The following is a 72,089-nucleotide window of genomic DNA, read 5'->3' as shown; positions in this document are numbered from 1 at the left end:
GTCCATTAATTATAATCCACATAGTAATTCACACTTCCTGTTGCTGCAGGGTTATTTTTCACCAGTGAGAAACTGGTCAAATTAAGATCCTATACCTGGGTAGGTGTCTCGGACAACATCTCCATTAATATTAGCCGAACGTTCCAGTAATGTTTTCTCAGAGCCAATTTAATTGAATCCAGACATAATTGCTGAAGAATGTTTAGGGAACGTTATTGGAACAATCATGTCATAACGTCACACTATAACTTTGTGAGAGCATTGTGGGAATTATCCCTGCTTGTTGTTATGGGTGTTTTTAATTACATCTACATCACCATTCGCAGAATGTTCCTGTAATGTTTTCTCAGAACCATTTCTATTGCTCTTACATTTTGTTGTGGCAGTATGTTTTAAAAACATTACTGGTACATTGTGTTATTACATTACCTGGAAATCTAATGAGAACATTTGGGGAATGTTCTGTGGTGGTTGTTACAGATGTTGTACACCACGTTCCAAGGATATATAATTTAAAACATTTTCTGGAGAAAGAAATCATTCTTTGAATGTTTTGGGGATGTTATCATCCTAATAGGTAGAACTTAATGGGAATCTTAGATAATGTTCTGGGAATATTTCCAATTTGCTGCGTACTTTCCTCCATTTGAATCAACAACTTGAAGTAGCCTAATCTGAAATGGTTTAAGACTGATCAGAAAGTGCCTTTGAAGCAGAATTCCACTACCTTCAGATGTTAGAAACATGTGATGTAACTCTATATGAAAGGTTGACTTCAAAATGACGGAAAATACCTTTGCTCTACCTACAGCACTGTACCTAACTTGTTCTGTCTGCAATTCAACACTATCTACTAATTACAGCTCTGTGGCATATGCATGTGCTCACTGGCCAACAAGGAAGTCCCATGAGTAAAAAAAAAGTGAGTCCACTCTTACATATTGATGAATTCTGAAAAGGTTTTATAGCCTTTTGAGGGTGATGGTTTTATCCTTCCCCCACCTGCCAGTATGACTGTTTGTGTCCAGTTAGTCATTGTCAACCATATTGTTTGTGTCCCGAATGGAACCTTTTCCCTATAGTGTACTACTTTTGAGCAGGGACCATAGGGCTCTGGTCAAATGATTTAGTGCACTAGGCCTATATAGGGAATATGGTGCCATTTGGGACCCAAACATTGTTTGGTAACATCTATTTACAGCTCTGACTTACAACATGCTCTGACGTCTTGCGTCATTCAGTCGGTTGAGTGACATTTATTTCACTGGATTCTCTGTTGTCTTTCTGCTGCTCCAGGGCCAAAGGTAGACTATTAATCATCAATGTAGTCAATGTTGCAACATACAGCCATTGATTAGCCTCCCTTATAATCAGACTACACTTTTCTCATTGATGTCTAAGACTGTGTCCTTAAATTAATTTCTCCATGGAGACAACTCAAGTGTCAAATATGTCTTCTGTTCAGGATTAGATTGATGAAATTCGAAGTGGCTCCTTTTTTTTTGCCTTGTTTGAGCATGAATAGTGCAGGATTAGTGGTTTGTTTTACGCACCATTTATTCAAGGTGTGATCAAATACTGCAAATCTCACCCCGCCTACAAGACTCACACTTCCAGTGTGCAGGACTCCACCAGGATGTGGCCTATGGCTCTGGGTCTGACATAGAGTTGGGTGGCAATAGAGAGTTTATTGGCTCTTGACCATTAGATACAGGAGGGATAGCAACTGATTATAATAGAGAAAAGTATTATCATTCAGCTCACAGTGCACACTATTTCATTCACTGCTTCCTCTGTCCTGTTTTTGCCCTTTTTCCCCACGAATAGTGAACCCATTTACATTTACATTTAAGTCATTTAGCAGACGCTCTTATCCAGAGCGACTTACAAATTGGTGCATTCACCTTATAATATCCAGTGGAACAACCACTTTACAATAGTGCATCTAAATCTTTTAAGGGGGGGTTAGAAGGATTACTTTATCCTATCCCAGGTATTCCTTAAAGAGGTGGGGTTTCAGGTGTCTCCGGAAGGTGGTGATTGACTCCAACCCTTTACCTCATTTGTAATGCACTTTGTTATGACACCTCTCGTGATGTCAAAAACTGACACATCTGATCCGTCTTACCCATCATCACTAGGGAGCTGGGAACGGCAAGTGCTTTGACATTCTACACGGTCCAGGGTTGCCTCCCACGATGTCTGGCTGCCACATGGCAGGTTATTTATAATTTGATGACGCAGGTGTCTCACATCACCACCTGTTGGACCCTTTGCTGGAGCTGCCTCTGCACAGCTGCCAAACGACTGAGGATGTTGTTGCCATGGAAACTGGATTATGTTGACATCAAGGCCTTTGAAATTGTTGTCCATGGAGACAAACTTCATGGTCCCTCAACATGCAGGATGTGGTTATCAGCCTTCCATAGCTTCTATGAGTCACTACACAGCAGCCAGCCCAGGTGAGGGCCATTTTGTAGCTGGAAAAAAGTCTAGCCGCCTGTCATGTGTGTCATCACCACACATGAACGAGCACACACAAACACACACACACACAAGCACAAGCACATATGAGCCCACATAGTTATTCTAAGGGGAAATTAAGTGTGTGTGTTTCTTCAATGCATGACTTAACGAACACATGACAATAAACAAATCTCAATCAGCAAACAAACTTTACAATGTCATTAAAATTGCTCAGATGCTATAATTACCATTAAACCTGGCAGAGTCGAAGGAGATTGGGTGTGGGTATGTGGCTTGTGTAAAACTACTGTCTGAGAACACGAGAGACATAATCGGTTTTACCATTGGGTAAGAGACCATGCTCTTATGTTATTCATTTGTCATCAGCACAAGACATTGCAAATAGTCAGCTGCATTGCAAAAAGTTATGTGCATTAACCAAACATGAGTTTCAGTAGAGACTCATGTTTGACTCTGTTTCATATGTAGTATATTGCCGTGTAAGGCATAATATGAGGAAAATTACAGTCTAATTCAGTTATGAGTTCATGATTCACTACCACACTCCATTCTAAAACCGAAACGTAATACAGACAGTACATACAGTATGTGAAAACATCAAAGACACACAAAGTCTACACAGCATTTATACTGAGTGTACAAAACATTAGGAACATCTGATCTTTCTATGACATAGACTGACCAGGTGAATGCTAGGATCCCTTATTGATAATCCACTTCAATCACTGTAAAGGAAGGGAAGGAGACAGGTTAAATAAGGATTTTTAAGCTTTGAGACAATTGACAGATGGATTGTGTATGTGTGCCACTCAGAGCGTGAATGGGAAAGACAAAATATCTATGTGCCTTTGAACAGGGTATGGTAGTAGGTGCCAGGTGCACCGGTTTGAATATGTCAAGTACTGTAACGCTGTTGGGTTTTTCACGCTCAACAGTTTCCCGTGAGTATCTAGAATAGTCCACCACCCAAAGGACATCCAGCCAACTTGACACAATTGTGGGAAGCATCAGAGTCAACATGGGTCATTATCCTTGTAGAGTCCATGCCCCAACGAATTGAGGCTGTTCTGAGGACAAAAGGGGGTGCAACTAAATATTAGGAAGGTGTTCCTAATGTTTTGTACACTCAATGTATATTCAAGATACTGCCGTCATTTTTTTCTCACATTTTGAAATACAGATGTGCCTATACATAACATATTGAGATGAGTTTTCAACAGCATTATTCCTGCCAGAAACCCTTTGTTTTGCATAATGTGACATAATTTCTGGTTTTGTCTGCAAGATTTGCATGCTATTTTAAACCTGAAGAGTCTACTGACACACCCGTGCGTCAATCTAAGTAACATAATAAAAATATCCCTATCAAAATCCATCAGTTTAAGGTAGAGATATCATGGGCTGCGTCTCAATTCACCGCATCCACCTATGTCAGCCTTCCACATCTACGGTGGAAGGTGGTGTCATGACGTGGCCCTTTTTGGGTATAGATAGTGGCTTCTCCCTCTCTCTCCGACACCTAGGTTCTGTTATCTCAGGTCATAAATTCCTTGATGAGACACTCTCCCCCTGTCCATGCAGAAAGAGACACATAGAGAGAACAAAGGATTTCACATGGCGAACTCCTAAATCCCCAAAATGAGGATTTGATACAAAATGTCCACTTGTGAGAAGGTGGGAATGGTCCGTGGACACTTAAGGGACGGGTATGACGAGTGTGTTTCATTTGGTGACCTCAGAGAGGACAGAAAGCACACATACCTATATCTCTGAATATGTACATTTCTCAATTATGGGGTTTGTATCTAATTGTTGTATAAAATGAATGAGCAAAGATGAAACTATTTGTGAAATGATGTAAGGTGATGTTAAACCTTTAACCTCTATGGGCTAGGTGGGACGCGTCCCACCTACTCAACAGCCAGTGTAATCCCGTAGCGCGATATTCAAATACCTCAAAAATGCAAAAACTTCAATTTTTCAAACATATGACTATTTTACACCATTTTAAAGACAAGACTCTCGTTAATCTAACCACACTGTCTGATTTCAAAAAGGCTTTACAACGAAAGCAAAACATTAGATTATGTCAGGAGAGTACCCAGCCAGAAATAATCAGACACCCATTTTTCAAGCTAGCATATAATGTCACATAAACCCAAACCACAGCTAAATGCAGCACTAACCTTTGATGATCTTCATCAGATGACAACCCTAGGACATTATGTTATACAATACATGCATGTTTTGTTCAATCAAGTTCATATTTATATCAAAAACCAGCTTTTTACATTAGCATGTGACTAGCATGTGACTAGCATTCCGACCGAACACTGCCGGTGAATTTACTAAATTACTCACGATAAACGTTCACAAAAAACATAACAATTATTTTAAGAATTATAGATACAGAACTCCTCTATGCACTCGATATGTCCGATTTTAAAATAGCTTTTCAGTGAAAGCACATTTTGCAATATTCTAAGTAGATAGCCCGGCATCACAGGGCTAGCTATTTAGACACCCAGCAAGTTTAGCACTCACCAAAGTCAGATTTACTATAAGAAAAATGTTATTACCTTTGCTGTTCTTCGTCAGAATGCACTCCCAGGACTTCTACTTCAATAACAAATGTTGGTTTGGTCCCAAATAATCCATTGTTATATCCAAATAGCGGCATTTTGTTCGTGCGTTCAAGACACTATCCGAAAGGGTAAATAAGGGTGACGAGCATGGCGCATTTCGTGACAAAAAAATTCTAAATATTCCATTACCGTACTTCGAAGCATGTCAACCGCTGTTTAAAATCAATTTTTATGCAATTTTTCTCGTAAAAAAGCGATAATATTCCGACCGGGAAATCGTTTTTTATTACAAAGAGAGTGAAAGTAAAAGCATGCTATCCCCTCATGCACGAGCCTCAGTCTAATGGCCCTCTGATAGAGCACTTGCCAAACGCGCTAATGTGTTTCAGCCTGGGGATGGAATTACATCGTTCAGCTTTTTCACGCCTTCTGAGAGCCCATGGGAGCCGTAGGAAGTGTCACGTCATGCCAGAGATCCCCTGAATTTGTTAGAGATGATCAAGGAGGGCAAGAAATTGTCAGACAGGCCACTTCCTGTAAGGAATCTTCTCAGGTTTTGGCCTGCCAAATGAGTTCTGTTATACTCACAGACACCATTCAAACAGTTTTAGAAACTTTAGGGTGTTTTCTATCCAAAGCCAATAATTATATGCATATTCTAGTTACTGGACAGGAGTAGTAACCAGATTAAATCGGGTACCTTTTTTATCCGGCCGTGCAAATACTGCCCCCTAGCCCCAACAGGTTAATGAAAGACAATTGTATTCCCTTTCAAGTTTAACTAAGTCATTGGCCCGTCCCCGTGAGCACAGACATGATCTGGCGTCATGGAACAGCCCTTTTCTACTGTTACGAATAAAAACCCCTCCTGAGGAAATCTTCTTCAGACCATGTGTACCTCGGTCAGCTGAGTGGGCAAAGGTTTGAGTAGAGACCACAAAAACCTCAGTGTCCGCTAAGGTTGCAATGGTTGTTGAATTCCTAACCATACCACGTGGAGCATTGGCTACACGGGTGGAAATGGTTAAACTCTAAGACTATCGATCCCGACAGAATAAGGAGCAAATCTTAGATACTAATTACTCGTCTGCAGCTAGAAATTATGTCCACCTGGGATGCGAAGCCCGACAACTGCCGAAACATCTATTCTATGAGAATATTTCTGAATGGTACTCTGAAGTATCCATTCTAACCACAAAAGACTGATCTTCAGGGAAGCAGAGAGAGAGACGATGATGAACAGACTCTCCAACAGAAGGACTGACGAATCCAAAAGAGATCACAACGACACACTGGGCGTAAATATATATTGATTGAAATTATTCCCGAATGAGTGAGCGTTGATGTGCAAAGGATAAGCATTTCAATTTATATAATTATCAACTGTATAGTGACTCCTTTTGTTCTTTCCCGCCTTTTCAGTCCACACCCACTTCCCTTTGTCCACCAAGCCGTCATATCAGCTTAGCCCACTAGGGAACCTCCCCCTATCATTTCCTTGTAACCATATCTACTGTGTTGTTTGTTTATGCATTTCTGTGATTATTTAGTTAGTTAGTAAATAAATGATTAAGACAATTGATGTATGGCTGATTCATAGTAAATGCTGGGTTCGTGTGGATAACCAACAATTTACAACGTTTGGAATGAGACTAACGTGAGGTAAAGAATAATTCATTATTTAGAAGACTAAGTGATCAAATATTAAACTATCTGATTAATTAGAAGACTAATTAATCAGATATTTAAAGAGTAATACTGAAGATTTTCCTTGGTGCCCCGACTTCCTAGTTAATTACATTTACATGATTAGTTTAATCATGTAATAATAATTACAGAGAATTTATTTGATAAAATAACTGTCTTCACTTTAATGATGCCAAAGACATGACAGTGGCCAAGCTAAAGCTGTGTTCCTCAGACCACGAAAACGTCTGTAGCGTCCGAACGGTTTGGCCTACATACTATGATGGTGTTCTCCGTTTTGCTCGACGACCCCCACAAGTGTCATGGAACTCGTCAGCAGCCTGTAACGCTGACACTTTGTAGCTTCCGAACTGTTTCAGCTACAAACTGTTGTTCTCTATTTTGCTCTACGACCCCCACAAGTGTCATGGGACTCGTCTGAAGGTAACCCATACAAATGAATGGAAGTATATGGAGGTAGTTTTGTGCCAACAAAAATAAGGGGTTAAATATGTGTAAAAACAAATTAAAAACACTTCAAAACCTTATTCCTTATGATTTTTTATGCAGTCTTTTTTTGCCATTCATGATTGTGTTATTGAATGCATTTCTATGGGCTATAGCAGTAAAGAATACCTGGGATAGGGGATAGGATACCTGGGATAGGATAAGGTAATCCTTCTAACCCCCCCTTAAAAGATTTAGATGCACTATTGTAAAGTGGTTGTTCCACTGGATATTATAGGTGAATGCACCAATTTGTAAGTCGCTCTGGATAAGAGCGTCTGCTAAATGACTAAAATGTAAATGTAAATGTAAGGCCATATTCAATATTTTATTCAATAATCTTTTAATATTCGTTTTTGTTATACTTAACCTGTTAGGGCTAGGGGGCAGAATTTACACCGCCGGATAAAAAACGTACCCGATTTAATCTGGTTACCACTCCTACCCAGTAACTAGAATATGCATATACTTATTACATATGGATAGAAAACACCCTAAAGTTTCTAAAACTGTTTGAATGGTGTCTGTGAGTATAACAGAACTCATTTGGCAGGCAAAAAACTGAGAAGGTTTCATGCAGGAAGAGGACTGTCTGACAAGGTGTCGTTCTTCTTGTCTCTGTTTATTGAAGAGTGAGGATCTTAGCTGTCCCGTGACACTTCCTACGGCTGCCATAGGGTCTCAGAAGGCGCTAAAAAGCTGAATCGTGGCTTTGCAGGCTCTGGCTGAAAAAAAGTAGCGCGTTTGGGTAGTGGCTGGTTACAGTACTGTGAGACTCAGGCTCGTGCCCGCGTCGACCGAAAGCTTTGTTTACTTTCCTCTGTTTAGCTAAATGGACATTCCCGGTCGGAATATTATCGCTTTTTTTACGAGAAAAATGGCATAAAAATGGATTTTAAACAGCGGTTGACATGCTTCGAAGTACGGTAATGGAATATTTAGATTTTTTTTGTCACGAATTGCGCCATGCGCGCGACCCTGATTTACCATTTCAGATAGTGTCTGGGACGCACGAACAAAAGGCCGCTATTCGGATATAACGATGGATTATTTTGGACCAAACCAACATTTGTTATTGAAGTAGCAGTCCTGGGAGTGCATTCTGACGAAGACAACAAAAGGTAATCAAACTTTTATAATAGTAAACCTGATATTGGTGAGTGCTAAACTTGCCGGGTGTTTAAATAGCTAGCCCGTGATGCCTGGGCTATGTACTTAGAATATTGCAAAATGTGCTTTCACCAAAAAGCTATTTTAAAATCGGACATATTGAGTGCATAGAGGAGTTCTGTATCTATAATTCTTAAAATAATTGTTATGCTTTTTGTGAACGTTTATCGTGAGTAATTTAAAATTGTTAGTGAATTCGCCGGAAGTTTGCGGGGGTATGCTAGTTCTGAACGTCACATGCTAATGTAAAAAGCTGTTTTTTGATATAAATATGAACTTGATTGAACAAAACATGCATGTATTGTATAACATAATGTCCTAGGGTTGTCATCTGATGAAGATCATCAAAGGTTAGTGCTGCATTTAGCTGTCTTCTGGGTTTTTGTGACATTATATGCTAGCTTGAAAAATGGGTGTCTGATTATTTCTGGCTTGGTACTCTGCTGACATAATCTAATGTTTTGCTTTCGTTGTAAAGCCTTTTTGAAATCGGACAGTGTGGTTAGATTAACGAGAGTCTTGTCTTTAAATAGCTGTAAAATAGTCATATGTTTGAGAAATTGAAGTAATAGCATTTCAAAGGTTTTGAAAATCGCGCCACAGGATTCAACTGGCTGTTACGTAGGTGGGACGAATTCGTCCCGCCTAGCCCAGAGAGGATAAAGGGGTCCCCCCGTCCCCTGGCTTTGACTTTTAGAGGATTAATGACATTCCAAAGGATAAAAGTATACTTTGTATTCTATGTTATATTACGAATTAAGGGAACAACATGTGCTTTAGATGAGGAAGGAGAGTGGAAACAGGTGGTGATACTGTATCAGAAAGGATATGGAAAAGTGCAGCAGAAAGCTGTATGTGAATGATGGCTTTCCACATAATGGTTATCATTGACTTCCAACATTAATGAAATCAAAACACGACTATACAAAACACACTCACAAGTGCCACGTACAGCAAATAAACGTCTTCTGATACGCTTGTGGATATTTTCCATTAGTTGACTCAGACAACAGCAAAATGATTACATTTCTCCCCATATCACATAATGTCACTCATTATTGATAATGGAAACTTGAAAGCTGTGTGCGCTTGGAAAACAGAACATTTGTTTCATATTCAACAGTTTCCTATTATGTATTGTTTATGTAGTTTAAGCATCAGTAGGCTTAGCCCATGCTTTTTGCTTTGCAAGTCTTAGCCATTGCACCTCAAGGTAAACAACATAAACAAAAGGCAATACATTCTCATAAAATGTTGCACAGTAACTATATGCTTGTGATATTATTGTTATGGTATGCTTTGACAAATAGTCAACATTCGGCTAGTTTAGAGATTATGTGAACGTAAAGGAGGATGAAAAATATTGTGAGTAGGCCTACAGTGCATTCAGAAAGTATTCAAACCCCTTGACTTTTCCCACATTGTGTTACATTACAGCCTTATTCTCAAATTGATTAAATACTGGTTTTTCCTCACAATACCCAATAATTTATTTTGCAAAAAAAATATATATATACAGTACCAGTAAACAGTTTGGACACACCTACTCATTCCAGGGTTTTTCTTTGTTTGTACTATTTTCTAAATTGTAGAATAATAGTGAAGACATCACAACTATGAAAAAACACATATGGAATCATGTAGTAACCAAAAAAGTGTTAGAAAAATCTAAAATATATGTTGATTCATTTAAGTAGCCACCCTTTGCCTTGATGACAGCTTTTCACCTTCTTGGCATTCTCTCAACCAGCTTCACCTAGAATGCTTTTCCAACAGTCTTGAATGAGTTCCCACATATGCTGAGCACTTGTTGGCTGCTTTTCCTTCACTCTGCAGTCCAACTCATCCCAAACCATCTCAATTAGTGGGACTACTTTTGACTGGTGCTGTATCTATAAGGTCCCAGAGTTGACAATGCATGTCAGAGCAAAAACCAAGCCATGAGGTCGAAGGAATCGTTTGTAGAACTCCGAGACAGGATTGTGTTGAGGCACAGACCTGGGGAAGAGTACCAAAACATTTCTGCACCATTGAAGGTCCCCAAGAACACAGTTCTTGGGGACCTTCATTATTCTTAAATGGAAGAAGTTTAGAAACCACCGGAGCAAAGTACAGAGAAAAGGTTCACCTTCCAACAGGACAACGACCTTAAGCACACAGCCAAGACAACACAGGAGTGGCTTTGGGACAAGTTTTTGAATGTCCTTGAGTGGCCCAGCCAGAGCCTGGACTTGAACCCGATCGAACATCTCTGGAGAGACCTGAAAATAGCAGTGCAGCGACGCTCCCCATCCAACCTGACAGAGCTTAAGAGGATCTGCAGAGAATAATGGGAGAAACTCCCAAATACAGGTGTGCCAAGCTTGTAGCATGATGCCTTTTAGAAGACTCGAGGCTGTAATCACTGCCAAAGGTGCTTCAACAAAGTACTAAGTAAAGTGTAAATGTAAATGTGATATTTCAGTTTTTAATACATTTGAAAAAAACCTGTGTTTGCTTTGTCATTATGGGCTATTGTGTGTAGATTGAATAAATAAATAATAATTTTCATCAATTTTAGAATAAGGCTGTAATAAAATGTGGGAAAAGTCAAGGGGTCTCAATACTTTCCAAATGCCCTGTATGATAACCATAATCTACGTAGAACTCTGAGGCATTTGCAACTAAACAATTTGACATTTGTATATTTGACAGGTGAATATGTTTAGAAGGATGGTAGCTTATTGATGGTAAGTGAACAACTTATTTTATTGTAAATTGTAACTGACTAGTTATTTATGATGCAAGTTGATTTGTAGATTAGTTGGTCTTGACTCGAGTTTAATGTCAGCTGCAATAGAGCTTGCCAGCTTTTAGTCCTAAAAAACGGAAATGAGTTACCTCTGGTTTGTTCAGCAATTCATATGGTGGAAATGAATGGGGAAAGAATAGGGTTTTGTGTTAAATGCCCAAAATAAGGTCTTAGGTTAACACAGGCTCAGGAGATCTTATACGTTTTGTTCCATGAGATAATATCAGTCTGTTAACATGACCTTTATGAATTATGAAGCCTTTAACGTGCTTTATGTGCTTTTTTTTTATTACATTAATACTTAAAAATTCAGAAACTGACATTAGCTGATGAAGATTATTGCATAGGACTCAATGTATACGATCTCCTCAGCCTGTGTTTATAACATACCTTATTTTCTGCGTTTATCCAAAAACCCTACAAAAATGCATTTGTCCAACGAACCATGGCGGAATTAGTGCCTTCAAAAATACTCTATTGCTCTCAATGTCGAACGCGCCCAATTTCTTGGAGGATATCAGTGAGTATGGAAAGGGGTGGAGGCTCATGGAAATGCGTCACTAGTACACAGGTTGTGCCAAACTATTTTCTCTGCACTGACTGGTGGCACTCGCAACAAGGCAAGGTCTTGATAATTAATGAGTGAACCAAAAAAATCTGACCCTCTATGCAAATGAGGAGCCTTTATAGACCTTGGATGAGCTTTTGGGATAACGATTCGCTGCAAACTTGTGACTGATCAGCTTAACAACTGTGGATAAAGAGTTAAGCTTGTCTTGCATTTCAAACTTCAAGTATCTGACAGCAATCACAGCTTTATTACCTTGCTGAATGAGGAAACGGATACTGAACATTTGTAGGCTATTGGAATTTACCACGATTGACCAAACTCATCCATTCATTATTCCCCCCTGCATTTTTAAGACGCATACCTCCACCGATTGATCCGGGAGTGATACAGCAAGATTAGACTACCGCATTCATTCCAATATATTTTTACACTTTCTGTTCGGTGTAACATCGCAATGTCAAGCGATACGTCTGATCAGAGTAGGCGGTTCTGTATGCTGTCTTGGGATCAGGTGCATCGTTTGAACTCAATTCTCAGAGAAGCAATCCCGATTCACGGCCGGGGAAATTTCCCTACACTCTCTGTACAACCCCGGCAGATCGTTCAGGTAAAGCGCGTGCGCCACAACTTCCATACTGAGTATATGCTGTCTACTCTGAATCGCTTCATGTTTTGTGATGTACTGTTAGTATGCATGTGCTTTGTTGCAAATAAAATGTCCCTATGGCGTATTAAAATAGTCTATTCGCCTATATTCTATTGAGTGATGGAGCCATGTCTCTGACCGACCTGGTCTCAAAGGATGTTGTATTATTCTGTATGTCAATCCGAGATACGAATTTAGTATGATGTGTTACCTTTCGTATGGTATGTATTAATGTGTGGATGTCCAATCATTTTGTATGATACGAATTTGCAAAAAGTACAATATGTTACGAATTTGCGAAGCTTATGATATTACGAATTCTAGCTAGATGGCTAACATCAGTTAGGCTAGGGGTTAGGGTTAAGTTTAGGTTAAAGGGTTAAGGTTAGGGTTAGCAAAAATGGTAAGGGGAAGGGTTAGCTAACATGCAAAGTAGCTAAAAAGTAGTAAGTAGCTAAAGTTGCTAAAATGCTGAAGTCCGTGTTAAGATTTGCATTCGCAACCTATGGGTTGCTCGACGTTTGCGTTTATACGCCCACTATCCACCCTGACCGACCACCCAACATTAGTTTTTGCCTTATGTTACGTTTGGTTACTTATCATACCAAGTTGAGTACCTCGGATTTAAATGTACTATGTTACGTCTAGTCTGATGCATATCTCTTCACTGTAGCAATAGTCATTCTCTAGTTCAGTTCAAAGTGTGAGCTGAACTCCAACCCTGCCCCATATAGGACCTTTACTGTTGACGTCCACTCTGTTCAGTAGTGAGCCTCAGTAATAGATGTCCCATTGGTGTTAACCCAGTACTTAACAATAGCTATTGCATTAACTCTTTGCAACAATTTAGATTACTGTAACTGTATTTAGAGAAAAGTAGCCTACAGCAATGTGCTGATTCATACAGTCAGTTAACAAAACAGGTCAATTAATTTACCTTGCTGCTACAGTTTATGTTGTGTCATCAAATCTCAAATCTCTCTCATCAAATCCTTGTCATCAGTCACCATATATTAATTACCACTGATGAGTCACATTTGACTGGAAGTGTCTTGCATCATTATGGGTCTGTTTCTAATATTTGTCCAGATGGGAGTTTTGATATACTCCACTTTTCTGATATGCATATTCACAATACCTTTCCAATTGACGGTGGCAGAAGGCTCCGTCATTTTGTATCATTAGAGAACAGTGGTGGTCAGTGCCAATTAAGATAAGGGAGGACGATTTTTGTTTTCATGAGCATATTGCAGCATATTGGATGACTCTCATTCATACTCCATTCAGCCAGTTCAATGTAACAGCGATATGTTTAGGCTACTACTTGATACTCAAATTTTCTCTATACCCATCATGAGGTTGCTACAACTTAGCCTATAAATGAAAGTTTACAACGTAGGTGCACACAGGTCGAGAGACAAATTTGAGGTCACAGACACATGGACAGACAATGAAATTAAATACCGTTGCGCACACTCTTGCCTGCATCTAGCTTATATAGTGTGTAATCATTAGTCCAACAGTTGCAAACGAGAGTTTCTGTTGGAAAAATTCAGGTATGTTTATCCCCGTTTTGTTCCGTTTGCTTCCTTTTTAAGAAACCTTTTCAACAGAATCAGTGGAATGAATACACCCCTGAAACACAGTTCACTTTCATATCAGCCACTTTGTATTCCTTGTCGCATCTATGCGCTCTACTCCTCTCACCTCTTCCCTTCGCTTGTGGATTTCAATGCGCAACACATCAGCTGTATGGGATCAGGTGAAAAAACCTTTCCAAGCCAATGCGCTACACACAGCCTACATCGTTGTCACCATATTAGCTAAAGTGACATCATAGTCAGCATAGCTAATAGTCAGTCAGAAAGCAGTTACACCGACAGACCCCAGTGGCAATAAGTTAGTAATACCAAAAGCTTACCTTGACCTGGAAGAGTTCCACTGTTGTGTTGGAAAGTCATAGCCAGCTAACTAACATAGTATCACTCTGTTTGAGCAGGGTGTTTCAGTAGCCTTAACTAGCTAGCTGCATTTGCTAAGTAAGTGAAACTGAAAGTGAAAAAAAAAATCTTTCTTTATTTCTCTCTTGCTTCTCGTTCATTTTGGAAGAAATTAATTTGTTAAACTATTGTCTTTCTCTCTCTTTGAGTCAACAACTCACCACATTCTATACACTGCAGGGCTAGCTAGCTGTAGTTTATGCTTTCAGTACTAGATTCATTCTCTGATACTTGATTGGGTGGACATCATGTAGTTCATGCTGGAGGACGTCATCCGGAAGTTGTCATAATTACTGTGTAAGTCTATGGAAGGGGGTGAGAACCATGAGCCTCCTAGGTTTAGTATTGAAGTCAATGAACCCAGAGGAGGACAGAAGATGGCTGTACATGGTGCTACCCTACAGAGTGCTGTTGAGGCTACTGTAGACCTGTGTTTTAATTAATTATTTGGTGACGTGATTATATTTAGTAGAATTGTATCTAAAAAGGATCACTTTTTAAATGTTTTACCATTTACATTTTTATGAAATTTACTGAGGAGGATGGTCCTCCCCTTCCTCCTCTGAGGAGCCTCCACTGTTTAGAGATCTTGTGATCTTGATAGTTTTAGGACCCCTGAGTGGTAGTCGGACCTCTGATTTTCAAAGGTTCCCTTATTGGCAAGAGTCCCTAAAATATTCCTTAGGTCCTACACCTAGCTTATACAACAAAAGGTTAAACTAATTTACTTAAATGAATGGTATACCCACAGAACTATAATGAGATTCTCTTTCTATGGATATACCATCCAGATTCCAAGCAACTACAGACAGTTGATGCTCCCTGATATTTGGGGGGGACAAGACAGTGCCTTGTGCTGTGTCTACCAAGGTGGTGCTGCTATCTGTCCAGGTCTCTCTTGAAAAATAGATTTTATCTCAATGAGACTAACCATGTTAAATAATCTGGACTGGCCAGTACCAGTATCTCCATGCTGTAACTCTATCTCCAGCCCCCGTCTGCTGGTTTTCATTAATGTCCCCCTCTACATCAGACATGTTCTTATGCATGGGATGGATGGTGATTATGTAATTGAAAGATCATGCCAGCTGGTTTAACAATTAACATATTGATTTGACTGACAGTTATGTAGTTAGTCATGATTTAATTCATCCAGGATTTGTGGATGTTGTAGTGGATATGTTCAACCTTTCTGATAAATGCTAGATTGACTATGCAGGTGCTGTTCCATAGTTTGGAACAGCACGTTCCCCAGGATTAGTGGGAACCATATGTCATCTTCCCATCCTGACCCCATTTGCTTGCTGAAAGAAAAGTAAATGTAATGACAAACATGAATGAGGCTCTGAAGATCAGCTTGATTATGTTTTTTAAATAGTTTTAGTGTTAGGATTTTTTGGACTTTATTATGGCACCACTCATAGGAACAGATTAATTGTTACCCAAGAGTGTTTTGGCAACATACGTTGGACAACATTTCTGCTGTGAGTGTCAACATACTATTCAAAGAATGTGTTAACAGTAGTGTTTACGCCATATTGTCATCTGCAGTTGTCACTTGCCAGCCACTATAGCATCCTAATGTCAGGAGCGTTCTCTTGTGATCAGTGGCGGTATATCAAATGAGATTTTGTTTTACTACAATGTAAAAACAATTTAAACTGAGCCATGTTGGTTTAAAAAGCTGACTCTTCCAAATGAAAAATGGATTACTTGTGCTTACAGCCCAACACCGTGCAGGACGTTTGGCATTTGCCAGAGAACACCAAGATTGGCAAATTCGCCACTGGCGCCCTGTGCTCTTCACAGATGAAAGCAGGTTCACACTGAGCACATGTGACAGACGTGACAGAGTCTGGAGACGCCGTGGAGAACGTTCCAGCATATGGTCTCACAAGGGGTCTGAGGATCTCATCTCGGTACATAATGGCAGTCAGGCTACCTCTGGCGAGCACATGGAGGGCTGACCCACCGCCAAACCGGTCATGCTGGAGGGTGGCATTTCTTTGGGGGGCCGCACAGCCCTCCATGTGCTCGCCAGAGGTAGCCTGACTGCCATTATGTACCGAGATGAGATCCTCAGACCCCTTGTGAGACCATATGCTGGTGCGGTTGGCCCTGGGTTCCTCCTAATGCAAGACAATGCTAGACCTCATGTGGCTGGAGGGTGTCAGCAGTTCCTGCAAGAGGAAGGCATTGATGCTCTGGACTGGCCTGCCCGTTCCCCAGACCTGAATCCAATTGAGCACATCTGGGACATCATGTCTCGCTCCATCCACCAACGCCACGTTGCACCACAGACTGTCCAGGAGTTGGCGGATGCTTTTAGTCCAGGTCTGGGAGGAGATCCCTCAGGAGACCATCCACCACCTCATCAGGAGCATGCCCAGGCGTTGTAGGGAGGTCATACAGGCACGTGGAGGCCACACACACTACTGAGCCTCATTTTGACTTGTTTTAAGGACATTACATCAAAGTTGGATCAGCCTGTAGTGTGGTTTTCCACTTTAATTTTGAGTGTGACTCCAAATCCAGACCTCCATGGGTTGATAAATTGGATTACCATTGATTATTTTTGTGTGATTTTGTTGTCAGCACATTCAACTATGTAAAGAAAAAAGTATTTAAGAAGATTATTTCTTTCATTCAGATCTAGGATGTGTTGTTTAAGTGTTCCCTTTATTTTTTTGAGCAGTATATTTCTATCTAACTTTGTGAATAAACTCCAATAACATGTTTCAATTTAGCTAGCTTGCTATGGCATTTATCAACTCAATCAATCAATCAATCAATCACATTTATTTATAAAGCCCTTTTTACATCAGCCGATGTCAAAGTGCTCTACAGAAACGCAGCCTAAAACCCCAAACATCAAGCAATGCAGATGTAGAAGCACGGTGGCTAGGAAAAACTCCCTAGAAAGGCCGGAACCTAGGAAGAAACCTAGAGAGGAACCAGGCTCTGAGGGGTGGCCAGTCCTCTTCTGGCTGTGTCGGGTGTTGATTATAACAGAACATGGCCAAGATGTTCAAATGTTCATAGATGACCAAAAGGGTCTGATGATGATGATAATAATAAATCACAGCGGTTGTAGAGGGTGCAATGGGTCAGCACTTCAGGAGTAAATGTCAGTTGGCTACTGAAATACTCCAGATATAACAGACCCCCGACACATAAACTATTGCTTCATAAATACTGGAGGCTGAGACAGGAGGGGTCGGGAGACACTGTGGCCCTGTCCGACAATATTCCTGGACAGGGCCAAACAGGCTAGATATAACCCCACCTACTTTGCCAAAGCGCAGCCCCCACACCACTATAGGGATATCTTCAACCACCAACCTACTACCCTGAGACAAGGTCGAGTATAGCCCCCGAAGATCTCCCCCACGGCACGAACCCAAAGGGGGCACCAACCCGGACAGGAAGATCACGTCAGTGACTCAACCCACTCAAGTGACACACCACTCCTAGGGAAGGCATGCAAGAGCACCAGTGACTCAGCCCCCGTAATAGGGTTGGAGGCAGAGAATCCCAGTGGAGAGATGAGAACCGGCCAGGCAGAGACAGCAAGGGCGGTTCGTCGCTCCAGTGCCTTTCCGTTCACCTTCACACCCCTGGGCCAGACTACACTCAATCATCAATAAAGACTTAAAGGTCGAGACTGAGTCTGCGTCTCACATGGATAGGCAGACCATTCCGTAAAAATGTAGCTCTATCGGAGAAAGCCCTGCCTCCAGCTGTTTGCTTAGAAATTCTAGGGACAGTAAGGAGGCCTGCGTCTTGTGACCGTCGCGTATGTGTAGGTATGTACGGCAGGACCAAATTGGAAAGATGGGTAGGTGCAAGCCCATGTAATGCTTTGTAGGTTAGCAGTAAAACCTTGAAATTTGCCCTAGCCTTAACAGGAAGTCCGTGTAGAGAGGCTAGCACTGGAGTAAAGCTTAGGTCTAGTCAAGATTCTAGCAGCCATGTTTAGCACTAACTGAAGTTTATTTTGTGCTTTATCCGGGTGGCGGGTAGCCGGAAAGTAGAGCATTGCGGTAGTCTAATATGGAAGTGACAAAAGCATTCATTTTTCTGCATCATTTTTGGCCAGAAAGTTTCAGATTTTTGCAATGTTACGAAGATGGAAAAAAGCTGTCCTTGAAATATTCTTAATATGTTCGTCGAAAGAGAGATCGGGGTCCAGAGTAATGCTGAGGTCCTTCACAGTTTTATTTGAGATGACTGTACAACCATCAAGATTAATTGTCAGATCCAACAGAAGATCTCTTTGTTTCTTGAGACCTAGAACAAGCATCTCTGTTTTGTCCGAGTTTAAAAGTAAAACATTTGCTGCCATCCACTTCCTTATGTCTGAAACACAGGCTTCCAGGGAGGGCAATTTTGGGGCTTGTATCGCTGTGTATCGTCCGCATAGCAGTGAAAGTTAACATTATGTTTCCGAGTGACATCACCAAGAGGTTATATAATGTGGATATGTATATGTATATATAATGTGTATATGTATATGTGAAAACAATAGTGGTCCTAAAACAGAACCTTGAGGAACACCAAAATTTACAGTTGATTATCAGAAGACAAATCATCCACAGAGACAAACTGATATCTTTCCGACAGATAAGATCTAAACCATGCCAGAACTTGTCCGTGTAGACCAATTTGGGTTTCCAATCTCTCCAAAAGAATGTGGTGAATGATGGTATCAAAAGCAACACTAAGGTCTAGGAGCACGTGAACAGATGCAGATCCTTGGTCTGACGCCATTAAAAGGTCATTTACCACCTTCATGAGTGCAGTCTCGGTGCTATGATGGGGTCTAAAACCAGACTGAAGCATTTCGTATACATTGTTTGTCTTCAGGAAGGCAGTGAGTTGCTGCACAACAGCTTTTTTTTTTTTAATTGAGAGGAATGGGAGATTCGATATAGGCAGATTATTTTTTAAATATTTTCTGGGTCAAGGTTTGGCTTTTTCAAGAGGCTTTATTACTGCCACTTTAAGTGAGTTTGGGACACATCCGGTGGATAGGGAGCCGTTTATTATATTCAACATAGGAGGGCCAAGCACAGGAAGCAGCTCTTTCAGTAGTTTAGTTGGAATAGTGTCCAGTATGCAGCTTGAAGGTTTAGAGGCCAAGACTATTTTCAAGAATGTGTCGAGATATACAGTGGGGGAAAAAGTATTTGATCCCCTGCTGATTTTGTACGTTTGCCCACTTACAAAGAAATGATCAGTCTATAATTTTAATAGTAGGTTTATTTGAACAGTGAGAGACAGAATAACAACAAAAAATCCAGAAAAACGCATGTCAAAAATGTTATAAACTGATTTGCATTTTAATGAGGGAAATAAGTATTTGACCCCTCTGCAAAACATGACTTAGTTCTTGGTGGCAAAACCCTTGATGGCAATCACAGAGGTCAGATGTTTCTTCTAGTTGCCCACCAGGTTTGCACACATCTCAGGAGGGATTTTGTCCCACTCCTCTTTGCAGATCTTCTCCAAGTCATTAAGGCTTCGAGGCTGACGTTTGGCAACTCAAACCTTCAGCTCCCTCCACAGATTTTCTATGGGATTAAGGTCTGGAGACTGGCTAGGCCACTCCAGGACCTTAATGTGCTTCTTCTTGAGCCACTCCTTTGTTGCCTTGGCCGTGTGTTTTGGGTCATTGTCATGCTGGAATACCCATCCACGACCCATTTTCAATGCCCTGGCTGAGGGAAGGAGGTTCTCACCCAAGATTTGACAGTACATGGCCCCATACATCATCCCTTTGATGCGGTGAAGTTGTCCTGTCCCCTTAGCAGAAAAACACCCCCAAAGCATAATGTTTCCACCTCCATGTTTGACGGTGGAGATGGTGTTCTTGGGGTCATAGGCAGCATTCCTCCTCCTCCAAACACGGCGAGTTGAGTTGATGTCAAAGAGCTCCATTTTGGTCTCATCTGACCACAACACTTTCACCAGTTGTCCTCTGAGTCATTCAGATGTTCATTGGCAAACTTCAGACGAGCATGTATATGTATTCTTGAGCAGGGGGACCTTGCGGGCGCTGCAGGATTTCAGTCCTTCACGGTGTAGTGTGTTACCAATTGTTTTCTTGCTGACTATGGTCCCAGCTCCCTTGAGATCATTGACAAGATCCTCCCGTGTAGTTCTGGGCTAATTCCTCACTGTTCTCATGATCATTGCAACTCCATGATGTGAGATCTTGCTTGGAGCCCCAGGCCGAGGGATATTGACAGTTCTTTTGTGTTTCTTCCATTTGCGAATAATCGCACCAAATGTTGTCACCTTCTCACCAAGCTGCTTGGCGATGGTATTGTAGCCCATACCAGCCTTGCGTAGGTCTACAATCTTGTCCCTGACATCCTCGGAGAGCTCTTTGGTCTTGGCCATGGTGGAGAGTTTGGAATCTGATTGATTGATTGCTTCTGTGGACAGGTGTCTTTTTTACAGGTAACAAGCTGCGGTTAGGAGCAGTCCCTTTAAGAGTGTGCTCCTAATCTCAGCTCGTTACCTGTATAAAAGACACCTGGGAGCCAGAAATCTTTCTGATTGAGAGGGGGTCAAATACTTATTTCCCTCATTTAAAATGCATATCAATTTATAACATTTCTGACATGCGTTTTTCTGGATATTTTTGTTGTTATTCTGTCTCTCACTGTTCAAATAAACCTACCATTAAAATTCTAGACTGATCATTTCTTTGTCAGTGGGCAAACATACAAAATCAGCAGGGGATCAAATACCTTTTTCCCCCACTGTAGTATTAAAAAACTTGAGCGTCTCCCTTCATCCTAGGTCCTGGCTGTGTTGTGCAGACTCCGGACAACTGAGCTTTGGAGAAATACCCAGATTTAAAGAGGAGTCCGTAATTTGATTTCTAATGATCATGATCTTTTCTTCAAAGAATTTCATGAATTTATCACTGCTTAAGTGAAAGCTTGGGGAATGCTGCTTTTTAGTTAGCTTTGCGACAGTATCAAAAATACATTTTGGATTGTTCTTATTCTCCTCAATTAAGTTGGAAAAGTAGAATGATCAAGCAGCAATGAGGGCTCTTAGTACCTTGCAGTATCGGTCTTTCCAATGTAGTCACAAGACTTCCAGTTTGGTGTAGCGCCATTTCCGTTCCATTTTTCTGGAAGCTTGCTTCAGGGCTTGGGTATTCTCTGTATACCAGGGAGCTAGTTTCTTATGACAAATGTTTTTTTGTTTTAAGGGGTGCAACTGCATCTAGGGTATTACTCAAGGTTAAATTTAGTTCCTCAGTTAGGTGGTTAACAGATTTTTGTACTCCGATGTCATTGGGTAGGTGGAGGGAGTCTGGCAGGGCATCTAAGAATCTTTGGGTTGTCTGAGAATTTATAGCACAGATTTTGATGATCCTTGGTTGGGGTCTGAGCAGATTATTTGTAGCGATTGCAAACGTAATAAAATGGTGGTCCGATAGTCCAGGATTATGAGGAAAAACATTAAGATCCACAATATTTATTCCACGGGACAAAACTAGGTCCAGAGTATGACTGTGGCAGTGAGTAGGTCCGGAGACATGTTGGACAAAGCCCACTGAGTCGATGATGGCTCCGAAAGCCTTTTGGAGTGGGTCTGTGGACTTTTCCATGTGATATTAAAGTCACCAAAAATTTGAATATGCCATGACTACAAGGTCCGATAGGAAATTAGGGAACTCAGTGAGGAACGCTGTATACGGCCCAGTAGGCCTGTAAACAGTAGCTATAAAAAGTGATTGAGTAGGGCTGCATAGATTTCATGACTAGAAGCTCAAAACATGAAAACGCAGTAAAATAAATTATTTGTTAATTGAAATTTGCTATCGTAAATGTTAGCAACACCTCCGCCTTTGCGGGATGCGCGGGGGATATGGTCACTAGTGTAACCAGGAGGAGAGGCCTCATTTAACACAATAAATTCATCAGGCTTAATCCATGTTTCAGTCAGGCCAATCATATCAAGATTATGATCAGTGATCAGTTAATTGACTATAACTGCCTTGGAAGTGAGGGATCTAACATTAAGTAGCCCTATTTTGAGATGTGAGATTTCACAATCTCTTTCAATTATGACAGAAATGGAGGTCTTTATTCCAGTGAGATTGCTAAGGCGAACACCGCCATGTTTAGTTTTGCCTATCCTAAATCGAGGCACAGACACAGTCTCAATGGGGATAGCTGAGCTGACTACACTGACTATGCTAGTGGCAGACTCCACTAAGCTGGCAGGGTGGCTAACAAACTGCTCCCAAGGATGAACCAGACTTGTAGAGGTCTACAATTATTTTTCTGAGGTTTTGGCTGATGTCTGTTGATTTTCCCATGATGTGAAGCAAAGAGGCACTGAGTTTGAAGGTAGGCCTTGAAATACATCCACAGGTACACCTCCAATTGACTCAAATGATGTAATTAGCCTATCAGAAGCTTCTAATGCCATGACATCATTTTCTGGAACTTTCCAAGCTGTTTAAACGCACAGTCAACTTAGTGTATGTAAACTTCTGACCCACTGGAATTGTGATACAGTGAATTATAAATGAAATAATCTGTCTGTAAACAATTGTTGGAAAAATGACTTGTCATGCACAAAGTAGATGTCCTAACCGACTTGCCAAAACTATAGTTTGATAACAAGAAATTTGTGGAGTGGTTGAAAAACGAGTTTTAATGACTCCAACCTAAGTGTATGTAAACTTCCGACTTCAACTATAGGTGTCTGGCTAGACTGTAAACTCTCCTTCCAGACTCCTATTAAGCATCTCCAATCCAAAATTAAATCTAGAATTGGCTTCCTATTTCGCAACAAAACCTCCTTCACTTGTGCTGCCAAACATACCCTCGTAAAACTGACTATCCTACTGATTCTTGACTTCGGCGATGTCATTTACAAAATAGCCTCCAACACTCTACTCAGAAAATTGGATGCAGTCTATCACAGTGACATCCATTTGTCACCAAACCCCATATATTACCCACCACTGCGACCTGTATGCTCTCGTTGACTGGTCCTCGCTACATATTTGTCGCCAAACCCACTGGCTCCAGGTCATCTATAAGTCTTTGCTAGGTAAAGCTCCGCCTTATCTCAGCTCACTGGTCACCATAGCAACACCCACCCGTAGCACGCACTCCAACAGGTATATTTCACTGGTCATCTCCAAAGCCAACACCTGCTTTTGCTGCCTTTCCTTCCAGTTCTCTGCTGCCAATGACTGGAATGAATTGCAAAAATCACTAAAGCTGGAGACTTATATCTCCCTCACTAACTTTAAGCATCAGCTGTCAGAGCAGCTAATCGATCGCTGCAGCTGTACACAGCCTATCTATAAATAGCCCATCCAACCAACTACCTATCTCGTCCCATATTTGTTTTTGTTTTTCTGCTCTTTTGCACACCAGTATTTATACTTGCACATCCTCATCTGCACATCTATCACTCCAGTGTTAATTGCTAAATTGTAATTACTTCGCCACTATGGCCTATTTATTGCCTTACCTCCTTACTTCATTTGCACACACTGTATACAGAATTTTCTATTGTGTTCTTGACTGTACATTTGTTTATCCCATGTGTAACTATGTGTTGTTGTTTTTGTTGCACTGCTTTGCTTTATCTTGGCCAGGTCGCAGTTGTAAATGAGAACTTGTTCTAAACTGGCCTATCTGGTTAATCGGGATAGCCCCCTTTTTTAAACATTTTCGCCTAAAATTACTTACCCAAATCTAACTGCCTGTAGCTCAGTCCCTGAAGCAAGGATATGCATATTCTTGGTACCATTTGAAAGGAAACACTTTGAAGTTTGTGGAAATGTGAATTGAATGTAGGAGAATATAACACAATAGATCTGGTAGAACAAAATAAAAATAAAAAAACGTTTTTTTCCTAGCACCATCTTTGAAACGCAACAGAAAGGTCGCAAATCTAGCCATCACTCTGGTTGTAATTCCGATGGTGTCCACAAGTGGGCAGCAGTGTATGTGCAAAGTTTCAGACTGATAACCTGAAGTATGAGAAAGCTACTTGACATTTAGTGTGAAGTCACCCAGGTACATTTGGGCTAATCGTGAAGGACACATTTCCATTACATTTTTCTGCAAGAATATCATCAAATCTGTATACTTGGACTTTGATTTAGCTTTTCCAGTATTATTCTTACAGTATATTGTAAGTTCAACATTAGCAAAACACCCAGTTTTCAAAACTTCATAACTCTCCACATTCTTGCAATTTTTGTCTAAAAGGAAATGTAGCGTACCATTTTAACAATGGTACGCTACATGATTTACATTTGTACCGCTGACGGAACGCCTATCCCTAAGATGTAATAAAGGTGAAATATGATTTTTTTTTAAATAAAAATTAGCTGCTGTCAATTTTGTTTTGAATGGTAATTTGTTTAACAATGGTACGTTACTTCGTAGACATGACTTCTCCTCTTCAAGCCACTTCCTTAGATTTGATTGATGGAACAATCCAGCCAATGGTTGCAGCAATACTGCAAATCTTTTTATACAAACGTACAAAACTTTCTATAGCTTGTGAATCTCTTGGTAACGTGACAAGTGTGTGCAGATAAATCTGCAAGTGTGTTTTTGATTCACAGCAGAATATTAGTAGTCGTAAATGGACTTGTAATAATTCTGCAAATCTTATTGAATGTATTCAAATGTCATGTTTCAAGTTTGTGACTAGGGATGCACCGATATGACATTTTTGGCTGATACCGATATCCTCCTTGCCAAAAAACCCAATACCGATATTTTTACATTTTAGTGGCCTTTTAAGCATTTTAGTACAGTTTGTGGTTACCATGTGTTATTTCATAGATTTGATGTCTTCACTATTATTTTACAATGTAGAAAATAGTAAAAAATTAACAAAAACCCTGGAATGAGTAGGTGTCCAAACTTTTGACTGGTACTGTATGTACATTTGCTTTCTGTATTACATTTTCAATAAATGGGTGAGAAAAATATTATATTAATCCATTTGAATTCAAGCTGTAACCCAACAAAATCTAGGGGTATGAAGTCAAGGGGTATGAAAACTTTCTGAAGCCACTAAGTGTTGAGTCAATCTGACACTGCTACTTTGTTGCAGAATTAGCACAGAAAGCAATATAAGGCTACTGATCAAAAAGTTACTAATAATTTAGTAGCATTTGGCATCAAGGCACACCATTCAATTAGCTTTAATTATATACATACCAATCATGAAGCCCATGTCTGTCTTTGCTGTAGTGCCATTATGTATGTATATGCACTTAGAGGTGTACTGTTGAATGAAACTGCAGGCCATTGTCTGTCTGCAGCCTAACCCATTATGTATAAATAGAGGCAGCTTATGATCTGATGGGCATGATGAGAGTGTTAATTACTGTCAGACTGACACTAATCTGTCAGGACGGGGAGATTTGAAGGCTGCTTTGGGAGGAGGTAGGGGGGTAAGAGCTGGAGAGGTGTTTTGCTAAAATGTGATGCAAGTACTTGAGATATAATATGTGTAGGATCTGTACAATAGGTTAGCCCAGTTTCCAGTTGTATTTAAGATTGTTTGCTCTTTGATATTTTAAATGTTTTAAATGTTTTATTTCACCTATATTTAACCAGGTAGGCCAGTTGAGAACAATTTCTCATTTACAACTGCGACCTGGCCAAGATAAAGCAAAGCAGTGCGACACAAACAACAACACAAAGTTACACATGGAATAAACAAACATACAGTCAAAAACACAATAGAAAGAAAAGTCTGTATACAGTGTGTGTGTAAATGGCGTGAGGAGGTAAGGCAATAAATAGGTCATAGTAGTGAAGTAATTACAATTTACAAAATTAACACTGTAGTGATAGATGTGCAGATGATGATGTGCAATTAGAAATACTGGTGAGCAAAAAAGTAAAGAAGAAAATTGGGGATGCGGTAGGTAGATTGGATGGGCTATTTACAGATGGGCTGTGTACATATCGGTTTGTGGGCTTTGTTATAAACATTAGCTAAAATGATTAATTCTTAAATTAAAAGTTTCTCTGCATTTCATTGCACAAATATACTGCATATTGTTACATGCAAAATAAGTTTAAAAAATTGATGGTAGAACATGGTAGGCTGTAGTTAGTGAAATGTAGACTACACATTTCCTAGCATCTATCTTACATATCTGCCTGTACTAAAGCTGTGCTAAAGCCTTATTGAGTGTGTTGAGGTTTCTGACTGAAAGCTGTGATCACTTTCAAATGCAAATTAAACCGATTCTTAACCAAAAGAGCTCTTTTGGATTTTAAGAGTAAATGACATGTTTCCTTTATATGCGCAAACTGTGCATTTGAATGGTGCCAACCCACCAAGTGGATAGAGTTTTAACAACTTTACTACTAACCCCTCAAGCTTTAGTGTGCTGTTATAGTGCCCCATCTTTGTCTTTCCTGAGGGCTTCTAGACACACTTTCTCAGTGTGACTGCCAGTGTCTGTTAGCGTGCCATTCCTAGCACTACCTAACTATGTAGCACAGACCCAGTGATGTCAGACGTGGGACATCCTCTTTCACAGATGATTGTGGTGGCCTCTTTGCTGAACTGGTCCTGCAGATCACCGGGTCTCTGAAAGTGAAACCTTTGACCCAACGGTTGTAGGGATTGGAGCAAGATTTTCTCATTGTCTGCTCCACTAGGGCCTATGCTAAGGCAAGCGCTTACTACTGGTGTGAATCGCAGTGCAGGGGTAGAAATCCTATAGCACTAACTGCTGCTGCCTGGGTTGTGTTCATTAAATCATGCAACAGAAAGCGTTTAAAAATGTTTTGCAATGGAAACCGAAAATGAGATTTTCTTATTTAATTTTGTGCCTACTGAACATGGCCTTGGTGAAACAGGCATGACCCAGCCAGTGAGTCAGATCCTCAGTGAGTAGTCCTAACTCTTCTGCTATCCTTCTGGGCCTGTTAGGTTCCATTCAAACTGATGTGAAATGTACTTTCGTGAGCAGTGTATTGATCTCTGCCTAGTGCTTACACAGCCTATTGACTTTTCCAGAGGCCCATGTTGGAACTTATTGAGAAATGTCTCAAGCTGTTTACTTGAGTCTTTGCAGGTTCGTGTGTGTGTGTGTGTGTGTGTGTGTGTGTGTGTGTTGTGTTCTTTGGTTGAATAATGTTGGCAAGGAGGAGGCAGGTTGTCTGGCACCAAAGTCAGCACATGTTCCACAAGGGAAAGGCATGTCTGTCCTGTATGGGCAAGGAGTGCCTTTGGACATAACCAATTACATTTATATTACTTCAGAAATGTATTTTTCTTAATTAAACATAACAATGAAAAGTGTTTGAGCGTATGTCTAATGCATACTCTCTCTCTTCTTTACCCAGGTGGTGCGGGCGCGGCTGGAGGAGAGGGGCGTGTCAGTACGAGACGTGCGGCTGAACGGCTCTGCAGCCAGCCATGTGCTCTACCAGGACACTGGCATGGGCTACAAGGACCTGGACCTGATCTTCGGTGTGTCTCTGAAGGACGACCAGGCTTTCCGGCTGGTCAAGGACGTGGTAATGGACTGCCTATTGGACTTTCTACCAGCGGGGGTCAGTAAGGAGCGCATCTCGCCGCTGACCCTCAAAGAGGCCTACGTGCAGAAGCTGGTGAAAGTATGCAACGACACAGACCGCTGGAGCCTCATCTCGCTGTCCAACAACACAGGCAAGAATGTGGAGCTCAAGTTCGTGGACTCTCTCAGGCGGCAGTTTGAATTCAGCGTGGACTCCTTCCAGATTGGCTTGGACTCGCTGCTGCTGTTTGACCACTGCTCAGAGACGGCCATGTCCGAGAGCTTCCACCCCACCGTGATTGGGGAGAGTGTGTATGGGGACTTTGAGGGGGCCATGGGCCATCTGTGTCAGCGGATTATTGCCACACGCAGCCCCGAGGAGATCCGAGGCGGGGGGCTACTTAAGTACTGCCACTTGCTGGCGCAGGGGTTCAGGCCCATCTGCGAAACAGAGATGAAGGCTCTGCAGCGCTACATGTGCTCGCGCTTCTTCATCGACTTCTCTGACATCTGCGAGCAGCAGCGTAAGCTGGAGGCCTACCTGCAGAACCACTTTGCCGGCATGGAGCACAAGCGCTACGAGTGCCTGATGACTCTGCACCAGGTGGTGAATGAAAGCACTGTGTGTCTGATGGGCCATGAGCGGCGCCAGACGCTCAGCCTCATCTCCATGTTGGCGCTGCAGGTGCTGGCTGAGCAGAACGCCATCCCCACGGTGACCAACGTCACCTGCTTCTACCAGCCCGCACCCTACGTACGTGACATCAACTTCAGCAATTACTACATAGCACATGTGCAGCCACAGCCACCGCTAGTTCACTACAGTAACTCTCACCATACTTGGCTGCACTGTAACTGAGCTAACAAGCATGTGCAGGGCAGAGGTGGATGTGGCATCCACAATGTTTCTCTCCATTGGTTTGGAGTGAGGAGGAGGGCTCGGCGGAATGGCAGCATTGCTCTTTGTCTTTCTAAATAAATAAACTAAGCAAATGGAAATGTGACTTGACTGAAACAATCCTTTACTGCTGTATGATTTTAGCCAATCTTCTCTCAACAATTTTTTTTCTCCTCTCACAACATTTGTTAAGCTGATGGTCCTTTTCACATGTAGCAAGAATGTTGGAGTAGTTCTTTAAGTGAGAAAGAAATCTTAGATTTTTTTAATAAGAAAAAACATTTATTTTGGAGGAAACAAACTATGAAGCTTTATTTTCAGACTGCTGCTTCAGTTGACTTATTTTTTAAACAACAGTTACAGGACCAAAGATGTATTTTGTTCAGAACAGAAGGGATTATTGTGATTCCAAGTGCCTAAAATGATCTGAGCAATTTACAAAAACGCCTCTGTAAAGTGAGAGCTGTAGGTTTTTTTTGTTTAGGTTTGTGTTGCCTAGATTACTCCAAATCTCTTTTCATGGACAGAGACATTCATCTTCATGCGATTTTAAATAAATAAAATTGAAAAAATCCCTATCCTCATGTTTTTTAAATTCTGAAATATGTGTATTATAAGCATAGCCTGTGTAAATGGGAAAGAAAGGCCTTGATACTGTTGGGTTCTGAAAATATGAAATATACTTATTCATTGAGGGAGTGCTGAGGTTTAGAGAGTCTACACCAGAAGTGAATGGTTATAGGAAGGTATATAGTGTGTGCAATTAAGCTTGGAATGTGTTGAGTTAAGGGATGCGATTTACATGTGGCAGGCATTGATAAGGGAAGAGAGCCATGGATTAGTGATGGAGGGGGGTTGAGGTCAGGTCACATTAAGGGAGAAATACAAGTTTATGGCCCGTATCACTAGTGCCCTGCCTAGCAATAAAGAACGATGCTTGTACAGATGTGTAAGAGGGGACTCAGCCTATGAGGAATGGTTAAATATCAGTGCTTGTGTGAAAAATGTTTTTGTCTAATGCAGCTGTATTGATCCTCTGGGAAGAATAAACTTGGTTAAGCTTTCATAGTGTCTGTTGAGTTTTTTACTCTGAGAATTAGAACCTAACAATACCAAAATAGCTCAATGGCCTTGAAATGAATTAGATCAACCTCCTAGTTTATGGATCCTGTCATCTGTTGTACATGCATCTTTAACTACCCATAAAGTGATAGGATTTCTACACCATAGAAACTGTGGGGACTGTAAGTTGCTCTAGATAACAACAAAAATTCAGCTTACATATACATGTCCACCCTTTTTAGAGGGTAATGTAGCTTTGATTATCTTGATGACATACTGACAACTAAGACAACCCAGACCAGTTCCAGGAATTAGCCTGTGGAAAAGCATAGTGTCTGTTGAGTGAGTGCCACTTCTTAGACTGGGCTTGTAAGATGCATTACAATCTGAGGACATGAACCATAAGGAGGCCTTTCTGAAGCACAATGGCCTCTCTCTGGTGTGACACTAAAGCTTTGACAAAGGCTGGTTTGTTCTCCCACCCATGTTGCCAGTGGAAACTGAATCCTATTTGCTTGAATAATGCCATATCCATGTAATTTTGCTTGTGTATATATCAGCATATGGTTGCGTCACTCTGGTTGAGTGGCCAGCGTGGATCAATACATGGTAAAATGTGGCGGAGGGAGTGGATGCCCATCTGGAATTGCCATTTCTTTTCACTTGCTTGATTGATACTAGGGAGCATACATTAATGGTAACATTAAACACTTACCGAACACTACAAAGTGCAATAAATAAACTAAGCAAAATAAACTAAGCCTGAAGATTGAAATGGGACATGACACTTTCTAGCGGCCCAAACTAATGCACAGTACACTGTGGCCTGAGCCAGTTATCACTTTGTTTTCTATTCTCTAGCTTAAGTTATCCAAATGCAGACATTCCTGAGAAGATGTATTCAGTTTAGCATGCATACACACATAATGGTACTGAAAATGTCAGTGTATGGAATGTGATGTAGCTTGCTATGTCACTGCCATTTTATTTTCTCTCCAACAAATCCAAAAACAACACATTGAGCTACAGTATACATGGTTTATATTGGTCTTAATGTGAACTAGTCTGCTTATAAAGTGGCAAGAAAAAGTATGTGAACCCTTTGGAATTATCTGGATTTCTGCATAAATTGGTCATACAATTAGATCTGATCTTCATCTAAGTCACAACAGACAGTCTGCTTAAACTAAAAACACCCAAATTATTGAATTTTTCTTGTCTTTATTGAATACATAATTTAAACATTCACTGTGTAGGTTGGAAAATGTATGTGAACCCCTAGGCTATTGACTTCTCCAAAAGCTAATTGGAGTCAGGAGTCCGCTAACCTGGAGTACAATCATTGAGACGAGATTGGAGATGTTGGTTAGAGCTGCCCTGCCCTATAAAAAACAATCACAAAATTTGAGTTTGCTATTCACAAGAAACATTGCCTGATGTGAACCATGCCTTGAACAAAAGAGATCTCAGAAGACCCAAGATGAAGAATTGTTGACTTGCATAAAGCTGGAAAGGGTTACAAAAGTATCTCTAAAAGCCATGATGCTCATCAGTTCACGGTAAGACAAATTGTCTATAAATGGAGAAAGTTCAGCACTGTTGCTACTTACAGAAATCTCTGTATCATGCTAGCATCTCTGACGAGTCTACAATACGTAAAACACTAAACAAGAATGGTGTTCATGGGAGGATCTGGATGTTCCACAGTGCTACTGGCAAAATATTCTGTGGACAGATGAAACTAAAGTTGAGTTGTTTGGAAGGAACACACAACACTACAGTGGCTTGTGAAAGTATTCACCCCCCTTGGCATTTTTCCTATTTTGTTGCCTTATAACCTGGAATTAAAATAGATTTTTGGGGGGTTGTATCATTTGATTTACAAAACATGCGTACCACTTTGAAGATTCAAAATATTTTTATTGTGAAACAAACAAGAAATAAGACAAAAAAACAGAACTATTCACCCCCCCAAAGTCAATACTTTGTAGAGCCACCTTTTGCAGCAATTACAGCTGCAAGTCTCTTGGGATATGTCTCTATTTGTATTTATTATGGATCCCTATTAGCTGCTGCCAAAGCAGCAGCTACTCTTCCTGGGGTCCAGCAAAATGAAGGCAGTTTATACAATTTTAAAACATTACAATACATTCACAGATTTCACAACACACTGTGTGCCCTCAGGCCCCTACTACCACATATCTACAGTATTAAATCCATGTGTATGTATAGTGCGTACGTTTTGTGTGTGTGTGTGTGTGTGTGTGTGTGTGTGTGTGTGTGTGTGTGTGTGTGTGTGTGTGTGTGTGTGTGTGTGTGTGTGTGTGTGTGTGTGTGTGTGTGTGTGTGTGTATATGCATGTGTCTGTGCCAATGTTTGTGTTGCTTCACAGTCCCCGCTGTTCCATAAGGTGTTTTTCTTTATCTGTTTATCTGCCACTCCTGTGGCGGGCCGGGCGCAGTACACACTGACATGGTCGCCAGGTGTACTGTGTTTCCTCCAACACATTAGTGCGGCTGGCTTCCGGGTTAAGTGGGCATTGTGTCAAGAAGCAGTGTGGCTTGGTTGGGTTGTGTTTCGGAGGACATACGGCTCTCGACCTTCGCCTCTCACGAGTCCGTACAGGAGTTGCAGCGATGAGACAAGACTAACTACCAATTGGATACCACGAAATTTGGGAGAAAAAGGGGTACATTTAAAAAAAATATATATATATATATAATTGAGAAAAAATAATAATATTCCATGACACTTGTCAACTGTGGGACCTTATATAGACAGGTGTGTGCCTTACCTAATCATGTCCAATCAACTGAATTTACCACAGGTGCGCTCCAATCAAGTTGTGGAAACGAGGATGATCAATGGAAACAGGATGCACCTGAGCTCAATTCCAAGTCTCATAGCAAAGGGTCTGAATACTTGTGATAAATGTGATATTCAGTTAAAAACAAAATGTATATACATTTGCAAACATTTCTAAAAACTTGCTTTTGCTATGTCATTATGTTGTTTTGTGTGTAGATTGATGAGGGAAAAAAACTGTTCAATACATTTTAGAATAAGACTGTAACATAACAAAATGTGGAGAAAGTCAAGGGGTCTGAATACTTTCCGAATGCCCTGTATGTGTGTGCTGTGTGGAGAAGAGATAACAAGGCAGAGACATGCTAATGACAGACTTGCTTTTTAATGGCCTCCGCAACACACTTCCACAATTTATTATGGTCTGTAGCTAAGAAGGGTTGGTCCTGGTCGGTCCCTGGATGGGAGACCAGATGCTGCTGGAAGTGGTTTTGGAGGGCCAGTAGGAGGCACTCTTTCCCCTGATCGCAAAGGGTCAATTAGACCACAATTTACTTCAAATAAAAGGTCCTGCAGAGATAAAATGTTGATTAAAAGCATCACTTATCTCATTTTTCTCAGTAAATATGCTAGACTCTGACATAACGTGCTTAGGCAAGGGAGGGAGATTAATTTCAACATTTTCAGTGCATAAACTGTTTTCCAAAATTTAGACAGATCACCAACAGAGTCTGAGATAGAACATAGAAAGTAGCATGATTTAGCTTTCTTAATTGAGGAAGTACATCTATTTCTCAATTGCCTGAAAAGTTGCCAATCAGCTACAGCGTCAGTTTTTCTAGCCCAGTCCTGATTCCTCGTCATAACAAGATCTGAAAGTTCTATGGAGAACCAAGGATTTGTTATATTTTTTTACTCTAAGACTTGTTTGTCTGCAAGAGCAATAAAAATAGATGAGAACAATTCTATAGCTAATTCAGGGTCAGGCACACAGTTAGCAATTAGCAATCGGGAGGCTGGTGTCTATGGGATCAATATCATGCCAAATGTATTGTGAATACACAGCATGCATTTTGTATTCGTGTATCATGATCTGTACTAATAAGTACTAATCCACAAATGTAAATCACCAATCCACAAATGTAAATCATAAAATGACTGCCATAAATATTTGCACATAGGAGAGATACGCGTAAACATGCAACTCCATATTTTGAGGCGCTTAGGTCACCTGACTTTTGGCAGGGATTTCACCACAAGTAAAAGACAAAAAGTTCTCAGGCGTAGAAAGCGATTTGTAGTCGTAGAAAAAAGTGTGTACTCGTAGAAAGCAATTTCTATAAATCGCTGGCAGCCTCTCCTTCGGCCATATTGATGCCTGCCTTTCAAGGCTGCAGAAATTCTAGTATGGTAACCATATTATCAAATCAAATCAAACTTTATTTGCCACATGCGCCGAATACAACAAGTGTAGACTTTACCGTGAAATGCTTACTTACAAGCCCTTAACCAACAGTGCAGTTCAAGAAGAAGAAAATATTTACCAAGTAGGCTAAAATAAAAAGTTATAATAAAAATGAACACAATAAAATAACAAGGCAGGGGGCACCGGTACCGAGTCAGTGTGCAGGGGTACAGGCAGTATGGTAACCATAATGTTAACCATATGTTTAACCATAGTATGTCCAACGTAAATAATCGAAACCCTAGCCCTAGATTACTCTATATTTGCAACACCATTGCGGTGTACACTGTTCATCGCTCAAATAGTTGAATTAGCTGGCCCGTGTGAGAACTTTTTTTTCTACTGCTACAAATCGCTTTCTTTTTGTCAAATCCCTGCCAAAAGTCAGGTGACCTAAGCGCTTCCAAATATGGAGTTGCAGATTTGCCATGGCTACAGTCCAAACACTTAAAAGACACACCCTATCCATTCAGCCCTCAAATTAAGTGAACACTTCTGATGACGTATCATGACGTCTGACGAGTATACACTTGCAGGGCTTGGGGCGAGGAAGGAATGATTTTTAAATGGACCGCCCTTGCCCGGAAATTCGTCACTGTGTTCGGCAGCTTGTGGGTGCTTTATATGCGCTACAGTCAATTAGGATTGCATGTCATCTTACATTACATATATAATTATTAATATACACCTACTGTATGATAGCTAGCAAATTAATTAGCTAAATAACGTTAGCCTGCCTAGCTGGAACTTGAAAATGTTCTTTTTCTACAATTTCCAAAAGCTAACCAAACAAAAACGTCATTACTTTTATGAGACGTGTTTGCGCTGTCATGTGCATTAGTAGCACAATTTCTAACTTATTTACATTTGTTTTTACTTACACTTGTATGTTGACTCCATATTGACCTTGAGGTTTTAATTTTTGGCTGACTTTTCTTAGTGGATGTACAGTGGTTGCGAATTGAATTATGGGGAGTATCAGGCCCGAAGTGAACATAATTGTACACTCACAAACTCGACTAAAAATGAGGGCTGAGGGGCTTAATGTTGCAAACTTGCATGGCTAATAATTTGGACTGGCCACCAAGATGGTGACGGGGATTCCCCATAGGACATAAAGAGTTTGAACCGCAGCTCTAATTTGTCATGTTTGCGCATATCTCTCCTATGTGCAAATCTTTATGGCAGTCATTTTACTTAAGGCCCTCAGAAATGACCAGCATATTTACAGTTATAAAACAATTCCAATGCAATATATCAATTTACAAATACAAATCAAAAAGTGTTTGTTTGTTGATATTGTATTGCATTTGTGGAAAGGTATTTACATTTGTGGAAAGGTATTCACAATTGTGGATTGGTATTTATTTGTATTTATCATGATACACGAGTATAACATGCAGCATGCATGTGTTAACAATACATTTGGCATAATATTGATCGCACGCCTTGCGGCAGCTTTTTTGCCCATCGCCTCATTCACGATATTGGCAGCCGTGCTCCTGCAGTTCACATGCAGTTTTCCTCACACAGGCCACCCGCGCCTCTCCAGACTGGTGACTCTACAGCTACCAGTTCAGAGTCTTGCCTACTCCCTTTCACCACTTTAAAAAATATATATTTAAGATACATTGGATGCCATGTCCATTTGAAAAATGGTTTGTGATTTCCAATAAGTATTTCCAACACTGTAAATGATTATGTGTGCAAAATATATCAGATAATGAGGGCCAGTCCTGGTTCACTGGATCAACAGGCAACAAAAAATTAATCCAATCAAATCAAAATCAAAAAGCTTCATACACAGTAAAATTGCAACAAAAGTGACATAGTAATCAAAGTGACATAGTAAAGGAATCAAATAAGTGACGTTGTATACTAAAAATAAAAAATTGTACTAAACAAAATCAAGTACAAGAGAAACAAGCAGATCAAAGAAAATAAGATTAAACAAAAATAGTCTATGGGCATGTAATATGGACATTGTTTGCTCAAGTGCAGTATAACTAAAGTGCATTAGCAGCATATAACTATAATGCAAGTACTGTAAATCTACATAGTGCAGTTAGGTGACAGAGTGCATTCGGAAAGTATTCAGACCCATTCACTTTTCCACATTTTGTTACGTTACAGCTTTATTCTAAAATTGATACAATTATGATTATCATCAATCTACACACAATACCCCATAATGACAAAGCGAAAACAGTTTTTTGGATTTTTGCAAATTTATAAAATATAAAACAGATACCTAATTTACATAAGTATTCAGACCCTATGACACTCAAAATTGAGCTCAGGTATATCCTGTTACTATTGATCATCCTTGAGATGGTTCTACAACCTGATTGGAGTCCACCTGTGGTAAATTCAATTGATTGGGCATGATTTGGAAATGCACACACCTGTCTATTTAAGGTCCCACAGTTGACAGTGCATGTCAAAGCAAAACCAAGCTATGAGGTCGAAGGAATTGTCTGTAGAGTTCCGAGACAAGATTGTGTTGAAGCACAGATCTAGGGAAGGGTACCAAAAAATGTCTGCAGCATTGAAGGTCCCCAAGAACACAGTGGCCTTCATCATTATTACAGTAAATGGAAGAAGTCTGGAACCACCAAGATTCTTCCTAGAGCTGGCCGCTAGGCCAAACTGATCAATCGGAGGAGAAGGGCCTTGGTTTAATCAGACCAGAGAATCTTGTTTCTCGTGATATGAGTGTCCTTTAGGTGCCTTTTGGCAAACTCCAAGCGGGCTGTCATGTGCCTTTTACTGAGGAGTGGCTTCTGTCTGGCCACACCACCATAAAGGCCTGATTGGTGGAGTGCTGCAGAGATGGTTGTCCTTCTGGAAGGTTCTCCCATCTCCACAGAGGAACTCTGGAGCTCTGTCAGAGTGACCATCGGGTTCTTGGTCACCTCCCTGACCAAGGCCCTTCTCCTCCGATTGCTCAGTTCGGCCGGGCGGCCAGGTCTAGAAATAGTCTTGGTGGTTCCAAACTTCTTCCATTTAAGAATGATGGAGGCCACTGTGTTCTTGTGGACCTTCAATGCAGCAGACATTTTTTGGTACCCTTCGCCTGATCTGTGCCTCAACATAATCATGTCTTGATCTCTATGGACAATTCCTTCGACCTCATGGCTTGGTTTTGCTCTGACATGCACTGTCAACTGTGGGACCTTATATAGACAGGTGTGTGCCTTTTCAAATCATGTCCAATCAATTGAATTTACCACAGGTGGACTTCAATCAAGTTGTAGAAACATGTCAAGGATGATCAATGGTAACAAGCCAGTGAATTGGTGCTCCATTTATCTTTTGACTAAAAGTGTGCCACTAGTGTATATTCAGTATTTCAAAACATTCAGTGGTGATAAATACAAACAATTAAACTGTTCTTTAGTTCCAAAAGCCTACCAACACCATTTTTCTATAGCTACTACAGCGTCTGAGGGAGGATGGTTACTAACATCCTGTTGATGACATTGGGCTTTCCGGCGTCTTCTGTGAGGGTTTAAGAGGTGCCACCACCTCCTGTAAGCAGTGTGCATTTCTCTTTTGGCAAAGTTGTAGGACAGTATAAATCATAGACTGTAGCAGCCTATGTAAACTCAGCAAAAAAAGCAACGTCCCTTTTTCAGGACCCTGTCTTACAAAGATAATTCGTAAAAATCCAAATAACTTCACCTATCGTCATTGTAAAAGGGTTTAAACACTGTTTCCCATGCTTATTCAATTAATCATAAACAGTTAATGAACATGTACCTGCGGAACGGTCGTTAAGACACCAACAGCTTACAGACGGTAGGCAATTAAGGTCACAGTTATGAAAACATAGGACACTAAAGAGGCCTTTCTACTGACTCTGAAAAACACCAAAAGATGCCCAGGGTCCCTGCTCATCTGCGTGAAAGTACCTTAGGCATGCTACAAGGACTGCAGATGTGGCCAGGGCAATAAATTGCAATGTCCGTACTGTGAGACGCCTAAGACAGTACTACAGGGAGACAGGATGGACAGCTCGTCATCCTCACAGTGGCAGACCACGTGTAACAACACCTGCACACGATCAGTAGATCCAAAAATCACACCAGCGGGACAGGTACAGGATGGCAACAGTAACTGCCCGAGTTACACCAGGAACGCACAATCCCTCCATCAGTGCTCAGAATGTCCGCAATAGGCTGAGAGAGGCTGGACTGAGGGCGTGTAGGCCTGTTGTAAGGCAGGTCCTCACCAGACATCACCGGCAACAACGTCGCCTATGGGCACAAATCCACCGTTGATGGACCAGACAGCACTGGCAAAAAGTGCTCTACACGAGTTGTTGTTTTTTCTCACCAGGGATGATGGACGGATTCACATAAATTGTCGAAGGAATGAGCGTTACACCAAGGCCTGTACTCTGGAGCGGGATTGATTTGGAGGTGGAGGGTCCGTCATGGTCTGGGGCGGTGTGTCACAGCATCATCGGACTGAGCTTGTTGTCATTGCAGGCAATCTCAACACTGTGTGTGTTACAGGGAAGACATCCTCCTCCCTCATGTGGTACCCTTCCTGCAGGCTCATCCTGACATGACCCTCCAGCATGACAATGCCACCAGCCAAGCTGCTCGTTCTGTGTGTGATTTCCTGCAAGACTGACATTATTGTGTTCTGCCATGGTCAGCGAAGAGCCCGGATCTCAATCTCATTGAGCACGTCTGGGACCTGTTGGATCGGCGGGTGAGGGCTAGGGCCCCCCAATTAAATGGCTATGGGTTCCTAACGTTTAGCGGTACTGGCTATTCATTGAAATGTACATTGCAAGTTGCAATGTTGTCTGTGGCTTCGATTTGAACATAGTTTGAAGCAATAAACAAGTCATGAAATTAAATTTACATTGCAACTTGCTATGTATTAATGCCCTCAATACAATAGACTAGAATTGGCTTGACCACAGACAATTTCACCCTTAATGACAGTGATCAACACTTTGTGTGAAGCGGTTTAGAGAGTGGCATCTCTTTAACAAAGCAACTGGAGTCAGGTTAAAGTGAAGACAAATATTTTAAAATGGTCTGAGGCCAGGGTAAGCCAATCTAAGTTAAAATCCTCTAAAACGAATCATTTGGATGACAGAAAAGGTTTGTAAAGAACACTAAAGTTGTAAAGAAGTAGTTGTAAAGAACACTGTAAAGACACAACCCCATCTCACACAACTTTGTCAAAATAGTCCTCATGATAAGAAACCCAACACCAGAGTGACATCTTCTGCACAATAAAGGGACTCCAACTTTCCTGCGCAATAACGTGACTCCAACTTTCCTCCATAGTAAATTCATGAGAACACTAGAAAACACTCCAACTAGATTGTTAAAGTGGAGGTGTGTCACCACATGAATAGCGCCCTACATGCCGTGTTCAATGATGTATATAAACACTGGATTGCTATTGGCCAATAAGAGGCTTTGAAGCCACCAGTTGGCCATATTGACACTCCCCAGAAGCAGTCCTCTATAGGAATGAATGTAATTTTACAGTATTTGAATTAAATGCTTTAAGGACTAAATTAACTTGTATTTTTCTTGTTGTAGTGGGGACAGTAACAGTCAAACTTTATCTAAAAATTATACTTTAAGGAAAATGTTTTATTATATATTTTGTATTTGTATGTTTAGCTCACATAATATAATTAAAAATAATGCATTAAGGTGTTTAATAGAATAAATGTGGCGATAACAAATGTAGACATTAATAAATGCATTTATAAAGCTTCCAAAATATTTTTTACAACGTTGGGGGATTGCCAAGATGGAGCGCCCCCTGTTTTGTCATCTAGTGCATATATAAATGATTTCACTGTATTAATCAAACATTAACTTCTGACCTTGTTTTAGGCTACATGGTTTACTACTAAGGTATATCATATAACAATTACTCATATCTTGAAACCAAAGTGTGTGGTTGGATACGCAACTATAGAGAGCAAAAGTAATGGGAAAATGAATGTTTGTTTTGGGATAAATGCCAAAAAAAGGTGACGGCCGCGGGCAGCATTTGGTACTTTAACGCAAGGACACATTCATCACTCCTCCCTGCTCCATTATCAGATAAGTTAACAATGTGGGTCGACACACAAGTTAACTTCTCTCTTAGTACATACATTTCACACTCACGTCAGTAACCGGTTATGGTATAAAGAAATAAACAGACCAGTGTTCATATTTAATATAAGCAATATTTATTATACTTAGATATTATGGATGAGCGCGTTGTTTGTTCTGTTCCTCTCTCTCTCCATCTCTGTAGCTTCCGGGTATGCTAGATAAGGACCCGAGCTAAGGGAATTGGGCTGACTTTGTAGTGCCTGTCCGGAATGGCTCATTAATGTAAATGGGCATATTGGTCGACACTGTCACTAGTGATGTAATTTTGTAAATGTTATATTGTGATGTTGTTTCATAAACGTGTTGCAATGTATATATTTTGGTATGTTTAGATAAATGGAAACTGTAGGTTGAATAGGTAATTGCTTAATTAATTAGTGTTAATTGTTCTGAGGGGAGGGGCTACCCCTACAAAAGGAGCCTCTCTTTCAGTTCATGGAGAGGCATTTTGGATTGAGCTGTGGGTGTGGCAGCATTGTTTTTAAGCTGTCCCATAAGGTTTGATGGCAGTACTGTTGTTTTTGTTTCAGAATCACTATGTAAATAAACACCTTTGCACAGAATAACTTTTGCGGCTCCGCCATCTTTTATTTTTTATGGAGGTTAGGTTTTCCAGTTTAGCATTCTGGCCTACTCTACATGACAGTGATTAACACAGGCTTAAGAGATATGTGTTTGTCATATGTCATATATGTTTTGTTCTGAGATAATGTCATCAGCGAACGTCAGTTGTGAATTTTGAAGCATGTATGTAATAAAAACAAGGACATAATATCATGACCTTTATGAATTATGAAGCCTTTATGTGCTTTATCCCATAGAACAAAACATATAAGATGTGTTAACCTCAAACATTATGTCATTTATCCCAAAACTCCATTCTTCCCCCATTAATTTCCCCTATAAGAATTGCTGAACGAACCAGAGTAACTAATTTCCGGTTTTTAGGACTACAAACTGGCAAGCTCTATTGAGGCAAGGCTCATTGGCATTGGGGTTCTCTCCAAAGTCCTCAGAAATATTTTGCATAGCCCCACTGTATTATAGTAAGTTTTGAAGTTATTCAATATTTTTAAAATAAAGACGATATTTGTGTCAGACCCATAGCAACGTCTATATTTAGTTGTTGCCATGTGTGTCATGGGCATTTTGACCTGATGGTCAGACGATCCGACAACAGTCCTTCTGCCTGTAACTTAAGGACACGCCCCTTCGCCGAATGGAATGGACCGCGCCATAACGTAAAGTCTACGTAGGATAAACATTTACATTTTTTATTATATAGGATTTTACATAACATATATTATAACATATATTATTGTACGTTTAACCCATGCCATAAACTATGACGCGAGAAGAGGAGTTAATTCGGATTGCAAAAAAGCTGGACAAGATGGTGTATAGAAATAACACGGTGAGAGTGTATTTTGACACCTTGCTTTATGTCGCATGTTTTTCTGTCACCTCGTGCAGTCAAATGTATGAAATCATGTGTAGATAATGCTTTATTTAGAATTTGCAATGACGTATTCCATTTTATAGTTATCTACATTAATACAAAGTTTTACATTTCAAGGTTGTGCTTTAAAAAGTTGTGCACTGTCCCGAGAGGAACAGCTGTTCAAGTGGCAAATGCTGAACAGGTGTTTGGCACAGAATTGTCCAGCTTTTGCCTATTAAGCAAGACCGTGCGATATACACACACACACTGAATAAAACTACTAATGCAAAAGTGAGAGACTTAAAGCATGCTGGTATTCTACAACAACTCCGTGAATGGAACCGAAAGTAAACAACGCAAGGTCGTGACAGTGGCGTGCTATGGGGCTGTATTTTGTTAGTATGGGCCAATTGTTCAGTGCCGTTTTGGTGGATTGTAAAATGCAAGTCGTTCACTGATACATTTAATGAATTTCCTTATGCTGTAGACTACATAAACACAACTATTTTGACTATTAGGCTACATTACTATTACAAGATTTGTAGATAGTTATTATAATATTACAGTTTGTTATTGATTGTAATTTTGATTAATACCATTGATTACACGTCAATTGTAATGTTAAGTGTGATCACTTAAAAACAGACTGTTGAAACATGTGCAGCTGCTACAGTAGGCCTACTAATTACAGTACAAACCCTGCCTGCAGCATTAATTCAATAATACTATGCTCCCACGTCACCCTGCTCTTCCAAGTCAACACAGGGTACTACACAGGGGTGCAACTTTGGTTTTAGAAGTTGGGGGACCTAACCTGTCTGCGGGTCCTTCCTCTGAATTTTTTGGGGCATCTAGAGCTCATTTTCTGCATTTCTACACAATATAATATTACCCTTTTGCGGTCACTTTGATTGTAAGAATATAATATATTTTTAAACACTTCTACATGAATGTGGATGGTACCATGATTATGGATAATCCCGAATGAATAGTGAATAATGATGAGTGAGAAAGTTATAGATGCACAAATATCATACCTCCCCAAAATGGTGAGGTTAGGATGTCTTGGGGGTATGATATTTGTGCATCTATAACTTTGTCACGCATCATTATTCACGATTCATTCAGGATTATCCATAATCATGGTAGCATCCACATTCAAGTGTTTAGAAACATATTATATTCTTATTTGCAATAAAAGTGACTCAAATGACACAATATATTATTTACCATTAATTTCTGTTGGGCACAAAATGATCTGAAACACAACAAAAACAAACAGCAAATGCATCCAACAAATGTGTGGAGTCACAAGCTTGATGTAGTCATTGCGTGCTATGAATGTGGGACCAAATACTTCACTTTTTACTACTTTAATACACATATAAGTGGATTTGTCCCAATACTTTTTCTCCCCCAAAATGGGTGGGACTATGTACAAAAAGTGCTGTAATTTCTAAACGGTCCCCCGATATGTATGAAAATACCCTCAAATGGAAGTTGTCAGTCTGCACTTTAACGTCATAGTCATTGTTTGATTTCAAATCTAAACTTTTTGAGTATAGAGCCAAAAGAATAAAAAATGGTTCACTGTCCCAATAATTACAGAGGGCACTATAATTCATGTCATAGGCCTAATAGTACTGTAGAGCTCTTTTTACTTGCACACAATATAGCTGGATTGCCCCCTCCTGCCCCTAGGGGTTCACGGCCCTGCAGCGCCCCATCCCGACACACCCCACTCTGCTTTAGGATCTTAGTGAAACATTCATTATTGGTTTCAGGTGTGTTAGGCCAAGGCCATTGTGACAACCAACAGTACGGCAGACCCCAGGACCAGGACTGAGCAGCCCAGCAGCTAGGGATTGCCTAAATGGGTTGCGGTCTATATTCAGAACCACATTCCTGTAAAGCTTAGAGATGATCTAATGTTAAATACTGTTGAAGTAATATGGCTACCAGTTCATCTGCTTCACCTAAAGCCCATTCTTGTGGGAAGCTGCTATAGACCACCAAGTGCTAACAGTCAGTATCTGGATAATATGTGTAAAATGCTTGATAATGTATGTGATATCAACAGAGAAGTATATTTTCTGGGTGATTTAAATATTGCCTGGCTATCATCTAGCTGCCCACTCAGGAAAAACATCAAACTGTAACCAGTGCCTGCAACCTGGATCAGGTTGTCAGTCAACCTACTTAGGGTAGTTACAAACAGCACAGGAATTAAATCATCAACATGTATTGATCAGATTTTTACTAACGCTGCAGATATTTGCTTTAAAGCAGTATCCAAATCCATAGGATGTAGTGATCACAATATAATAGCCATATCTAGGAAAACCAAAATTCCAAAGGCTGAGCCTAATATAGTGTATAAGAGGTCATACAATAAGTTTAGTAGTGATTCATATGTTGATGATGTAAAAAATATTTGCTGGTCTGTGGTGTGTAATGAGGAACAACCATTAATTTAAAAAAAATGACTGTAAAAACTGTTAAATCCCCTTGGATTAATGAGGAATTTAAAAATTCTATGGTTGAGAGGGATGAGGCAAAAGGTATGGCAAATAAATGTGGCTGCACCAACGATTGGCAAACGTACTGCAAATTGAGAAATCATGTGACTAAACTGAAAACAAAGAAGAAACTATACTATGAAACAAAGAGAAATTATATAAGAATGATAGTAAAAATCTTTGGAGTACCTTAAATAACATTTTGGGAAAAAGGTAAACTCCGCTCCGTCATTAATTGAATGGCTCATTAATCACAAAACCAACTGATATTGCAAAGTACATTGGCAAGATTAGCAAATTTAGGCATGACATGCCAGGAACAAACGCAGACACTACACATCCAAGTATATCTGACCAAATTATAAAAGACAAGCATTGTAATTTCGAATTCTGTAAAGTGAGTGTGGAAGAGGTAGAAAAATTATTGTTTTCTATCAACTTGGATGGAAAATTACTGAGGATAATAGCGGACGATATTGCTACTCCTATTTGCCCTATCTTCAATCTAAGCCTATTGGAAAGTGTGTACCCACAGGTCTGGAGGGAAGCAAAAGTCATTATGCCCAAGAATAGAAAAGCCACCTTTTACTGTCTCAAGTAGACAACCAATCAGCCTTTCACCAACCCATAGTAAACTTTTGGAAAAAATTGTGTTTGCCAGATACAATGCTATTTTACAGTAAACAAATTGACAACAGACTTTCAGCACGCTTAGAGGGAAGGACATTCAACAAGCACATCACTTACACAAATTACTGATGATGAGAGGAATTATAACACAAATATTGTGGGGGCTATTTTGTTAGACTTCAGTGCGGCTTTGACATTACAGTGCCTTGCGAAAGTATTCGGCCCCTTGAACTTTTCGACCTTTTGCCACATTTCAGGCTTCAAACATAAAAATATAAAACTGTATTTTTTTGTGAAGAATCAACAACAAGTGGGACACAATTATTAAGTGGAACGAAATTTATTGGATATTTCAAACTTTTTTAACAAATAAAAACTGAAAAAAGTGAAAGACTAAAGCTACATACATAGGATGCTTTAGTGAATTTCAGAATGTCTGGAATAGGAAAGGCAGAAAATAAAACAACTCAAACATTCGCAGCCAGTCATCCAAATTATTCAGCCCCTTTACTTTCAGTGCAGCAAACTCTCTCCAGAAGTTCAGTGAGGATCTCTGAATGATCCAATGTTGACCTAAATGACTAATGATGATAAATAGAATCCACCTGTGTGTAATCAAGTCTCCGTATAAATGCACCTGCTCTGTGATAGTCTCAGAGGTCCGTTTAAAGCGCAGAGAGCATCATGAAGAACAAGGAACACACCAGGCAGGTCCGAGATACTGTTGTGGAGAAGTTTAAAGCCGGATTTGGATACAAAAAGATTTCCCAAGCTTTAAACATCCCAAGGAGCACTGTGCAAGCGATAATATTGAAATGGAAGGAGTATCAGACCACTGCAAATCTACGAAGACCCGGCCATCCCTCTAAACTTTCAGCTCATACAAGGAGAAGACTGATCAGAGATGCAGCCAAGAGGCCCATGATCACTCTGGATGAACTGCAGAGATCTACAGCTGAGGTGGGAGACTCTGTCCATAGGACAACAATCAGTCGTATACTGCACAAATCTGGCCTTTATGGAAGAGTGGCAAGAAGAAAGCCATTTCTTAAAGATATCCATAAAAAGTGTAGTTTAAAGTTTGCCACTAGCCACCTGGGAGACACACCAAACATGTGGAAGAAGGTGCTCTGGTCAGATGAAACCAAAATCAAACTTTTCGGCAACAATGCAAAACGTTATGTTTGGCGTAAAAGCAACACAGCTCATCACCCTGAACACACCATCCCCACTGTCAAACATGGTGGTGGCAGCATCATGGTTTGGGCCTGCTTTTCTTCAGCAGGGGCAGGGAAGATGGTTAAAATTGATGGGAAGATGGATGGAGCCAAATACAGGACCATTCTGGAAGAAAACCTGATGGAGTCTGCAAAAGACCTGAGACTGGGACGGAGATTTGTCTTCCAACAAGACAATGATCCAAAACATAAAGCAAAATCTACAATGGAATGGTTCACAAATAAACATATCCAGGTGTTAGAATGGCCAAGTCAAAGTGTAATCCCGTGGCGCGATATTCAAATACCTTAGAAATGCTATTACTTCAATTTCTCAAACATATGACTATTTTACACCATTTTAAAGACAAGACTCTCGTTAATCTAACCACACTGTCCGATTTCAAAAAGGCTTTACAACGAAAGCAAAACATTAGATTATGTCAGCAGAGTACCCAGCCAGAAATAATCAGACACCCATTTTTCAAGCTAGCATATAATGTCACATAAACCCAGAAGACAGCTAAATGCAGCACTAACCTTTGATGATCTTCATCAGATGACACACCTAGGACATTATGTTATACAATACATGCATGTTTTGTTCAATCAAGTTCATATTTATATAAAAAACAGCTTTTTACATTAGCATGTGACGTTCAGAACTAGCATATCCCCCGCAAACTTCCAGTGAATTTACAAAAAATTTACTAAATTACTCACGATAAATGTTCACAAAAAGCATAACAATTATTTTAAGAATTATAGATACAGAACTCCTCTATGCACTCGATATGTCCGATTTTAAAATAGCTTTTCGGTGAAAGCACATTTTGCAATATTCTCAGTAGATAGCCCGGCATCACAGGGCTAGCTATTTAGACACCCAGCAAGTTTAGCACTCACCAAAGTCAGATTTACTATAAGAAAAATGTTATTACCTTTTGGTGTTCTTCGTCAGAATGCACTCCCAGGACTTCTACTTCAATAACAAATGTTGGTTTGGTCCCAAATAATCCATAGTTATATCCAAACAGCGATGTTTTGTTCGTGCGTTCAAGACACTATCCGAAAGGGTAAAGAAGGGTGACGAGCACGACGCATTTCGTGACAAAAAATGTCTAAATATTCCATTACCGTACTTCGAAGCATGTCAACCGCTGTTTAAAATCAATTTTTATGCAATTTTTCTCGTAAAAAAGCGATAATATTCCGACTGGGAATCTGCGTTTAGGTAAAAAGACGAAAGAAAATAAAGCATGGGGTCGACTCGTGCACGCGCCTAAGCCCATTGTCCTCTGATCGGCCACTTGCCAAAAGCGCAAATGTGTTTCAGCCTGGGGCTGCCTCGATATCATTCAGCTTTTTCCCGGGCTCTGAGATCCTATGGGAGCCGTAGGAAGTGTCACGTTACAGCAAAGATCCTCAGTCTTCAATAAACAGAGACAAGAAGAACAAGATCTTGTCAGAGAGGGTACTTTCTGTAAGGAATCTTCTCAGGTTTTTGCCTGCCATATGAGTTCTGTTATACTCACAGACACCATTCAAACAGTTTTAGAAACTTTAGGGTGTTTTCTATCCAAAGCCAATAATTATATGCATATTCTAGTTACTGGGCAGGAGTAGTAACCAGATTAAATCGGGTACGTTTTTTATCCGGCCGTGTCAATACTGCCCCCTACCCCCAACAGGTTAATCTAACCACACTGTCCGATTTCAAAAAGGCTTTACAACGAAAGCAAAACATTAGATTATGTCAGCAGAGTACCCAGCCAGAAATAATCAGACACCCATTTTTCAAGCTAGCATATAATGTCACATAAACCCAAACCACAGCTAAATGCAGCACTAACCTTTGATGATCTTCATCAGATGACACTCCTAGGACATTATGTTATACAATACATGCATGTTTTGTTCAATCAAGTTCATATTTATATCAAAAACCAGCTTTTTACATTAGCATGTGACTAGCATGACTAGCATTCCCACCGAACACTTCCAGTGAATTTACTAAATTACTCATGATAAACGTTCACAAAAAGCATAACAATTATTTTAAGAATTATAGATACAGAACTCTTTTATGCAATCGCTATGTCCGATTTTAAAATAGCTTTTCGGTGAAAGCACATTTTGCAATATTCTAAGTAGATAGCCCGGCCATCACAGGCTAGCTATTTTGACACCCACCAAGTGTGGTACTCACCAAACTCAGATTTACTATAAGAAAAATTGGATTAACTTTGCTCTTCTTCGTCAGAATGCACTCCCAGGACTTCTACTTCAATAACAAATGTTGGTTTGGTTCCAAATAATCCATAGTTATATCCAAATAGCGGTGTTTTGTTCGTGTGTTCAAGACACTATCCGAAGGGTAAAGAAGGGTGACGCGCCCGGCGCGTTTCGTGACAAAAAAAATTCTAAATATTCCATTACCGTACTTCGAAGCATGTCAAACGCTGTTTAAAATCAATTTTTATACTATTTTTCTCGTAAAAAAGCGATAATATTCCGACCGGGAGTCGTTGTTTTCGTTCAAAGAGAGAGAAAGTAAACATGGTGGAGTCTCGTGCACGAGTGCCCCAGTCTCATTGTTCTCAGATCGACCACTATCCAAATGCGCTACTGTTTTTCAGCCATGGCCTGCAAAGTCATCATTCAATGTTCTGGCGCCTTCTGAGAGCCTATGGGAGCGTTAGAAAATGTCATGTTATGCCAGAGATCCCCTGTTTTGGATAGAGATGATCAAGAAGGCCAAGAAATAGTCAGGGAGAGCGCTTCCTGTTTGGAATCTTCTCAGGTTTTGGCCTGCCAAATGAGTTCTGTTATACTCACAGACACCATTCAAACAGTTTTAGAAACTTTAGGGTGTTTTCTATCCAAATCTAACAATTACATGCATATTCTAGTTACTGGGCAGGAGTAGTAACCAGATTAAATCGGGTACGTTTTTTATCCGGCCGTGCAAATACTGCCCCCTATCCCCAACAGGTTAATAAAGAGCTGCAGTTAGTTGGGTGGCAAGGAATAAGTTAGTCCTAAATATTTCAAAAACTAAAAGCATTGTATTTGGGACAAATCATTCACTAAACCCTAAACCTCAACTAAATCTTGTAATAAATAATGTGGAAATTGAGCAAATTGAGGTGACTGTCATGGTCAAAACATGTTGATACAACAGTAGCTAAGATGGGTAGAAGTCTGTCCATAATAATGCACTGCTCTGCCTTCTTAACAACACTATCAACAAGGCAGGTCCTACAGGCCTTAGTTTTGTCGCACCTGGATTATTGTTCAGTCATGTGGTTAGGTGCCACAAAGAGGGATTTAGGAAAATTACTGTTGGCTCAGAACAGGGCAGCGCGGTTGGTCCTTAAAGGTACACGGAGAACATTAATAATATGCATGTCAATCTCTCATGGCTCAAAGTGGTCCTTTAAGGGCCGCAAGGTGTGCCACAGTATGATGCAACTTTTAAAGGAGGAACCACTGTAGTACCCACTATGATTATTAAAACCTACCCTAACCATAAACCGTGGATAGATAGTAGCATTCGCGCAAAACTGAAAGTGCAAACCACCTATTTAACCATGGAAAAGTGACTGGGAATATGGCAGAATATAAACTTTGTAGTTATTCACTCCGCAAGGCAATCAAGCAAGCTAAACGTCAGTATAGAGATAAAGGAGAGTTGCAATTCAACGGTTCAGACAATTACGGACTACAAAAGGAAAACCAGCCATGTTGCCGAGACCAACGTCTTGCTTCTGGACAGGCTAAACACATTCTTTGCACGCTTTGAGGATAACACAGTGCCACCGATGCGGCCTGCTACCAAGGACTGTGGGTTCTCCTTCTCCGTGGCCAATGTGAGTAAAACATTTAAACTTGTTAACCCTCGCAAGGGCGGCATCCCTAGCCGCGTCCTCAGAGCATGCGCAGACCAGCTGGCTGGTGTGTTTACGGGCATATTCAATCTCTCCCTATCCCAGTCTACTGTCCCCACATGCTTCAGGATGGCCACCATTGTTCCTGTACACAAGAAGGCAAAGGTAACTGAATTTAATGACTATTGCCCCATAGCACTCACCTCTGTCATCATGAAGTGCTTTGAGAGACTAGTCAAGGATCATGTCATCTCTACCTTATCTGCCAACCTAGACCCACTTCAATTTGCTTACCGCCCTAATAGATCCACAGACGATGCAATCGCCATCACTGCACACTGCCCTATCCCATCTGGACAAGAGGAATACCTATGTAATAATGCTGTTTATTGACACTATCTCAGCATTCAACACCATAGTACCCTCCAAGCTCATCATTAAGCTCGAGACCCTGGGTGTGAACCCCGCCCTGTGCAACTGGGTCCTGGACTTCCTGACGGGTCGCCCCCAGGTGGTGAAGGTAGTAAACATCACCTTCACTCCGCTCATCCTCAACACTGGGGCCCCACAAGGGTGCGTTCTCAGCCCTCTCCTGTACTCCCTGTTCACCCATGACTGTGTGGCCAAGCACGCCTCCAACTCAATCATCAAGTTTGTAGACGACACAACAGTAGTAGGCTTGATTACCAACGATGATGAGACAGACTACAGGGAGGAGGGGAGGGCTCTGGGAGTGTGGTGCCTGGAAAACAACCTCTCACTCAACGTCAACAAAACAAAGGAGATGATCGTGGAGACAGCAGAGGGAGCACACCCCCATCTACATCGACAGTACCGCAGTGGAGAAGGTGGAAAGCTTCAAGTTCCTTGGCATACACATAACTGACATACTGAAATGGACCACCCACATAGACTGTGTGGCGATGAAGGCGCATCAGAGCCTCTTCAACCTCAGGAGGCTAAAGAAATTTGGCTTGTCACCTAAAACCCTCACAAACTTTTACAGCTGCACAATTGAAAGCATCCTGTCGGGCTGTATCACCGCCTGGTATGGCAACTGCACCGCCCGCAACCGCAAGGCTCTACAGAGGTTGGTGCGGTCTGCTCAACGCATCACCGGGGGCAAACTTCCTGCCCTCCTGGACACCTACAACACCCGATGTCATAGGTACGCCAAAAAGATCATCAAGTACATCAACCACCCGAGCCACTGCCTGTTCACCCTGCTATCATCCAGAAGGCGAGGTCAGTACAGGTGCATCAAAGCAGAGACCGAGAGACTGAAAAACAGCTTCTATCTCAAGGCCATCAGACTGTTAAACAGCCATCACTAGCATGTTGGAGGCTGCTGCCTATAGTCATAGACTAGAAATCACTGTCCACTTTAAGGAATGGAACACTAGTCACTTTAATAATGTTTACATATCTGGCATTACTCATCTCATATGTACACAATGTATTCTATACTAATCTACGGTATCTTAGTCACTTAATAATGTTTACATATTTTGCATTACTCATCACATATGTATATACTGTATTCTATACTATTCTACGTTATCTTAGTCGCTCGTCCATATGTATATAGTCTGAATTCATTCCTACTTAGATTTGTGTTTTGGGTATATGTTGTGTAATTTGTTAAATATCACTTGTTAGATATTACTGCACTGTCGGAGCTAGAAGCACAAGCATTTCACTACACCTGCAATAACATCTGCTAAACACATCTATGTGACCAAGAAAATTTGATTTGATATAGATTAGGAATAACAAAGGTCCATTTATCGAACCCTATGGCAGGATGTCTTGACCCTGGTTGATTCACAGCAGCTAGCATAATCAAATTGTTCTCTATCATAAACATAACTGTATAACCAATTATATGCATAATCATGAAAACCATAATATTGCAATTTAGAAGGTAATATTTCATGATCAACCATGTCAAACGCTTTGGAAAAATCAAAAAAGACGCCAAGAGTTTATTCGTTATTGTTCAGGGTGGTAAAGATTTTGTCCACAAGTTTCAAAAGAGCCATATCTGTGGAGAATTTTTTTTTACGAAAACCATATTGGTGCTCATATAGAATACACTTTTGATTTAAATGTTACAACATTCTCTTATACATCAATTTCTCTAGGATTTTTGAAAAACATGGTAGTACAGATATTGGGAGATCCTTTGTAAAATATCTTGGATCCCCAGATTTATAGAGGGGATAACTTTAGGAACAATACCAGTTTGCATAGATTTGGTGAAAATATACGTTAGAGGCTCAATAATCGAGGAATACACTGATTTCACCAGAGGCACCAATCTCATCACGACCTGCTGCTGATATCTTTGTTACCAATTACCTCCATCACCTCCATTATATCAGGAGGATCAAACTAAAACAGAGAAGGGAAATGTCCCTTCATGTAATCCAAGGGATTTCATCAGTTTTCTCTATTTTCTTTGACAGAAAGGAACAAACATTCACAAAAAGGTTTTTCAATTCACATTAAATCAGGATCACTATAGGTCTTACCTCCAACAATAAATTGAGATGGTATAGTTGTAGATTACTTTTTCTTATTCAACAGTTGATTGATGATTTTCCAAGTTGACTTTATATTATTTAAGGATTCTTGGAATTTCTTAGTAAAATATATTTTTGGGGATGTCCGAAGTAGGTTAATTTGTTCTTATACCTTTTGTTATTATTATATATTTTTTTCATCTGCAAAAGTTCACTTCAGCGCCATCACAGGCTGGTCTTCCCTGGTTGTCTGACTGTGCTGAGACCCCTGTCACCATTTGATTACCTTGGTGTACATTTATACATTATATTATCCAAGAATAGATTCAATAATTTAAATTACAATTATTCTCAGATCCCAGACTGTAGACTACCCATGAACTCAAGATGGAACTTTGTATCCATTCACTGATTGTTATAATGTACTGCAAAATTCACCTGAGCTCTGTAGACTGGTCTTCCCTGGATGTCTGACCCTGCTGGGACCCCTGACCATCTGATCCTGCTAAGACATGATGAGAATAGTGTTGTCTATTGACTGTGCACCATGACAGTGAAGCCTCTATAGCTGTTTATTACTGTCAGTGGGAAAAGTAGGGAATCACCTAGGGAAACTGACAGATCAATAACGTTTCATTGCTACTGTATACTGACTGTTGGGGAAAAAATTATATCTAATGTTAGCCAACTTTTGGCTAAATCTAATGGTTACATCAACTGGCGAAAACGAGCCAAGTTCATTTACTTCTGTTGAAACGAGACAAAACAAACGCTACAAAACATTTCCATACACACAACAGCTTTTAGATACTGCTACCTGACAGATAGCTAGGCGGAACTGGCTGTGGTAGCTACTAGCTAGCTAGATAGCTATCTAAGTTAGTTCATTCACTTCAGACAGAACTTCAGTTGAGAGGGGATGAAACATTAGCTAACGTTACATGTCAGTTACACTACTAGCTCAGCTCTGGGAATATTATTTTTTTCTCTCTGTTAAGTCAAACAGCAGTTACCTTGCCAGCTACATCAGTCAAATAAAGAGTAACCAGTTTCTGCCCTACTTGCTTTTACAACTTAGAAAAAAGCACAACACACACATATAACAGCTGCCTCTGTTCGCATGTTCTGTCGTCTCCGGACGGTCCTAAATCCAGCCGGTTGAAACCACCAAACAGCCAATCCAACCACTCTGAGTCGTCCACATGGTCCTAAACCACACCTATGCCTCTTCTTTTCTTTTTTATCACAATGCAATGATAAAACTGCATTTTCAGAATGAGGGGGGGGGGTCATGAGGTGTAGCCGCCCGTCCCCAGTGATAGTTGCACCCCTGGTACTACATATGTAATGAAAATAAATAATTCTGCTGCTCTCCCTGTTGGCTACAACTTCCAATACCATCATCTCCATGTTTGTGTACATAGGAGGGTGCCCTGGACCTGCTGAATGAACTGAAGAGCTTCAACATGACGCTGAAACTTTTGCAGGTAGAGAACCTTCAACAGGAAAATCCCACTCACCTGTTATGTATTATTTAGGTGTACAGAAGTTTCATATTTTAGGCTACTTTACATTCAACATTAAATATTATCAAATGCATGGGGAATACAGTGCAGTCAATTTCCCCACAAACAGGGAATGGATTATATAGTTATGCCTACTCCAAGTGTGAAGTCATTATAAAAGTGTAAACTCATTATTTCAAGGATCACATGCAACAAAACATTCTCTCCGCTGAATAGGAAACGAGGATTGGCATATCTGTGAATGGAATCAGGAAGCACTGCACAGACGACGTGGTCGTTTCCCTGGCCAAGATCCTCATCAAGGACTGGAAGAGACTGCTGGGTAGGATTGTAGGAGACTGTCTTTTAGAACGTGAAGCTGTCTGGAGTTGCGTTTTACAGTTTACACAGTACGTAGAGACAACATTTTACCCTCTTTGCCCCCTAGATGCTGCACGTACTCAGAGTACTGAGAGGCCCAATGAGATGAAGAATGGGGTTGACTCCAACAAATCCACAGGGTCCCCAGTCAGGTCCCCCTTAGAGAAAGACACCAGGTAGGTACATACTCACACACTCAAACCATGTAAACATAGAAAAGGGGAAGATACTGGTGTGGTTGTGTTTTTTTTGCTATAGTCACAAGAGGCTGGATATTTCTGATTCAGATACTGAATCTGAATCAGATACTGATACTGAATCTGAAAAGGAAGAATTCTCTGACAAAAAGCGAAAAGAGAAGCACAATGTTGAACACAAAAAAGACGAGAGAGCTGTTGACCTTAAAAAAGAGCGATATACAGAGGCATTCAAAAACAAACGGCATGCAGAACAATCCAAAAATGGAAAACATATAGAAGATGCCAGAAAAGAAAGACCTGTAGAACACTCCAAAAAAGAACAACACTTAGAAGAACCCGAAAAGGAGAGACACTTCGAAGAATCCAGAAAAGAAAGACATGTACCTGTACATGACACAAAAAATGAAAGACGTGCAAGAACCCAAGAAAGAAAGACATTTTGAAGAACCCAAGAAAGAAAGTCATTTAGAAGAACCCAAAAATGAGAGACACACAGACGAACCCAGAAGGGCGAGTTTTGCAGATGAAACGAGAAATGAAAGACACATAGAGGAACGCAGAAAGGAGATACCATTGTACGAACCCTCACAAGAGAGACCTGTTGAAAACCACAGACAAGAGTTTGAGAGGTGAGAGGTGCCTCTGTAAAGTTGATTCCATACAGTCTAGAGAGGACAAGTGCTGGGCCTCAGGGATGTGTTGTGTTTTCAGGAGAAGCGTCTTGGATGATCTTTACCCCTCTTGTTACTCTCCTCCACGGCCCTCCCGACCACCCCGTCTTCCTCCCCCTGTCAGACGTATGTCTGAGGGGGTGAAGAAAGAGGTGAAGAAGGAGAGAGAGAGGTCAGGATGGATAGATACTCTAGTGTCAACGCATGGAACTTTTCTGAGAACACTATTACTTTCAGATGCTATGGTACATTACTGAATGAGTGGTTTGTTCAGATAAAAGGCTACAGTTTGAGATGTTTATATTGGAAGCCCTTGAGATGGATTGCACACTAACCTTGTTATTTCACTGACTTGTTCATACAGCATACCACTGGGCACAACATGTCATTTCAATGTAGAAATGTGGGTAATATTTCGTTGAGACGTTGATCAATGAGATTTCAACCTTTATTCACCCACTCAAAAAGTCAGCCAGAAGTTTGTTGAATTACAAATGCATTATCACTATGCTTGCAACCATCTAAAAGCATATCTAAATTCCAATGGGAAAACAATGTCAGATTATTGGTTTAGTTCTCATCTAAATGTGTTATCAGTGTACTTTCAACCATTTTAAAAGAACAACAAAGTTGAAAAGGGGAATACAATGTCAGATATTTAGTATTTATACCTAAACGTAATGTTTTATCACTGTGCTTCATCTAATTGCACTACCAAATTACCTGGATTGCAGTTAAGATTACATTAAAAGTACATTGTGCAAGTGTTCAATGCAGTAGATATTCTGCACAGATTATTATAGCAATTGTGAAGATCTCCACAGAACGGCAACCTGTGCACGCTATCTTGAACATGCACACTTTCTATGATTACATAAGAAGACATTTATAGTTACAGTAGGCTAACCTCAATGTGGCCGTAGATGTGTTACTCATTGTAGCCCTTTCCTGCAGTCAAATGACCTAGTGGCCACATGGGTGGAATATTATTCATAATTTCATAATTAATAAACAAATAAAATAATGTATCCGGTGTTTCTATGTCAAACGGGTTTGTTATAGTTCAGTCTTCTGTGATGTATATAAAGTGTAATATTGGGATGCAAACTAAACATTTTATACATCTCTATATCTGATATGGTACATGTCTTATTTTTTTAAAGCCCTTAACCATGTGTGTGAGGCATATACTTTTGTTTCAATGTAGATTTGAAACACTCTGTGTGACCCTGTTTAGCCCACTGCAGTAAAAAGTAAAGGTTGAATAAATACTGTTACTTTAGTTTGTAAAATAGCCTTAACTTTATGCCATTTACTGTATTACAAAAGTCATATTGAATTGTGTTTGGTTTGTCAACACAATCAAATATCAACATTTAAAGGATATATAATGCTTGGATAGTTTCATTTTTACATTTTCACATTTAGCAGACGCTCTTATTATCTTATCCTCTTAAGAATGCATACATTTCATACATTTTCTTTTCTCCGTACTGGTTCCCCGTGGGAATCGAACCCACAACCCTGGCGTTGCAAACACCATGCTCTACCAACTGAGCCACACGGGACCTGTGTGAGCCATCATCTGAGCCACTAGCCTAATCCTATTCTTTAACTTTAAAAAAAAAATTTAGTTGGATGATGTGAATCCAACATAATTTCCTAACTTGACGACAAGGTATTATGCAATTTATTGTATTGCAAAAGTGATACTGAATTGTGTTTGATTGTCAACTCAACCAAATATCAACATTTGAACATCAACATGTGTCTTTTGTGCCACTGACTTAGTCTGGCTTTAATTCCAGTTTGTTTACAAATGAATAATGTATATGTTGGATTAATTTCTCCATTTCAACCAAGAATCAAAGTTAAAGATTACGACTAAATCAGTTTGTGCCCAGTGGGTAGTGACCTTGAAGAGTAACTTACCCAGCACCCTACTTCTGCATGGTGCACGGTGTGATCATGGTCAATGCATGCTTTCCTTAATCATTCGATTTGTGCTAGTTGTATTAGTTCTGGAAAGCATGGTTTTACTCAGATTTCATTTGGAATATTTCAATTTCCATAAAGGAGAAATTCTTCAGACACTCTGTCTCCTTCTCATCCTCGTCCCACCCCTCCGTCCAGATGTCCCTCAGTGAAGGCGAAGAAAGAGAGGTCAGAGGGCATCCTGGTTGTGAATAGACTGAGTTGTCTATTATGGTCCATAGTTTGTGATAGATCATCACCTACCTTTGTTTTATCAGACACAGCGAAATATGCCCTGAAATCACTGTTTTACTGTTTGTTTTGTTACCATAGGTTGTACTTCATACAGCAAAGTCAAAATCATTGCAACTATGAGCATGTTCCTCCTTTTTTGATGATAAACTGTCAGCGATACACAGAAAATTACAAAACGTTTTCAGAATTGCAATAGATTTAGTCTGTTGATTTTTCATTTAGGAAAAAAGCTCCTCCTGACCCTAATGCCCCACTTCCTCCTCTTCATCCTCATCCTTCTATGCCCACTGCAGCAGAGGTCAAGGAGCGGTCAGAGTCAGCTTCTCTCCTGTCAAACTGTATTTATTTCACAAGACACATTGGACTACAGTATAAATTGTACTTCCTGTATTATACTTATGCTAACATTTGTATTCTATTCTACTGAGCCATTTACTTTATGTTCGTTTGTATTCTTATCTTTTATTACTTCTTATAGTTGTTGCATTGTCGAGGAGCAACCTGCAAGTAGTGATGGCAAAAGTACGCAATTGTCATACTTGTGTAAAAGTAAAGATACCGTAATAGAAAATGACTCAAGTGAAAGTCATCCAGTAAAATACTACTTGAGTTAAAGTCTAGAAGTATTTGGTTTTAAATATACTTAAGTATCAAAAGTAAATGTAATTGCTAAAATATACTTAATTATATTTACTACTATTAATTATATTTACGATCCAGCAACCGAAAGGTTTGCCTAGGTTAAATGTAAAAATAGGTTTTAAAATCAAAAAGTTGAATGATACATTATTTCAAATTCTCTTGTATTAAGCAAACCAGACGGCACATTTTCTTCTTTAAAAAAAAATGTACAGATACCCAGTGGCACACTCCAACACTCAGACATGTGAAGCTATTGTATTTAGTGAGTCCGCCAGATCAAAGGCAGTAGAGATGACCAAGGATGTTCTCTTGATAAGTGTGTGAATTGGACCATTTTCCTGTCCTGATAAGCATTCGAAATGTAACGAGTACTTTTGGGTGTCAAGGAAAATGTATGGAGTAAAAAGTACATAATTTTCTTTAGGAAAAAGTTGTCAAAAATGTAAATAGTAAAGTACAGATACTGCAAAAAACTACTTAAGTAGTACTTGAAAGTATTTTTACTTAAGTACTTTACACCACTGCCTGCAAGTAAGTGTTTCGGGTCATGGTGCATGTGCATGTGTATCCCCTATATACGACTAATAAAACTTGAAACATGAGTGTGCTACTATACTATCGATAGTAATGATGAATAGTAGTGATGATTGAAAATAATAATATTTTACATTTAGAAAAGAGCCTCTGCGGATTTCTGTGGTTAGAAAAGAGACTCCAGACCCCAATGCTCCTTTTGCAACTCTTCCTCTCCATCTCCACCCTCCCCCTCCTGTGAAGCGCCTGTCAGTGGAAGTCAAAGAGGAGAGGTCAAGGTTGCTGTTATGTTGCATGGTTGTATTTTCGTGTGGTTACTTTTGAGTGTCAGCAATGTCTGTTCTCTGTGACATTATTGAACTGCTCCTGTTGACAGATATGCTAAATGGATTATATTCATTCCGACACAACGCATTTTTGTTGCTTTTCCTTGTGAAGTTTCAAACATCACATTCTTTGCTGTTTGCTACCCAGAGAGGAGTTGTCAGATTACAAACCCGTTTCTCTGTAGGTGATGTCCTCTGACCATGTGAAAAAGGATGGGTCTGGGATCTGTAAATCATACTACCTCATTCATGTTGAGTGTGCTCAATTGTGTTTAGTCTTTTCAGTACATGTTCCTAAATGTCATGATAAATATAGTATCCAACAGTCATTTAATAGTTCCTGTTAGTATATAGTATAAGGTATATAGTGCCTTCGGAAAGTATCCAGACCCCTTGACTTTTTCCACATTTTGTTAGGTTACAACCTTATTTTAAAATTGATTCAATAGATTTTTTTTCTAATTTCTCTCATCTCTGGGTAGCACATTACCCCATAATGACTAAGCAAAAACGAGTTTAGAAATTCTTGCTAATTTATTAAGAATAAAAACAAAAAAATATTAGTGTTCAGACCCTTTACTCAGTACTTTGTTGAAGCACCTTTGGCAGTGATTACAGCCTCGAGTCTTCTTGGGTATGACGCTACAAGCTTGGCACACCTGTATTTGGGGAGTTTCTCCAAGTCTTCTCTGCAGAGCCTCTCAAACTCTGTCAGGTTCGATGGGGAGCGTCGCTGCACAGCTATTTTCATGTCCCCAGAGATGTTTGATCGGGTTCAAGTCCGGGCTCTGGTTGGGCCACTCAAGGACATTCAGAGACTTGTCTCGAAGCCACTCCTGTGTTGTCTTGGCTGTGTGCTTTGGGTCGTTGTCCTGTTGGAAGGTGAACCTTCACCCCAGTCTGAGGTCCTGACTAGTCTCCCAGTCCCTGCTGCTGAAAACATCCCCACAGAATGATGCTGCCACTACAATGCTTCACCGTAGGGATGATGCCATATTTCCTCCAGACGTGACGCTTGGCATTCAGGCCAAAGAGTTCAATTTTGGTTTCATCAGACCAGAGAATCTTGTTTTCCTATGGTCTGAGAATCTTTAGGTGCCTTTTGGCAAACTCCAAGCAGGCTGTCATGTGCCTTTTTTTTTACTGAGGAGTGGCGTCCGTCTCGCCACTCTACCATAAAAGCCTAATGGTGGATTGCTGGAAGGTTCTCCCATCTCCACAGAGGAACTCTAGAGCTCTGTCAGAGTGAACATTGGATTCTTGGTCACCTCCCTTGACCAAGGCCCTTCTCTCCCGATTGCTCAGTTTGGCCGGGTGGCTAGCTCTAGGAGTAGTCTTGGTGGTTCCAAACTTCTTCCATTTAGCAATGATGGAGGCCACTGTGTTCTTGGGGACCTTCAATGCTGCAGAAATGTTTTGGTACCCTTCCCTAGATATGTGCCTCGACACAATCCTGTCTCGGAGCTGTACGGACAATTCCTTCGACCTCATGGCTTGGTTTTCGCTCTGACATGCACTGTCCACTGTGGGACCTTATATAGACAGGTGTGTGCCTTTCCAAATCATGTCCAATCATTTGAATTTACCACAGATGGACTCCAAGTTGTAGAAACATCTCAAGGATGATCAATAGAAACAGGATGCACCTGAGCTCAATTTCGAGTCTCATAGCAAAGGGTCTGAATACTTATGTAAATAAGGTATTTTTGTTTTGCAAACAGTTCTAAAAACCTGTTTTCACTTTGCCATTATGGGGTGTTCTGTGTAGATGGCTGAGGAAATTGTCTTATTTTATCCATAACAAAACAACATTTGGAAAAAGTTGAAGGGTCTGAATACTTCTAGACATTCTCTAAATGTGGATGATGATGATATAGTTTTGTTAAATTCGATGAAGATTATTATGACAACAGTTGCAAAGCACTGCTAACCGTTCTCCTTTTGCAGAAAATACTCCGATAGCAAAGTGCCCAAAAGACCATCTATTGATGCCAAGGAAGAAAGGTTGGCAAGCCATAGTGCACAGGTGCATGCATAATTATACACTGCATGTGGGCATATGTGCTTGTTTAAGTTGAATCCCATTGACATGAGTTGTGGTTGTATATTTGGTGATATTAGAGAATTGTGTGTTAACCCCTTCATTGGAGCAGAGGTCTTCATAGGGAAATACCGTATGTGAATATTTATCTGTGCTTTGCCACATTGTCATGTTGTCTGCCCTCTGCTGGTGAAGCTGTTTGATCAAGCATGCCTGCTCCCTGAATGCTGTGTGCTTTTTGCCAATGAGCAATGGCTGCAATACATGCAAATCTTACATACAAATGTTTCCTGTTTCAGAAAGGATTTGTCAGATTCCAAACCAAAACCTGCTAAAAGGCAGAGTCTGGACTCGTCAGATTCCAAACCAAAACGTTCTAAAAGGCCAAGTCTGGATGGCAAGAAAGACAGGTTTGCATAATACAGTCGTGGCCAAAAGTTTTGAGAATGACACAAATATTAATTTCCACAAAGTTTGCTGCTTCAGTGTCTTTAGATATTTTTGTCAGATGTTACTATGGAATACTGGAGTATAATTATAAGCATTTCATAAGTGTCAAAGGCTTTTATTGACAATTATTGACAATTACATGAAGTTGATGCAAAGAGTCAATATTTGCAGTGTTGACCCTTCTTTTTCAAGACCTCTGCAATCCGCCCTGGTATGCTGTCAATTAACTTCTGGGCCACATCCTGACTGATGGCAGCCCATTCTTGCATAATCAATGCTTGGAGTTTGTCAGAATCTGTGGGTTTTTGTTTGTCCACCCGCCTCTTGAGTATTGACCACAAGTTCTCAATGGGATTAAGGTCTGGGGAGTTTCCTGGCCATGGACCCAAAATATTGATGTTTTGTTCCCCGAGCCACTTAGTTATCACTTTTGTTCGTCACCAAACTGTTCTTGGATGGTTGGGAGAAGTTGCTCACTGAGGATGTGTTGGTACCATTCTTTATTCATGGCTGTGTTCTTAGGCAAAATTGTGAGTGAGCCCACTCCCTTGGCTGAGAAGCAACCCCAAACATGAATGGTCTCAGAATGCTTTACTGTTGGCATGACACAGGCCTGGTGGTAGCGCTCACCTTGTCTTCTCCGGACAAGCTTTTTTCCAGATGCCCCAAACAATCAGAAAGGGGCTTCATCAGAGAAAATGCCTTTACCCCAGTCCTCAGCAGTCCAATCCCTGTACCTTTTAGGGTAAGTCTGTCCCTGATGTTTTTCCTGGAAAGAAGTGGCTTCTTTGCAGCCCTTCTTGACACCAGGCCATCCTCCAAAAGTCTTCGCCTCACTGTGCCTGCAGATGCACTCACACCTGCCTGCTACAATTCCTGAGCAAGCTCTGTACTTATGGTGCCCCGATCCCGCAGCTGAATCAACTTTAGGAGATGGTCCTGGCGCTTGCTGGACTTTCTTGGGCGCCCTGAAGCCTTCTTCACAACAATTCAACCGCTCTCCTTGAAGTTCGTGATGATCCGATAAGTGATTTAGGTGCAATCTTACTGGCAGCAATATCCTTGACTGTGAAGCCCTTTTTGTGCATAGCAATGATGACGGCACGTGTTTCCTTGCAGGTAACCATGCTTGACAGAGGAAGAACAATGATTCCAAGCACCACCCTCCTTTTGAAGCTTCCAGTCTGTAATTCGAACTCAATCAGCATGACAGAGTGATCTCCAGCCTTGTCCTCGTCAACACTCACACCTGTGTTAACGAGACAATCACTGACATGATGTCAGCTGGTCCTTTTGTGGCAGGGCCGAAATGCAGTGGAAATGTTTTTGGGGGATTTAATTCATTTGCATGGCAAAGAGGGACTTTGCAATTAATTGCAATTCATCTGATCACTCTTAATAACATTCTGGAGTGTATGCAAATTGCCATCATACAAACTGAGGCAGCAGACTTTGTGAAAATTAATATTTCTGTCATTCTCAAAACCTTTGGCCATGACTGTACTAAACTTCACTCTAAAAACACTTATTGACCTCACTTTTAAAGCTGTATGAAGTGACCTTTGAAGGAAAATAATTAAATAAAGAAATATTGTAATTTGTAAAGCTCTTTTCTCACACCCAAGGCACTGTTTTTTTCTTTTTATAATAATAATAAAAGCAGACAACAATCAATGCTATTTACAGGTGTTGTCCAATCCGTTGAACAGAATTAACATCGGTCATTGAAAGCTTTTCTGAACAGCTCAGTCATTTAGCTGTGCCTTAAGCAAGGCCAGAGACTCTACAGCCCTGACAGTGACTTTAAGTGCGTTCCATAGCCTAGGAGCCGCACAACTGAAAGCCTTGTCACCCATAGTTTTTTGTCTGCTGTGGGACTGCTGAAGGGAGATGGACCTGTAGCAGCGAAGGGAGTGTACGATGAAGTCAGACAGATACTTGGGTCCAGAGTTGTGGATAGCTTGGTAGGTGTGAACCATGATTTTAAAGTCAATGCGTGAGCATTTGGGGAGCCAGTGGAGGTTGAACAGAGCTGGAGTGATGTGCTCATGGGGGAAATGGGGTTGAGGACACATGCAGCACAGTTCTGGACATATTGTAGCCTTCTTAGGCACTTGTCAGATTTGTCAACCAACACGGTATTACAATAGTCCAGATGGGATAAGATAAACGTGTGGATGAGTTGCTCAGCTGGAGGCTGTAAAAGGGTAGGTTACATAGGTCGTAACCTGGCAATGCTCCATAGATAGAAGTGTTACCAAAGTTACATTTTTCTGATGTGGGCCTCAAACGAGAGCTGACTGTCAAATATCACACCCAGATTGCGGACCTCACTGGAGGGGAGGACCTTGACACCATCAATATTGAGGCTGTAGCTGCTGATTTAGTTGATGATGCGAGTGCCAATCAGGAAGACCTCTGTCTTTTTGCAATTTAACTGCAGGAAACTCTGCTGTATCCACACTTTGATGTCCTGCAGGCAACTGACCAGGAATGCAGTGGCATTGGCAGTGTTTGTAGAGATAAAAAGCTGAGTGTCGTCAGCATAAAAGTTAAAGCCCAGTCCATGTTTCCCAGTGGCAGCATGTAGATCCAAAACAGTAGCTGCCCTAGGACCGAGTCTTGAGGGACCCCCTGGCGGATCAGTGTGAGAGGACCTGAACCAGTCCAGGACAGTGTCTGACAGGCCTGGTAGCTTCTCCATGCGGTCCAGCAGAATGGCATGACTGACCGTGTCAAATGCTGCATTGAGGTCCAGCAGTATGAGGATGCTGGCAGCCCCAGAGTCCGCATTCATGAGGAGGTCATTGGTGACCCTTACCAAGGCAGTCTCTGTGTCTGAAACCAGGCGGGAAGGGCTCGAGTAGGTTGTGAGTGGCAAGATGTTGTTGGAGTTGGCTAGACATATCATGTTCGAGCAAGGTCAGGTTGGAGATAGGCCTGTAGTTCTGGAGGTTGTCAGGGTCAGATCTAGGCTTTTTAAGTACTGGTGTGACTGTGGTGAGTTTGAGCTGTTGAGGGACACATCCAGTGGTTAATGATTTCCTTGAAAAAAGGCTCCAGAACAGATAACTAGGTCTTGACAAGTGAGGTGGGGATAGGGTCAAGTGAGAAAGTGGTGGGCCTCATTGTTCTAACCAGCTTGGTTACATCAGCTGCAGTGACTGTGGTGAACATGGAGAACCTTGACTCAGGGAGCGTAGGACTGTGTAGGTCAACTACAGGGGCTGGAGAGGACAGGATGGTGTTGTTGTTCAAAGGCTGAAGGAGCTTGCTCACAGTAGAGAACAGCACCTGGGAGTTACCACTGCTGTTGCTAATCAGTTGGGAGTAGTAGTAGTAACATGGTCAAATGAAAGTAAAAAAACAGTATCTAGCACTCACTCAGATGAACAGCAGTGTCACAAGACAGGTGTTTTCTCTCTCTCTCTCGTTGTAGAAAGGACTTCACTGACTCCAAGCACAGTCATTCTGTGAAACTGGCTCTCATTCAGATTCATTACAATGATTGACACTTCTCTGGTCATTACTGCTAAATGCATTAATATGTTGCCATGAGCTATCCAGTGGGCGAAGTACATCTGTCAGCATCTAGTTTTAATTGATATTCGATTGAATTTCAAATAACATGACATCAATATGAAATCAGCATAACAAGCGAAAAGGAGTGGAAAAAGTACTCAATTGTCATACTTAAGTAAAACTAAATGCTAGTAGATTATTATTATTTTTTACTGACATAAGGGGGCACACTTCAAAACACAGACAATTTACAAACACAGTATTTGTGTTTAGTTAGTCCGCCAGATCAGAGGCAGTAGGGATGACAACGCATTCTATGTGCGTGAATTGGACCATCATTCTGTCCTGCCTGAGCATTCGAAATGTTACGAGTGCTTTTTTGCTACCAGGGAAAATGTATGGGAGTTGAAAGTACTTAGTTTCTTTAGGGATGTAGTGGATTAAAAGTTGACAAAAATATACCAAACAAAAATATAAACGCAACATGTAAAGTGTTGGTCCCATGTTTCATGAGCTGAAATAAAAGATCCCAGAATTTTTCCGTACACACAAAAAGCTTATTTCCCTTAAATTGTGTGCACAAATTTGTTTACATCCCTGTTAGTGAGCATTTCTCCTTTGCCAAGATAATCCTTCCTCCTGATGTGTGGCATATCAAGTAGCTGATTAAACAGCATTACACAGGTGCACCTTGTCCTGGGGACATAGAAGGCCACTCTAAAATGTGCAGTTTTGTCACACAACACAATACCACAGATGTCTAAAGTTTTGAGGGAGCGTGCAATTGGCATGCTGACTGCAGGAATGTCCACCAGAGCTGTTGCCAGATAATTGAATGTTCATTTCTCTACCATAAGCCACCTCCAATGTTGTTTTAGATAATTTGGCAGTACAACCAACTGGCCTCACAACCGCAGACCAAGTCTCACCATGTGAGCCCAGGACCTCCACATCCGGCTTCTTCACCTGCAGGATCGTCTAAGACCAGCCACCCGGACAGCTGATGAAACTGTGGGTTTGCACAACCGAAGAATTACTGCACAAACTGTCAGAAACCGTCTCAGGGAAGTTCATCTGCGTGCTCGTCGTCCTCACCAGGGTCTTCACCTGACTGCAGTTCGGCATCGTAACCGACTTCAGTGGCAAATGCTCACCTTCGATGGTCACTGGCACGCTGGAGAAGTCTGCTCTTCACAGCTGAATCCTGGTTTCAATGTTACCGGGCTGATGGCATTGTGTGGGCGAGCGGTTTGCTGATGTCAACGTTGTGAACAGAGTGCCCCATGGTGGCTGTGGGGTTATGGTATGGGCAGGCATAAGCTACGGACAACTAACACAATTGCATTTTATCGATGGCAATTTGAATGCACAGAGATACCGTGACGAGATCCTGAGGCCCATTGTCGTGCCATTCATCTGCCACCATCACCTCATGTTTCAGCATGATAATGCACAACCACATGTCGCAAGGATCACTACACAATTCCTGCAAGCTGAAAATATCCCAGTTCTTCCTTGGCCTTCATACTCACTAGACCTGTCACCCATTGAGCATGTTTTGGATGCTCTGTATCCACATGTATGACAGCGTGTTCCATTTCCCGCTAATATCCAGCAACTTCGCACAGCCATTGAAGAGGAGTGGGACAACATTCCACAGCCCACAATCAACTCTATGCGAAGGAGATGTGTCCCGCTGCATGAAGCAAATTATTGTCACACCAGATACTGAATGGTTTTATGATCCACTCCCCTACAATTTAAGTTATGTGACCAACAGATGCATATCTGTATTTCCAGTCATGTGAAATCCATAGATTAGGGCCTAATTTATTAATTTCAATTGACAGATTTCTATAGATGAACTGTAACTCAGTAAAATATTTTAAGTCGTTGCATTTATATTTTTGTTCAGTGTATAAATAGTAAAGTATAGATACGCCCAAAAAACGACTTATGTATATTTACTTAAAGGAAAACTCAAAATACAAAAAATATTGCATCATAACGGGCCAGATTTTTGTATTTTTCAAGTTATGTATCCTGAGAACTTGATTGCTGACATACAAAATATTGTTGGTCTATATCAACAATGGACTAAGAAATCTAGCCCGTATGATGATTTTGAATCATATGATGCTCCGTTATGCAACTTTCAAAATACAGTAATCTTGTCCTGTATGAAGCATTTTGCATCATATGAAGCAAAATGCATTTCTGTATTTTGAAAGTTAGGTAACTTGATTGCTTTCAGAATAGAGTAATCTGGCCTTTATGATGCATTTTGTGTCATATGATGCGAAACACAGCATCATATGATGCAAAATGGATCATATGGGCCAGATTTTTGTATTTTGGAAGTTACGTATCTTGAAAACTTGATTGTTGACATGCAACATATTTTGGGACTATATCAACAATGGACTAATGAAACAAATACCAAAAGACACATTTTGGGGTGTAGTTTTCCTTTAAGTACTTTACACCACTGCAAGCGAGCCATGTCATTGCATTTTAGTTAAAATGTTGATTAAAAAAAGACAATTTCCTTGTACGTTTTCCACATTTTAACAAAGTTAGATTTTTTTATTTTATTTGTTGAAATGACATTGAATCAATCAGTGGGTAGTAACCCCTTCTCTCTTTCAAATTGTCAATATTTTACTACCTCTCTTTAGGAGGGACTCTATGGGTTCCAAGACTAGCAGCTCACCCTCAGCTAAGAAGCTCTCTAGTGAGACGTAAGAGGGCCCCTTTCTTATGCAGATAGAAAAGATAATTTCCTCTTCTTATTTGTTTTACTGCGTTAAGGCCTTTTTGGTTACTTTGCATAATGGAGCGCATTAAGATATGGATGTTACTTCACTCCATTGCTTTTTCTGTTTCTGTGTTTGTTTCAGGAAAGAATCTCATGGCTCCAAGTCTTCTCACCCTGGCCCTCTGCAGAGAAAGTCCTCAACGGACAGTATTGAACGGTACCCTTTCTAACTGGAAAATACTATCTACTGTATAACTGAAATCAATATGGATCAGATTTTAAACTCTTGATTGACGTATATGCTGTTTGGCTTGTGTACGATGACCAGGAGAAAGAAACCAGATATGCCAAAGATCCCCACCACCCCCACCAGTCCCATGTCCCCCTCCTTCAGCTCAGCAGGGGTTCCCCTGTCCCCTTGCCTGGCCACTGGAGAAAATATCAGGGACAAGTGCATCGAGATGCTGGCTGCTGCTCTACGCACAGATGGTGGGGGAAAAGACTAACTGAATGGATCAGAGTACAAGTACAGACACTCACAGAGATACAAGTAACAAGAGATCAATCTCCACATGAAGTGACTCAACGCACATTCATTCACACACACAGTACAGTATGGAAATGAACATTAAATGAATAGTGGTTACGTTACACACAGAATGATAGATTTTGTAGATGAAAAAGAGTAAACGTAATACCCTCAGTTTTCTCTCCTCAGATAACTTCAAAGAATTTGGGACAAACTGTGACTCAATGGCAGCAGAGATTGAAGATTATATCCTTTTAAATCTGCATGTGGTTCTGAAGTATGTTACCAATTTGGGTTGGTTTCAGTTTGCAGTGTGTTTGCAGAGCTGCCATTTGCTCTCTTGGCTTTGAATATAACAAGTTTGATCTTTGATTGTCACCGTTAGATATTTCAGCCAGGTGGTGAAGAAAGCTTCCTTAACTATCCTCCGCTGCACATATTTACAAGGAGATGGGAGCCACAGATATGAAGTATAAAAACAGGGTGCGGAGCCGCATCAGCAACCTGAAGGACCCCAAAAACCCTGGGCTGCGGAGGAACGTCCTGGCTGGAGGCATCGAGCTCAGACGTGTCGCCATCATGTCTGCTGAGGTACTGTAAACTTCTGTCATATCAACCCATGACCCACCCCTGCCTTTAACATATTCCTAAAATGTTGTATTAAATAGAGTCAAGAAAGTCAAGCACCTACCAAAACATTGAGTAGACAAATCTCCCTCCGAGATTTCGTCTATCTATCCGTCTATCTATCTAGGAGATGGCTAGTGATGAGCTGAAGCAGCTGAGGAACAATCTGACTAAGGAGGCCATTAGGGAACACCAGCTGTCCAAAACCAGCGGTACCATTTCTGATCTGTTTCAGTGCAGCAAGTGCAGCAAAAAGAACTGCACCTACAACCAGGTAAACATACCATACTCTGCATACACACCATATTCTGCTTATTGCAAGGTATATACTATATTTTACTTAAACAGATACACACGGCTCACTGCACTGAAAACATACATATGCTCTACACACTGACCCAATATCAGTTTTATATTGTACGCTCTACCAGTTCCAGTTACATTTTACACATTGAGATACAGTGGAGACAGCCTGTGCTGTTGAATGAAAGCTGCCTTCGTATTAACTGTGTGTGTGTGTGTGTGTGTGTGTGTGTGTGTGTGTGTGTGTGTGTGTGTGTGTGTGTGTGTGTGTGTGTGTGTGTGTGTGTGTGTGTGTGTGTGTGTGTGTGTGTGTGTGTGTGTGTGTGTGTGTGTGTGTGTGTGTGTGTAGATGCAGACCCGCAGCGCTGACGAGCCTATGACCACTTTTGTTCTCTGTAACGAGTGCGGGAACCGCTGGAAGGTGAGACTTTTCCCTCACCAGTTCAGATAAAGCCCATTAAAATACATAACGCGAGCCCAGCACGAACAGTGGTGTCTCTGAGGCATAACAATGGTCCACAGACATAAATAATCTATCCATTTACTAATATTAATTTGTTTTCTATTCCAGTTCTGCTGATGTGGCCCAGCTCCAATGACGATGTTGCAGACCACATTTTTCTATGAGGGGCAATAATGTTTAGCAATGAGTAATTTTACAAAAACAAAAATGAATACTTACAATTTATAATTGACTTTTTAAGATGGGCTCCCGAGTGGCGCAGCGGTCTAAGGCACTGCATCTCAGTGCAAGAGGCGTCACTACAGTCTCTGGTTCAATTTCAGGCTGTATCACATCCGGCCGTGATTGGGAGTCCCATAGAGCGGGGCACAATTGGCCCAGCGTTGTCCAGGTTTGGCCGGGGTAGACCATCATTGTAAATAAGAATTTGTTCGTAACTGACTTGCCTAGTTAAATAAAGGTTACATTTAAAATATGGTGCTTTTAATGGGGGTTGAAAACATTTTTGTAAGAGGCAGGGGTTGAGACAGTCTCCAGATTGATGGCAGTGTCATTTATTCTGTCCTGGTTGGACACAGGTAATTCAATGGTGCTGAGGAGATGCAGCAGCCTTTTGTGAATTTCACTGACATCAAAATTGTTTTATGCATCTTTAAAACATTTTTTATAGTCTTTAAATCCGCAAAGACCACAGATCAAATCAGAAATCAAGTATGAAAGCTTATCATGCAACCTGTTTCAATTAACATCTTTATTGTTAAAATCTCAAGCCCAAACTTCTGAGGTTTTATTGTCACTGTTTGGGCTTCAGCGAATAATATGATTCATTTTTCTAGATAAGGTAAAGACCAAAAAACGGTGTTTATGTCATTTGTGGGTTTCGCTCTGTGAAATTTTAAAAGAGCAGCTAAAATGGATAAAAATATTTATGAATATGTGGAGTTCAATATTTTCATATGTACTGTATAATATATGGAATAGTAATAACATAGTCACCTACATATTGCTTTGCATCATAATTGAATGAGTAAACAGTATTGAAATTATGCTAATTAATAACAAATTATGTCATTGTCAAATTGTGTTTGAACTACCGGTGAAATGGAAAGTCAATATACTGTACCACTAAGAGCAGCCACAAGATGGCGAGGAAGAGTAATTTATACTGTAAGAGCTCCCACTTGCAAATGACATATCATTTAGGGAGTGAATGTCATTTACAGTACCAGTCAAAAGTTTGTACACACCTACTCATTCAAGGGTTTTTCTTTATTTTTTACTGTTGTCTACATTGTATAAATATAGTGAAGACATCAAACTATGAAATAACATACACAACTGATTGGCTCAAACGCATTAAGAAGGAAAGAAATTCCACAAGTTAACTTTTAACAAGGCACACCTGTTAATTGAAATGCATTCCAGGTGACTACCTCATGAAGCTGGTTGAGAGAATGCCAAGAGTGTGCAAAGCTGTCATCAGCTTTGGCTACTTTGAAGAACCTCAAATATAAAATATATTTTGATTTGTTAAAAAAGAATGCTGGTTACTACAGCATTTTGGACTACAGGAGGCTTTAGTCCGAAAGACAACTTGACTTAAGACAGAAAACAAATATATCAAAGAAATAACTTAGGTTTTGCTCGGTCTTCCTTCTCTCTCTCTCTCAACTGGGGTCCGTCTCTCTCCCTTCTCTTCCGCGGTGTGCCATCGTGTTCCTTTTATTTAGCCTCCACGGCTGGTTGGCACTTTCCTCTAATTACCTGTACTTAGCTGTCTGTGTCGGGGTGCCCAGCTCCTGTATTCCCAGCAGAGGAAGCCAACGTACCTCCCCTCTATTACCATCCCCCGGGGTAGACCTCCTGGGATACCACAGTACATACCCCAACCAGAAGCCATGGATTACAGGCAACATCCGCACTGAGCTAAAGGCTACAGCTGCCGCTTTCAAGAAGCTTATAAGAAATCCCGCTATGCCCTCCGACAAACCATCAAACAGGCAAAGCGTCAATACAGGACTAAGATCGAATCGTACTACACCTTCTCTGACGCTCGTCGGATGTGGCAGGGCTTGCAAACCATTACAGACTACAAAGGGACGCACAGCCGAGAGCTACCCAGTGACACAAGCCTACCAGACGAGCTAAACTACTTCTATGCTCGCTTCACGGAAAATGTCACTGAAACATACTTGAGAACACCAGCTGTTCCGGAAGGCTGTGTAATCATACTCTCCGCAGCCGATGTGAGTAAGACCTTTAGACAGGTCAACATTCACAAGGCCGCAGGGCCAGACATATTACCAGGACGT

General features: G+C 40.6%; 2 protein-coding genes across 5 annotated transcripts; both read left to right on the top strand.

The window, feature by feature from the left end:
- The first annotated feature begins 11,811 nt into the window (after positions 1-11,811).
- Positions 11,812-29,960, top strand: tent5ba (terminal nucleotidyltransferase 5ba). The gene is made up of 2 exons (XM_014169745.2): positions 11,812-12,404; positions 27,826-29,960. Exons 1-2 carry the CDS (start codon positions 12,252-12,254, stop codon positions 28,855-28,857), a joined length of 1,185 nt encoding a protein of 394 aa, XP_014025220.1. The 5' UTR covers positions 11,812-12,251; the 3' UTR covers positions 28,858-29,960.
- An 11,471-nt stretch (positions 29,961-41,431) lies between these two features.
- On the top strand, positions 41,432-69,972 carry tcea3 (transcription elongation factor A (SII), 3). 4 transcript variants are annotated; one of them, XM_014169685.2, is made up of 14 exons: positions 41,432-41,788; positions 54,021-54,083; positions 54,339-54,444; positions 54,550-54,658; positions 61,032-61,088; positions 61,425-61,535; positions 67,776-67,838; positions 67,998-68,072; positions 68,184-68,344; positions 68,574-68,630; positions 68,821-68,975; positions 69,139-69,285; positions 69,664-69,735; positions 69,886-69,972. In XM_014169685.2, exons 1-14 carry the CDS (start codon positions 41,720-41,722, stop codon positions 69,892-69,894), a joined length of 1,254 nt encoding a protein of 417 aa, XP_014025160.1. In that variant the 5' UTR covers positions 41,432-41,719; the 3' UTR covers positions 69,895-69,972. The 4 variants fall into 4 exon arrangements, with proteins under 4 accessions (XP_014025160.1, XP_014025169.1, XP_014025188.1 ...); XM_014169694.2 differs by lacking the exon at positions 67,776-67,838 and having other exon boundaries at positions 41,437-41,788; XM_014169713.2 differs by lacking the exons at positions 61,032-61,088; positions 61,425-61,535 and having other exon boundaries at positions 41,444-41,788.
- Positions 69,973-72,089: the final 2,117 nt, after the last annotated feature.

Source organism: Salmo salar, chromosome ssa02 (genome assembly GCF_905237065.1).
Source record: "Salmo salar chromosome ssa02, Ssal_v3.1, whole genome shotgun sequence".
Taxonomy (NCBI): Eukaryota; Metazoa; Chordata; class Actinopteri; order Salmoniformes; family Salmonidae; genus Salmo; species Salmo salar.
This window is presented reverse-complemented; position numbering and strand designations above follow the sequence as displayed.

What these genes read in the sequence shown, in the direction of transcription:
- tent5ba (XM_014169745.2), top strand. Translation starts at nt 12,252, where the DNA reads ATGTCAAGCGATACGTCTGATCAGAGTAGGCGGTTCTGTATGCTGTCT. An exon ending in AACCCCGGCAGATCGTTCAG is followed by an intron (nt 12,405 to 27,825) that starts GTAAAGCGCGTG and finishes TTCTTTACCCAG; the next exon opens with GTGGTGCGGGCGCGGCTGGA.
- tcea3 (XM_014169685.2), top strand. Translation starts at nt 41,720, where the DNA reads ATGACGCGAGAAGAGGAGTTAATTCGGATTGCAAAAAAGCTGGACAAG. An exon ending in CCCTTAGAGAAAGACACCAG is followed by an intron (nt 54,659 to 61,031) that starts GTAGGTACATAC and finishes CTCCTTTTGCAG; the next exon opens with AAAATACTCCGATAGCAAAG. An exon ending in GGCAGCAGAGATTGAAGATT is followed by an intron (nt 68,631 to 68,820) that starts ATATCCTTTTAA and finishes CCTCCGCTGCAC; the next exon opens with ATATTTACAAGGAGATGGGA.